The sequence below is a fragment of the Anarhichas minor genome, unplaced genomic scaffold (assembly GCF_050575085.1).
Source record: "Anarhichas minor isolate MPS153535 unplaced genomic scaffold, ASM5057508v1 ptg000136l, whole genome shotgun sequence".
Classification (NCBI taxonomy): Eukaryota; Metazoa; Chordata; class Actinopteri; order Perciformes; family Anarhichadidae; genus Anarhichas; species Anarhichas minor.
Window position 1 is genome coordinate 19,063,365 of NW_027466582.1, and position 61,448 is coordinate 19,124,812.

At 42.0% G+C, this 61,448-nt stretch overlaps 2 pseudogenes; both read left to right on the top strand.

The window, feature by feature from the left end:
- The first annotated feature begins 27,327 nt into the window (after positions 1-27,327).
- Positions 27,328-30,578, top strand: LOC142942006 (saccharopine dehydrogenase-like oxidoreductase; annotated as a pseudogene).
- Positions 30,579-34,785: 4,207 nt separating this feature from the next.
- LOC142942007 (long-chain-fatty-acid--CoA ligase 1-like) lies at positions 34,786-37,073 on the top strand (annotated as a pseudogene).
- Positions 37,074-61,448: the final 24,375 nt, after the last annotated feature.

The window sequence follows — 61,448 nt, forward strand, 5'->3', positions numbered from 1 at the left end:
TTATGTTCTGGAAATGTATGAAAAGTAGCACAATAAGACAACAAATAATAATCTGTGCATAATCTGTGCAAACAAACCTATTTTCTTAATTTCTTAATGTCTTAAAGTAAGTTATTAATTCATACAGTTTCGTAGCGATCTGTGTGAGGGTCCCGGCACAAACGATGTCATATGTGCAGAGATTGTAGAGCCCTCTGAGGCAGATTTGTGATTCGTGATTTTGGGCTACACAAAATATATTGACTTGAATCTATTGGTTGTTCCCCTTTTCATCTGTAGTGTTTTCCCTTAAAGGAGCAATATACGAGATTCAGAGCATTAATATCTACAAACCATCATCTATGTAAAGATATAGAAGAGTAAAGTCTGAGCTCGGTCTGTGTTGCAACCACAGCGTCTTTTTGTTGTTGTTGACATAGTCGGCAGGCCGCGTGCTTTTTAGTGCATGTTAGTGCACGTTAGTGCACGTGAGCGTGCTTTTTAGTGCATGTTAGTGCACGTGATTGTGTCTTTTAGTGCATGTTAGTGCAGGTGAGCGTGCCTTTTAGTGCATGTTAGTGCACGTGAGCGTGCCCCCCTGGTTAGCTCTGGGCCGCCGCTCCGCACCGCTCTCATTCCAGCCGATAACGGCGTCCTGATCGACAGCGTCGTCGTGTAAACGGAGCCTCGGGTGAACGTTAGCTGCTATCAGCGCTTTGCTGCTCCGAGCTGTCGGCTCGGGCGTTGCCATGTTGAGAGCCATTGAGAGGCAACTGAAACACTCCCGATATATTAAGCACCTTTAATGAACAGCTCCAACGTTCTCGTGTCTATTAAAACTACTTCGTAGTGTAATAAAGCATTAGTGAGTGCTTGTAAATACTAAATTAGGGAGTTGAAGTGAAGCTTTGAACCTTTTACTGCTGGTCAATGTGAAAGAAAACACAGTGTGTAATTGATTGATGTTTGAATCCCATTAGTGTTTGTATTCCGTTCAAATTTGATTATCTATAAAAATACTTCCCATTCACATTACCCCCCCCCCCCCCCCCCAAAATCCCTGTTACCCCTTCAGTGTAAGAGCCTCGCAGTAACAGCGTGTTGCCAGTAGGAGGTGTGATGTTCCACCAATGGAGAACAGTGTATGAGTGAGTACTGTACAATAATATACAATACAAATGATTATCGTGAGTTATTATGACATATAAAGTAATGTACACCAATACTATATAATGTATCTGTGCACATATTAAGTGTTTAAAAGGAATATTATTAGATTATTAGTTTAAATATTACATAATGACCAATAATTCTGTAATCTTTAATATACAACTTTAACATGTGTAGTTTCCTTCTCTTTTTGGATTCATAGTTATAAATTCAACATGATAGGAAACTATTAAAGATGCAATGAACTGAAGGTGCCACGTGTTGAGGATGACGATGAGTCTGAAGCAAGTTAGTCTGAAGCAAGCTGTCTCCGTGGTAGGTTGATCTGTGACAAGCTCTGTTGTGAAACATCTCATTCGATATCTGATATATATATATATATATATATATATATATATATATATATATATATATATATATGTATGAGTTCCTTTTTGTTCGTATAATTGTTTTAATTTATCATTTCTAGAGCAAATGTTTTAAACTGATAATTGATAATTGATTTAGCATTTAGCATTAGTAACATGCTAACAACAGTTAGCTTAAGCATTTGTCTCTTTACTCTGACAGTGTTCCGGAGCTTGTAACCATGAGGTGGCTGTGAGAATAACTGAAACCGTTCTGTTTGTTACCAGATGAGATATCTATATGCTGTGCTATGAATAAACGTCTGGTTGGGGCCATAAGACATCAAGTGTGCCTGAATTAAACACAACGCAACCGATAGAGTACACAACTGCTACACTGACACTGATGAAGAGAGGGATGGTGGTGGTGACGTTATCAACGTATGCTCGTGATAAAAGATAGGACTCATTATTGATTATATAAATGAGTGGTGACGACATTAGAACTGAAACTATTAACCCTGAAGTTATATTGTTGGTGAGGTCCAGGTGTTTGCACACATCACACCAACTCTCCAGCCCTCAGCGTGGAACACCAAAACCACAGTGTCCAGGTAACCACGCCCTCCCGCCCATCAGACCTATCCACCGGTTCACTGATCACTTTAGAGCCTCGTCAGCTCGTTCCGGTACAAAAAGTTACAGAGGAGGAAAACACAGCGTTGACACCGACCCACACTTCAATCCAAAACACATTCAATCGAGCAGACGACGTTTTAGCGGATCAGGAAGTCTTGTTCACCAAAACCTGGACTGTTCTTGAATAACTTTGTATCAGTGTGATTTTACCTCTAAATAACACTTCTTCATTCTAGGGAAGCTGTGGAGTCACCGAGGACACAAATGTTACCAACAGGTTTTATAGATCAATAGATTTACATGAAATATAATGAATAGTGTAAGTACTAAAGACTGAACATCGTGTTTGACTTGTAATCGTCTCTCTTCCTGCATGTCGATTCATCGCCGTCCTTGTTGAACACTTGAACTGTTTTTGTTTTTTGTGATAAAGTATTCTGAGACCACACCGTCCTCCACAGATGATGTGTCCTCGCCTTTTTCTCAAATAAACTTTTCTTCAATTGTTGATTCATTTAATTTGATGAAAAGGATGAGAAAATCATAATTTTGTGTTGTTTTTGTATTTATTGAACTGGATATTGTATATAAAGGAAAGGTCTGAACCTTTTTTATTAGCTATTCTATTGTAATGTCTCCATCTATCAATACTTTCCCTCGGTTATTAATATCTTCCTAGCTCACTTAGTACTGTACATATTATTTTGACTCATCGGATACCAATATAGTCACATTTGGCACTTCTGGGACTCCTTAGCTGTAAACCTCCGAGGACTCCAGAGGAGCTGTCCGGTCTGGCGTGGTGCTGAAACCCTCCAGGATCCATCAGCACCTACGGAACTTCCGTGGAGGTTCATCTCAAGACTTTCGCCGAAGTAGACTTGGCCAAACAATTAAAAGACATTGCTGAGTCGCATTCATTCGCAAGAAATATCCTTTAATTGTAAGGTCAAGTGTAGTAATCTTCCATTTCTTCTTCTCGATGAGTGGAAACAATCCTCTTTGGTCGTCACATGGGAGTGGAAAAAAAAGAACACCTGGAAAGACATCACGGGTAAGGTCAGTGACGTCACATGCACACACGCTGAGGATATGTGTGACCTCATCACTCGCGGGCTTCAGGCTGCAGAAGACAAACAACCTCACGAGAGCGTTGTAGACCTGCAACGCCGAGAACCGCTGCTGCCGACTCGTTGAGACCTGCTGCATCCTGCCGCGAACACGTTCTCCCTCTCGTCTCCCACTGTACCGGGACACGCGCGCATTCCGAGCCACCCCCCAGTGCGGCTGAGGAGTCCACCTTCCCCTTTACTCTCATCTATTCCTTCCCCCAAAACCAACGCTATCACGAATCGCTGTCGCTCTTCATCGCGTTAAATCTTGGTCGCCTTTAGTGAAAACATTTGTTATTTCTTTCTGGAAAATCCTCCATGCAGCTCTAGGACGATTTTACGCACGCGGCGGCGCCAAAGCCGCTGCTCGCCTCCGGACACGTTGGCTCCACAAGAAGAACTGAACGTGACGGGTGTTCACGGAGATCACCGTTTAAATGTAACCTGCTCAGATACTCGGCATCTTATCGTCCGTGCGCTCGCGCGTCATCGACGACCTCTCCAAGCTGCCAGTGGCTTCACACCGATGTCCCACTTGACCCGATATTCATTTCAGACATCACAATCAGCCCTTGCTGAGATGGAATAGTTAGTGTGTCCAGCTTTCTAAGATAGAACTACCGCATGTTCCTTTTCCATCACAAGGAAAAATAAACTGGTCAAAACCAATGTTGTCTTGAATTTACGCACGGATACCGAAGTCACAAGCACGAGCAGAATAACGCACATTGCAGCGTGGCACTGCGGTGGTAACGGGTCGTCCTGTCGGCGCCGAATAACATAACATCTGTTTGTGAATATGAAAACTTTCATTTTATGGATTTCTAAAGGTCCATAGAGGCTAAAGTATCCAGTACTTCACAAGAACCACCAGCTCAAGTTTTTTTAATTCTTTTATCATCATGAACCCTAAGATTTGTGACATTGCTCAAGGACACGGCTGTAGTGAGGACATTTAACCACGTTCAACCAAGGAGAAATGTTTTCTTCTCAGATTTACCCAATTTTAGGACTGAATGGGTGAAAATATCCAGTTTCTCAAAAGATGCACGCAATGATCTAACATCTCAGCACCGTTTCTTCGTAGACTTATCACGGAACATCTTGAGCCAGCCGTTGTTACGGTCAGTTGTTCTGGACCCATGCGCAGACACCGGGACAACAGGGTAGGTGAAATAAAAGGGTTTATTTAGTTTGTTTGTGGAGCCGGTGGAACATGCAGGTAGGAAGGTGAGGCGGTGTGAGTGGCGGCGGCTGGGCAGCGACGTGGCACAGGAATCTTGGCGCACAAGAAAACACAAGTTAGTTGCAGATCGGGATAACAACGTGAACTAACTGGCGAGACGAGATAACACTCAGAGGGGCCGAGGCTGTAGCTACCCCTGAGCTGAAGAAACAATCTGGCGACGAGACTGAAGGAAGCTGGGTTATTTGAGCTGTCTGTGATGATGGTCTGATTGTTGGCAGGTGTGGAGATGAGCCCAGGTGCTGGATGATTGATGCCGCGCCCATGCCATACACACACACACACACACACACACACTGACAGAGAGAACAGAGGGGAGACACCGACACGAGCTGAGGTCACAGCGGAGCCGTGACAGCCGTGTCCTAAACACTGTGAGGCAGCTGAGAACCAAAGAACGAATGTGTGAACTCTTCAGGATTACGTTTTAGGAAGCATCACATGGGGCTCTCATGCTGATACATTTGATTGTTTTCACAGTAAATCTGGTAACGAGTTGGTTTATAACGGCAATGGAGCATTTGGGAGGTGTCTATTGGCAGAAATTGAATAGAAGAAGTATGTTTTCTTTATAATCACCTGAAAATAAGAATTGTTGTGTTTTCATACGTTAGAATGAGCTTCATCTCTACATACGGAGCGTGTCGTCTTCAAGGAGCCAGCCTCCATGTTTCTACAGGAACACAGAACGGACGAATCAAACACTGAGAGGGACATTCACGTTTCTGTTTGTGCATCGGCCTCCGTAGTTCTCCGAGATGCTTGGCAACACGGGAGAAGTTCCAGTTCGTGTCAGTCTGCAACCTCATCGCTAGATGTCGCCACATGCTACATGCTAAACCAATAAGTGTCAGGTTTCAACATAAAGTTGTCCACCAACTCAAAATATTGCGGCATGAGCGTACAGTAAAAGTCAATTTTGATACAAACACTATAAACCCTGAACTGCTCCCCCCCTCATGGCTGATCTGTGGTTGGCTGGTTGCATGTAGGGCCTTCGTTGTTCCCCTCAACCAACAGACAGACTCTGACTGACTCGGCAGCGCGACGCGTCGCCCAGATCAGATGTGACAGTGTTCCAACCTCGGCCCGCGAAACCCCAGCCCGAGCATCTGTCTCGTCTCGCCGCGTGGCTTTATCGTCGCTGACATATCCCGGTTTGTTTGTCCCTTTCTCTCTCCTGCTCCCTGTAGAGGATAAGTGGCAGGCCGCGGGTGTTGCAAAGTGTGTGTGTGTGTGTGTGGGGTGGGGGGGGGGGGGGGGGGGGGGGGGGACAGAGGACTTGGACCTTCACTGGACCTGCTTCAACCTCTGACCCACTTGCTGCGTTTGTGTGCAGAATCTGCACTGTGGAGATTTGAGAGTCTGCAGGTTCTAATCACAACAGCAGCTGGTTCCTCTAATTAGTCCCGCCCCCCGTTCTCTGGTTGGATGTGCACAAATCAGTGAAAGCAGCTGCTGCAGGGATTTGCTTGTGACTTTTAAAGAAGACCAGTGGTCGGGGAGCGTCACTTTGTCTGGTTGAAGGTCAGGACCAGGAGGGAGGGAGCAGGTCTGAGGTCCGGTTTTGGCCTTTAATTAAGTATCAGATATCACGTCATCAGTGAGGTCCACTCTGGATCTGACGGATGCTCTCGGGGGGGCTTACAAGAACGTGTCTTTCCAAATCAAACTGCTGTTTTTAGAAAACATGACAGAAATTTGTCTTCCATGGAGCTCAATTAATAGACATTCTTTAGACATGAGGCAAAATATATTCAGTCTTAAAGTTTCTCATTTAAAAGATAATTTCTAAACTTAGAAGGACCGTAGACCGTGTTGGTATCAGGCTTCAGGAGCTGGACTTGGGTTGTAGCTCTTCCTATCCCCTTCCTATCCCCAAGCGGATAACAAGTCACTTTTCATAAGATTACCCCGCCCCATGAGCCAGGCAGGGACCCAGACGAGGGATGATTTACGGCGCCGGGTGTATCGCTGGCTAGCAGAAAGGGGAGCTCTGCTTCTCTGTGGACGTTTTGTTTTTTCTTTCTTTTTCGTAAGGCGAGCTCGAACTGCAGGAATCCAATCTGTGGAGGCCGGCGGAGCCAAATGAACAGCTGTGGCCTCTTCTGGCCGCCACTAAATAAGATAAACTAACCCAGTCAGGGAACAACGCAAAAGGCTTCCTGCTCTGTCCCAGTGAAGGCTTAGCCGTTTACCTCCACCACCTGCACACACACACACACACACACACACACACACACACACACACACACACATACTAACAGCAGGCCCAGACATGAGGAGGACAGAGTGAAGGTACACAGGACCTACAATTTCCACACTTTTGTTCATGTGTAGGGGGGTGTACAGTGTGTGGTCATTGAAAATGTGTTCTGATATATGTTCTTCACAGAAAATGAGCCAAGGCCAAGGTCTGAGTAAAAAAAAAGTAATCGTATTATTTATCTTTTGCTAAAAAATGAAAAACGGGTCCCACAGACCCGAACACCATACAAGGGTTTTAAACACCCGATGAATGCCAAAAATAAAAAGTAGTGAAATATCCTATCAGAGGTTCAAATCAATGAAAATAGTCTACCTAATTCATTTGAATTCTACATATAGATTCATTAAACGTGTTATTAATCATGACCAATGATAGTTTGTTTCAACATGAGGCTTGAACAACTTAAGTTAATGTTGGTTTTACAAGTAATAAAAGTGAAACATTTTACACCAACAAACACAAAGAAATCTGTGCAATATCAATACACCGTACAATACAACAATTATTCTGTCTGTAACATATCTGTAGTTACAGTTATATTTCAGTTATTGTGGATTTTTACTTTTTTTACTTAGTTAATATCCTTTACTGTTTATTACTTATTTATGATACTTGTTTTGATGCATTGTTTTTTTACTATGTCTCTTGTTTGCACTATCCACTATGCTGCTGTAATCCTGTAAATGTCCCCACTGTGGGACTAATAAAGGATTATTTTATTTTATCTGTCACGTTTGCATGGACTTGAACACCATCTGGTGTGCACACAGAGGATCACTTAAATAGTCCCTTACATGTGGAGATGTGGTTAGCTAGAAAGGTTTAGTATAATGCACCTTAATTGTAAGTATTCCAGGATCTACTCTTAACCAGCTTGAAAGACCTCCTGAGCTTTCTTAAAGAGCATTTTTACACTACACGGAATTATCAAGTTTATCTTGGCTTTACAAGTAATACAAGTGAAGGATTTGTACTTTGTCATTTTTCACATCAAGTCCAAAATATCCCTTTCAGCATGTTGATAGATATGGGCCCTGATTTGTCAGCATGATGACAGCGATGGGACTAAGATGATGGAAACACATGACAATACTCAAAGTGAAGTTTCAATTGTGTAGAGACTGAAGCAGAAACACTTCACATGCAAAGTTGTCTTTATTGAAAAGCAGGAAATGTGCAGAATAAAGTGATACAGAGACTTAATATTCAATCATTCGTTAACATCATAGTTGAAAAATCATTTAAAATAATTTCATTGATTTTGTTGACATGTTTAACACTAGAACTCATACACCATTGATCGTTTCTGATATTACCAGTATAACTGTAATATATAGATGTTTTATATAGAACTGCTGTCTGTCGCAGATTTATAAAGGAGTCAGCAGGCTGCAGGGCCTTTTCCTTTCATGCCTCCTTTCCTCTGGAATAATCTCCTTGCTGACCTCAGACAGTTGAATCCTTTACATTGAAACTCATCTTTTCATCATAACTTTCACTTAGTTACTTATTCTTTGATTACATCAGCAAGAACAACCCATATACCATTGATACTTTAATAGTACCAGTAGTACTACCATAACTATGTCATTAATTAATGTTTTGTATAGAAAAAGAGAAGAAACAATCAAAGAGGCCACCACCAAAGTGATTTAACACCATCGTTGGACTTTTCTTTCCACTTCAGTTGAGAGTTGAGAATTCTCAGCTCTCCTAAAGTGAGGAAGGCTTTCTCAGGCTTTTACTGATAGAAACACAGGTACTCAATGCGGCCTTTAATGCCTGCGTTGAGACTTTTTTTGATCACGGTGACACCAGCCTTTTCAAACACTGGAACAGCATCAATGTTGAGAAGCAGGATGATGGTCTTGATGGGAGTGTTGGATCCCTCTTTCTTGAACCACAGGTACATCGGGAGACTTCCGGCCCCCTTGTTAAGGTTGAAGTTCACTGGCTGGTAATTTTGCTCCTGAAGGGCCTGAAACTCGCTCTCAGTGATGGAGACTTTCAGATCCCTGAGTGCATGGTCCGGGATGGTGGTCAGACGGTACCAGATGAAGACGAAGTCACTTCCTACCCCCCTGTGAGCATCTTCATCCAGGCGAATGTAGCCATCGCGAAGGTACTTCTCGTCGGATGTGGGGGAATCAGTGATAGCTACATCAGAGATGTAGGTTTGTAATTCTCTCTTTACCCAGATGTGGACCCAGTCCCCTCCGGCCTTGCGATTCAGATCACAGGACAGTCTCTCCCAACCTTCGCGAAACAGCGGGGCTTCATTTTCTGAATTTGTGGTGATTTCCAAGTTCACTATGGGAATGTCATACTCTGTGGACCCTTGGAACAACCAAATGTAGATGGGATCAGCACCTGGAGCAGGACAGATTGGCCAAGGAATCTTTGTGTACCCTGCCTTGATCAATCCAACACTCATCTGTGCGTTGAATGTCAGTTGAATCCTGGTGATTGCTGCTGAGCGGCTTCCTTTTTTGTACCAAAGAAAGGAGGACTTTCCTCCTGCTCCTTTGTTCAGATCAACACTGAGTTTCCTGAAACCTTCTGATTGGAGCTTTTTCTCATCAGCGTCATGATGGTGCACATCAAGGTGGGAGATGTAGGTGGTCATTGTGGTTAACTGCATTAAAGAAAGACAAATCATGAGGAAACATGACAAGTTAGCAGCATGACTGTGCCTTTTCAGGTGTGCTCCAATATAATCACAACAAATTCAAATTCACAAATTCAACCGTCAAATTATATATAAAATATCTAAAGAAAATAATTATTCTTAATGTGCATGCATACTGCACCCATTTACCCTTTTAACACAGATTATAACTGATTTAGATCTGAATTAGAAAAATTATTGTTTATCATCTCAAGAATACTTACATGTCTGCAGAGCAACAGTCAACAATCGGCAGGAAGAAGTCAGCTGGTCCTCTGAATTCTGTTGTACTCACTGCAGGTCAGCTCCCTTTATATAGAGAGATGGTCTTTCCCATTGTGCAAGTCTTTCCTGTCATGAGTCATATTCCAAAGAAAGTAATATCTTGTCAAACCAGAGTGGTATCTTGATAACCTTTGATTAATATCATCAAACTCCACCTCTAAACTCTTGCCAAACAATCACAAAAGCTTACTTGTTCCACGGCTCATGTGTCTTTTTTGTTTCTATTTAATCGTTTCCAGCTCAACAAAAAGTTGCAGCTGAACAATCTGGACAAAACTAAATGTCTTAATATTTTAAATCTTGTCTTTTCGGAGCAGTCAAACCTTCCATGTCCAATGGCAGACATGGGTAATACATGTGTTTAATAGCCATTAAATGCAACACAAACGCTGTGATCTAAGTTCCAACAAATGTCGTTGGGGGTTGACTCACACTAAACACTCAGAGTGAAGTTTCTATAGAGTCTGAAGCAAACACACTTCATATGCAAAGTTGTCTTTATTGAAAAGCAGGAAATGTGCAGAATAAAGTGACACAGAGACTTAATATTCATCATTCATTAATGCTGTTGAAAAACAATTATGTGAAATAGTTTGATTCATTTCATTGACATCAGGTTTAACAGTAGAAATCATATACTATTGATACTTTCTGATATTACCAGTAGTATTACAGTAATATGATAATCACATTGTTTTATAGTGAAAAAGAGAAAAAAAGTGAAAGAATCCATCAGTAAAATGATTTAACATCATTGTTGGACTGTGCCTTTTCATATCAGTCTGATATCAGTTGCTTACTCTTTGATTTAATCAGCAAGTTCAACATTAAAACCCATAAACCATTGTTACTTTATGATATTATTGAGGGACTGTAGTATAATGAATCATCATTTTTATATTACAGCACGCTCTGTGTTCTTATCAAGTGTTTGGTCCAGTTCTGTTTAAGTCACACCTGCTTTGAGAAAGTAACTGTTTCCTTGTTGGGCCAGAATCAGCTTTATTCTTGTTGTTTGCACTCCTGAAGAATGCCACAAATAAAAAGTTGTGAAATATCTTATCAAAGGTTCAAATCAATGAAAATAATACACTAAAACTACCCTTTTTATGAACTCTACATATTGAATCAGCTAACGTATTATTATTTTTTAAAGCATTTTGACCTCATAAGGAATTTTCAAGTTAATGTTGTTTTTACAAGTAATAAAAGTAAAGTTTTTTTTCTTTAATTTTTCACACAAGTCTAAAATGTCCCTTTATCAGTTTATTAAATGATGTCCTACAAGCACATGTCTCTGGTCTCCTAGTTTGTCCTCCTCGTCCTCTCTTTTCACTCAGGCTTAATGGTGCTGGGCTATCTTCAAGCCTTGTGTTTGGCAGGAGTTTGAGGAAGACGCGTCTATCATGAAAAGAAGCAGAACATGAACACACACACACACACACACACACACACACACACACACACACACACATGCACACTAACACTGTGTAAAGCTCTCTACAGTGTTGGGCCCTCTCTGTGCTGCTGTTACCCTTCTTTAAAGTACTTTTGTACTTTAACTTAACTACATTTTTAAATGCAGGACTTTTACTTGTATTTCTACACTGTGGTACTGATACTTTTACTTGAGTCAGAGATCTGAGTACTTCTTCCACCACTGAGTCCAAAACATCACTTTTAGCAGTTTGACGACACATGAAAACACTCAAAGTGAAGTTTCTATAGAGTCTGAAGCAAACACACTTCACATGCAAAGTTGTTTTTATTGAAAAGCAGGAAATGTGCAGAATAAAGTGACACAGAGACTTAATATTCATCATTCATTAATGCTGTTGAAAAACAATTATGTGAAATAGTTTGATTCATTTTATTGACATCAGGTTTAACAGTATAAATCATATACTATTGATACTTTCTGATATTACCAGTAGTATTACAGTAATATAATAATCACATTGTTTTATAGTGAAAAAGAGAAAGAGAAAGAATCCATCACTAAAATGATTTAGCATCATTGTTGGACTGTGCCTCTTCATATCTGTCTGATATCAGCTTTATTCTTGTTGTTTGCATTCAGCTAACGTGTTAATCATCATGACTAATGATAGTTTGTTCAAACATGCAGCTTGAAAGAAGTCTGAGCTCTCTTAAAAAGCATTTGTACAGCATGAGGAACTTCTTAAGTTAAAAGACTGGGTAAAGGAGTTTCACTTGTATTTATTACACTTTTTACAAAGTTGTCTTAATTGAAATGTGCAGAATAAAGTGATACAGAGACGTGACATTCAATCATTCATAAACATCTTCCTATCACATCCCTTTCCTCTGGAATGACCTTTCTGCTCACATCAGCAGTTGAGGCCTTTAAATCCCAATTTGAAACTCATCTTTTGGTCCTAACCTTCAGTTATTAGCTTTTTCTTTGATTACTTCAGGCCTCTTATCTGTTGCCAGTAACGCAATTATTGCCTGACTGAGAATTCCAAAGAATCTTTCATTGTATCTGTTGCCATTAACCTTCCAGCAGCTCAGTCATTGTGCAATCATTACCTGTAGGAGTCATATTCCAAAGAATGTTTCCTTTTCCAAATACCGTGTCACAACAGATAAAACACACCTTGTTTACCTTTAATTCCATTCTCACACTCAACCTCTGACTTTCTGCCACAACAAGACTTAGAGCTATCTTGGTGATCTTTGGATCTCCCTCCTTGTTTGTTTCCTTTCTCCTATCTGTGTGAATGGTGCGCTTGAGTTTTGCCTCTTGTGTGTTTCTGTAGTCTTTCTTCTTCCAGAGGAGTGAACTATGAGGGGAGATTGATGGGGTAGTGAGCTAAGTTGAGGCTAAAGCTGGAGTTTTTGATGTCACGATGGTGACTTTATTGTAACCACTAGATCACCATGGTAACTTACGACTAACCTGCTCCGGAGTAAAAATGTTCAGTGTATCAGTTATACTTATTCAGCATTTCTTTCCTCTGTGTCTCTGATCAAATGTAGACTGTTTCTGGGGTTTACTGTTTGTTGTTGGATGTCCCACAAGCACATGTCTCTGGTCTCCTAGTTTGTCCTCCTTGTCCTCTCTTGTCACTCAGGCTTAATGGTGCTGGCCTATATTCAAGCCTTGTGTTTGGCAGGAGTTTGAGGAAGAAGGAAGGATGAAGAGGAAAACCCAACTATAACAAACACGTCTACAAATGTTCCCTTTCAGTGTCTGTTCAGTTCTGTGTAAGGTTATCGTTATTGTGAACGTACTGAAACCCTGGCACCATGTATCATAGAATTCCACTTTTCTTCCTGCACTGGCTTCAAAACTGAAGACACAAGAAATAAGCTTTTGGTTTGTTGTATAGAAACAAAGCATTAGCTTTAATATTGTGTTCTCGACCGCGTCGGGTAGACACAAGACATCAGTTTTAAATTATCTTAAGTTTCAAAATGTTATGTTCTACAATAAATAACACGATTGATTACATGTCACTTGTTTGTATGGAATTAAAGACCATCTGGTGTGCACGCAGAGGATTACTCAAATAGGCCCTTACATGTGGATAGTTAGAAAAGTTTAGTTTTCTGTATGATGTTTTTGGGTTAAATGCACCATGATTGTAAGTAATAGTAAAGTGAATTAGTAAAGTAATTTAACAACATTGTTGGACTGTGCCTTTTCATATCTGTCTGATATCAGTTGCTTACTCTTTGATTTAATCAGCAAGTTCAACATTAAAACCCATAAACCATTGTTACTTTGTGATATTATTGAGGGACTGTAGTATAATGAATCATCATTTTAATATAATGAATATAATCATTTTTACATTACCATTGTTATGCCGATGACACCCAGCTGGTCTTGTCATAGCCCCCCGGTGACACTCAAGTGGAGGCACGCACCGCTGCGTGCTTGGCTGAGATCTCGATATGGATGACGACACACCACCTCAAGCTCAACCTGGACAAAACCGAGCTACTGTACTGACCTGTCCATCACCATTGATGATACCGTGGTGACGCCAACTCGGACGGCGAGGAACCTGGGTGTGACCCTGGATGACCAACTGTCGTTCTCAGCAAACATTGCATCGGTTACACGCTCCTGCAGATTCCTGCTCGACAACATCAGGAGGATTCTCCCCTTCCTCACTGATGAGACGGCACAGGTGCTCATCCAGTCTCTGGTCATCTCCCGCCTGGACTACTGCAACTCTCTACTTGCCGGAGGCCCGGCGTCGGCCATCAGACCTCTGGAGCTTGTCCAGAAAGCTGCAGCTCGCCTGGTGTTCAATCGCCCCAAGGTCTCCCACACAACTTCCCTTCTCCGTTCTCTACACTGGCTCCATGTAAGAGCTCGCATCCAGTTTAAGATTCTGGTGCTAGCCTACAGGAAAGTGAAAGGAACAGCTCCTTCCTATCTCCAGGCCATGGTCAAGCCCTACACCCCCGCCCGACCACTTCGCTCTGCTGCCTCGGGGCGATTGGTTGCCCCGTCGCTCAGAGGTCCCTGCGGCCGATCGACCCGGTCACGGTTTTTTTCTGTCCTGGCCCCATAGTGGTGGAATGAACTCCCCACTGATGTCAGGACAGCAGAGCCGCTGCCCATCTTTCGACGCAGGCTGAAAACTCACCTCTTCAAGAAGGCCTACCCTGAGCCTTCCACTTAGCACTTATTGTATTCGTATTAGTTTGTGGCACTTATTGTATTTGTTTGTTTCTGAACTGTACGTTTGCTCTGGTTTATGCTCTTAGATGCGTGTTTGAAAAAGGAGATGCACTTATGACTTCTGGTGACTAGTAGTTCTCTTGAAAACCGATGTTGAATACACTTATTGTAAGTCACTTTGGATAAAAGCGTCTGCTAAATGACTGTAATGTAATGTAGTGTAATGTACATTACAAAATCAGCACGCTTTGTGTTCTTATCAAGTGTTTGGTCCAGTTCTGTGTAAGTCACACCTGCTTTGAGAAAGTTAACAACTGTTTTCTTGTTGGGCCAGAATCAGCTTTATTCTTGTTGTTTGCATTCAGCTAACGTGTTAATCATCATGACTAATGATAGTTTGTTCAAACATACAGCTTGAAAGAAGTCTGAGCTCTCTTAAAAAGCATGTTTACATCATGAGGGACTTCTTAAGTTAAAAGACTGGGTAAAGGAGTTTCACTTGTATTTATTACACTTTTTACAAAGTTGTCTTTATTGAAATGTGCAGAATAAAGTGATACAGAGACGTAACATTCAATCATTCATAAACATTTTCCTATCACATCCCCTTCCTCTGGAATGACCTTTCTGCTCACATCAGCAGTTGAGGCCTTTAAATCCTGAATTAAAACTCATCTTTTGGTCCTAACCTTCAGTTATTTGCTTTTTTTTTGTATTAGTTCAGGCCTCTTATCTGTTGCCATTAACCTTTCAGCAGCTCAGTCATTGTGCAATCATTACCTGTAGGACTCATATTCCAAAGAATGTTTCCTTTTCTAAATACCGTGTCACAACAGATAAAACACACCTTGGTTATCTTTAATTACATTCTCACACTCAACCTCTGAATTTCTGCCACAAGACTTAGAGCTATCTTGGTGATCTTTGGATCTCCCTCCTTGTTTGTTTCCTTTCTCCTATCTGTGTGAATGGTGGGCTTGAGTTTTGCCTCTTGTGTGTTTCTGTAGTCTTTCTTCTTCCAGAGGAGTGAACTATGAGGGGAGATTGATGGGGTAGTGAGCTATGTTGAGCCTAAAGCTGGAGTTTTTTATGTCACGATGGCGACTTTATTGTAACCACTAGATCACCATGGTAACTTACGACTAATCAGCTCTGGTGTAAAAATGTTCAGTGTATCAGTTATACTTACTTATTCAGCATTTCTTTTCTCTGTGTCTCTGATCAAATGTAGACTGTTTCTGGGGTTTACTGTTTGTTGTTGGATGTCCCACAAGCACATGTCTCTGGTCTCCTAGTTTGTCCTCCTTGTCCTCTCTTGTCACTCAGGCTTAATTGTGCTGGCCTATATTCAAGCCTTGTGTTTGACAGGAGTTTGAGGAAGAAGGAAGGATGAAGGGGGAAAACCCAACTATAACAAACACGCCTACAAATGTTCCCTTTTAGTGTTTGTTCAGTTCTGTGTAAGGTTATTGTTATTGTGAACGTACTGAAACCCTGGCACCATGTATCATAGAATTCCACTTTTCTTCCTGCACTGGCTTCAAAACTGAAGACACAAGAAATAAGCTTTTGGTTTGTTGTATAGAAACAAAGCATTAGCTTTAATATTGTGTTCTCGACCGCGTCGGGTAGACACAAGACATCAGTTTTAAATTATCTTAAGTTTCAAAATGTTTTGTATGGAATTAAAGACCATCTTGTCAGGATCCCTGTCAGACCAGACACCTCCCATTGCCACACAGCTGCAGCTACTTCAGCTAATCACCTCCTGCAGGCTGTCACACCAGACTCGGGTCCCACTAACGATTACCCTGGCACTATATAAACTCTGGTCCTGCAGTCTGAGGTTGTCAGGTCGTACCGTCTTTCACCCGCTTCAACACCGTTGCATCTTCTCCCTCGAGCGCCTGCCTCAGGTGTCCGTCGGTCCGGGAATCCCCCGTGCCCTCTGTGTTTACGGACTACTCACCGCTGCTCTGCCCTCCGTTGTGTTAGCGGACTACACACGCCGTCAAGCTGCCAGCTCTCCAGTGTCGAGCCACGGGACATCTCGCCGTCAAGTTACCAGCCCTCCGGTGTCGAGCCACGGGACTCACACCGTCGATCTGCCTACTCTCTGGTGTCGGACCACGGGCTCCACACCTTCAAAATAAAACCTGTTTATATCAACTTCTGTCTCCTGTGGTCTTGCTATTGGGTCCTAACCGTGAACTCCCGTGACACATCTGGTGTGCACACAGAGGATTACTCAAATAGGCCCTTACATGTGGATAGTTAGAAATGTTTAGTTTTCTGTATGATGTTTTTGGGTTAAATGCACCATGATTGTAAGTAATAGTAAAGTAATTTAACAACATTGTTGGACTGTGCCTTTTCATATCTGTCTGATATCAGTTGCTTACTCTTTGATTTAATCAGCAAGTTCAACATTAAAACCCATAAACCATTGTTACTTTGTGATATTATTGAGGGACTGTAGTATAATGAATCATTTTAATATAATGAATATAATCATTTTTACATTACCATTGTTATGCCGATGACACCCAGTTGGTCTTGTCATAGCCCCCCGGTGACACTCAAGTGGAGGCACGCACCGCTGCGTGCTTGGCTGACATCTCGAAATGGATGACGACACACCACCTCAAGCTCAACCTGGACAAAACCGAGCTACTGTGCCTCCTGGGGAAGGGTTGCCCGCACCGAGACCTGTCCATCACCATTGATGATACCGTGGTGACGCCAACTCGGACTGCGAGGAACCTGGGTGTGACCCTGGACGACCAACTGTCGTTCTCAGCAAACATTGCATCGGTTACACGCTCCTGCAGATTCCTGCTCGACAACATCAGGAGGATTCTCCCCTTCCTCACTGATGAGACAGCGCAGGTGCTCATACAGGCTCTGGTCATCTCCCGCCTGGACTACTGCAACTCTCTACTTGCCGGAGGCCCGGCGTCGGCCATCAGACCTCTGGAGCTTGTCCAGAAAGCTGCAGCTCGCCTGGTGTTCAATCGCCCCAAGGTCTCCCACACAACTTCCCTTCTCCGTTCTCTACACTGGCTACCTGTAAGAGCTCGCATCCAGTTTAAGACCCTGGTGCTAGCCTACAGGGCAGTGAAAGGAACAGCTCCTTCCTATCTCCAGGCCATGGTCAAGCCCTACACCCCCGCCCGACCACTTCGCTCTGCTGCCTCGGGGCGATCGGTTGCCCCGTCGCTCAGAGGTCCCTGCGGCCGATCGACCCGGTCACGGCTGTCTCTGGTCTCCTAGTTTGTCCTTGTCCTCTCATGTCACTCAGGCTTAATTGTGCTGGCCTATATTCAAGCCTTGTGTTTGGCAGGAGTTTGAGGAAGAAGGAAGGATGAAGAGGAAAACCCAACTATAACAAACACGCCTACAAATGTTCCCTTTTAGTGTTTGTTCAGTTCTGTGTAAGGTTATTGTTATTGTGAACGTACTGAAACCCTGGCACCATGTATCATAGAATTCCACTTTTCTTCCTGCACTGGCTTCAAAACTGAAGACACAAGAAATAAGCTTTTGGTTTGTTGTATAGAAACAAAGCATTAGCTTTAATATTGTGTTCTCGACCGCGTCGGGTAGACACAAGACATCAGTTTTAAATTATCTTAAGTTTCAAAATGTTATGTTCTACAATAAATAACACGATTGATTACATGTCACTTGTTTGTATGGAATTAAAGACCATCTGGTGTGCACACAGAGGATTACTCAAATAGGCCCTTACATGTGGATAGTTAGAAATGTTTAGTTTTCTGTATAATGTTTTTGGGTTAAATGCACCATGATTGTAAGTAATAGTAAAGTGAATTAGTAAAGTAATTTAACAACATTGTTGGACTGTGCCTTTTCATATCTGTCTGATATCAGTTGCTTACTCTTTGATTTAATCAGCAAGTTCAACATTAAAACCCATAAACCATTGTTACTTTGTGATATTATTGAGGGACTGTAGTATAATGAATCATCATTTTAATATAATGAATATAATCATTTTTACATTACCATTGCTATGCCGATGACACCCAGCTGGTCTTGTCATAGCCCCCCGGTGACACTCAAGTGGAGGCACGCACCGCTGCGTGCTTGGCTGACATCTCGAAATGGATGACGACACACCACCTCAAGCTCAACCTGGATAAAACCGAGCTACTGTGCCTCCCGGGGAAGGGTTGCCCGCACCGAGACCTGTCCATCACCATTGATGATACCGTAGTGACGCCAACTCGGACTGCGAGGAACCTGGGTGTGACCCTGGACGACCAACTGTCGTTCTCAGCAAACATTGCATCGGTTACACGCTCCTGCAGATTCCTGCTCGACAACATCAGGAGGATTCGCCCCTTCCTCACTGATGAGACGGCGCAGGTGCTCATCCAGGCTCTGGTCATCTCCCGCCTGGACTACTGCAACTCTCTACTTGCCGGAGGCCCGGCGTCGGCCATCAGACCTCTGGAGCTTGCCCAGAAAGCTGCAGCTCGCCTGGTGTTCAATCGCCCCAAGGTCTCCCACACAACTTCCCTTCTCCGTTCTCTACACTGGCTCCATGTAAGAGCTCGCATCCAGTTTAAGACCCTGGTGCTAGCCTACAGGGCAGTGAAAGGAACAGCTCCTTCCTATCTCCAGGCCATGGTCAAGCCCTACACCCCCGCCCGACCACTTCGCTCTGCTGCCTCGGGGCGATTGGTTGCCCCGTCGCTCAGAGGTCCCTGCGGCCGATCGACCCGGTCACGGCTGTTTTCTGTCCTGGCCCCACAGTGGTGGAATGAACTCCCCACTGATGTCAGGCCTACCCTGAGCCTCCCACTTAGCACTTATTGTATTCGTACTAGTTTGCTGCACTTATTGTATTCGTATTAGTTTGTGGCACTTATTGTATTTGTTTGTTTCTGAACTGTACGTTTGCTCTGGTTTATGCTCTTAGATGCTTGTTTGAAAAAGGAGATGCACTTGTGACTTCTGGTGACTAGTAGTTCTCTTGAAAACCGATGTTGAATACACTTATTGTAAGTCACTTTGGATAAAAGCGTCTGCTAAATGACTGTAATGTAATGTAGTGTAATGTACATTACAAAATCAGAACGCTTTGGGTTCTTATCAAGTGTTTGGTCCAGTTCTGTGTAAGTCACACCTGCTTTGAGAAAGTTAACAACTGTTTTCTTGGTGGGCCAGAATCAGCTTTATTCTTGTTGTTTGCATTCAGCTAACGTGTTAATCATCATGACTAATGATAGTTTGTTCAAACATGCAGCTTGAAAGAAGTCTGAGCTCTCTTAAAAAGCATTTTTACATCATGAGGAACTTCTTAAGTTAGACTGGGTAAAGGATTTTCACTTGTATTTTTTACACTTTTTACAAAGTTGTCTTTATTGAAATGTGCAGAATAAAGTGATACAGAGACGTAACATTCAATCATTCATAAACATTTTCCTATCACATCCCTTTCCTCTGGAATGACCTTTCTGCTCACATCAAACAGATGAGGCCTTTAAATCCCAATTTGAAACTCATCTTTTGGTCCTAACCTTCAGTTATTTGCTTTTTCTTTGATTACTTCAGGCCTCTTATCTGTTGCCAGTAACGCAATTATTCCCTGTCTGAGAATTCCAAAGAATCTTTCATTGTACCTGTTGCCATTAACCTTTCAGCAGCTCAGTCATTGTGCAGTCGTTACCTGTAGGAGCCATATTCCAAAGAATTGTTATTTTTCTAAATACTGTGTCAAAACAGATAAAACACACCTTGGTTACCTTCAATTCCATTCTCACACTCAGCCTCTGACTTTCTGCCATAAGTCCTGAAGCTATCTTGGTCCACGGCCAGTGATGTTTGGGTCTCACTGCTTGTGTTTGCTTGAACCTGAATCATTATCCTTCTCACGGGCCAGTCTCAGTCTCAAAGACCCAAATAAGTCCAGCACTTGAAGTCAATGTCTGTCCTGCTGACGAGAACATAGTAAACGTCCTGAAAAGCACTGCATCTCTCTGAGCCTGTGTTTGTTTGTTGTCCCACAAACACATGAGCATCCAAGCTGTGTGCCTCTCTCTCTCTCTTCTCCCTCTGTCTCTCTCTCTCTTCTCCCTCTTCTCTCTCTCTCTCTCTATCTTCTCCCATAAGAAATTCTCAAGTTAAAGTAATAAAAGTAAAGCATTTTTTCTTTAATTTTTCACATAAGTCTAAAATGTCCCTTTATCAGTTTATTAAATGATGTCCTACAAGCACATGTCTCTGGTCTCCTAGTTTGTCCTCCTCGTCCTCTCTCTTTACTCAGGCTTAATTGTGCTGGGCTATCTTCAGGCCTTGTGTTTGAGGAAGATGCGTCTATCATAAAAAGAAGCAGAACATGAACACACACACACACACACACATTATTTTGGGTGAAATGCACTCTTATTGTGACTCTGCAGACACATTTTAACATTTGGTTTGCAGTTATTATAACATCTGTAACTTCTAATACAGCTGTGTTCTGTTTGAACTCACTCAAAACCAAACTAGATGAGAAATGAGAAGCTGCCAGGGTACAAAGATAAACTACCAGAGACACACCAGAAACATGAGAGTTAAATATTTATCCTGAACCTGAGAATGCTGGATTCACCCCACGTCAACAATCTAATTTATTTACAATAAATAATAGAGATGAAACTGAAATGGTGTACAGCCTAGCTGTGTAACCGATACCCCCTCCTAGTGCGAGAGAAGCGCTGGAAGACGGCTTGTTCAGTAACCTCTGACCTAGGTAACGAACGCACCCCCCAAGATCTACACACGAGACCGTCTTAGCCTGCTTAGTGAGGCGAAAGCCAGGATAACTTAATAACACTAGCCACCACCGTATCACTGATTTCAGGCTAAAAACGTTGGCCTCCCCGACAGCCGGATATCAACGGATTTAGGTGTGTGTGTGCAATAGGTGTGGGAGGACTGGAAGTACCCCAGGGTAGACCCGCTCTAAAGGGCCACTGGAGGAGGAACCCTGTGTGGTTGGGAAACTCACTCGGTTCTTCAGGGCAGCTTAAGGACCCTGGCCCTAACACCCCCAATTTAGATGCCAATCTGACCGCTATTGCTTCCTAATACATAACAGCTAATGTCTAATTATTATCATCACACTGCAACATCACATAGAATATGTTTGCAGAGCTTCAAAGTCAATCTGAGCCAACCAAGTTAGTAAATCACAACAATGCTGAACTACACCATCTTAACCTTAGCTTGTAACAGGAATGTTATTCAAAATGTCATGTCTGATTTATTTACCACTGTCAGCCTATCGCAGGGGAAGAGCACTCTTACCTTTAGGAGACTACGAGGACCCCACCAGAGATGAGCAGCACTGGACTTTAGTTGGAATGCACAAAATACAAAACACTTTTATTTGGTTTTCACAAAAAGTAACTTCAAATATTACAAAAAATGAATATCGGAAAATGATCTAAAAGTTAATACAAAATGTCAAATGTCTAGAGCATGAACCCTTCAGAAGTCATCAAAAAAGCCTCCGTCCTTTGTTGTCTCCTCTTATACGCTTCTCCTTGGCGCTTCCTGCAACCTCCAGGTCCATATCGTGTAGAGAACAGATCACTCTCAAATCATCGTGTGGATTACAACACCATCTGGTGTGCACACAGAGGATTACTCAAATAGTCCCTTACATGTGGAGATGTGGTTAGAAAGGTTTATTCTGTGTGATGTCTTTCAGGTGAAATGCACCTTTATTGTAATGATTTACAATCCATGATCTCTCTGAAGCGTAATAGAAGATAGTGGAGCAAGTTCTGCTGCTGGTGGATGAGCTACATCAGAGAGATCATATAATATTTAAATATATAGTAGACCAGGGGTATTTCATTCATATTCAATGAGGTACATTTAGAGAGAATCTCCTCATGCAAAGGTCCAGAACATCACAATAATGTTTAACTTGTGCTGACTTAGTCCCATATATATTGAAGTAGACAACAGTCCTATCAACATCTGTATGTAGCCAACAACTGACTGTCAACTCAAATGAAGAAAGTTTGATTGAATAATATCTTAACAATATTTATTGTCTGTTTTCAAATTGAACTGGATGAATTGTAAATAATACAACTCTAAAGCGAGGATCCACTCGACTACAGTACGTTTGTGGAGAAGCCTTTTCAAATTTCTAAGAACCGGGGGATTGTTAAGAAACTTGCAAATATGAAAAGCAAAGTGTGGACCAACTATTCCTCTACATTGCTGTCACATGTGTCAATACACAAGTAAAGAGTTTACAATATGACGTACCAGATTAAGGGGATTAACACAGTGAAAACTTGAATTGAATTCCTAAAATCTTAATCCCCAACCCTATCTGCAGGTCAACCGGAGGAGAAGAGGAGTCCCAGGCCCACCGGAGGAGAGGAGTCTCAGGTCAACCGGAGGAGAAGAGGAGTCCCAGGCCCACCGGAGGAGAGGAGTCTCAGGTCAACCGGAGGAGAAGAGGAGTCCCAGGCCTAGCGGAGGAGAGGAGTCTCAGGTCCACCGGAGGAGAAGAGGAGTCCCAGGCCTACCGGAGGAGAGGAGTCTCGGGTCAACCGGAGGAGAAGAGGAGTCCCAGGCCTAGCGGAGGAGAGGAGGAGTCCTAGGCCCACCGGAAGAGAGGAGTCTCAGGTCAACCGGAGGAGAAGAGTCCCAGGCCCACCGGAGGAGAGGAGTCTCAGCACCGGAGGAGAAGAGGAGTCCCAGGCCTACCAGAGGAGAGGAGTCTCAGGTCCACCGGAGGAGAAGAGGAGTCCCAGGCCCACCGGAGGAGAGGAGTCTCAGGTCAACCGGAGGAGAAGAGTCCCAGGCCCACTGGAGGAGAGGAGTCTCAGGTCCACCGGAGGAGAAGAGGAGTCCCAGGCCCACCGGAGGAGAGGAGTCTCAGGTCAACCGGAGGAGAAGAGGAGTCCCAGGCCTAGCGGAGGAGAGGAGTCTCAGGTCCACCGGAGGAGAAGAGGAGTCCCAGGCCTACCGGAGGAGAGGAGTCTCAGGTCCACTGGAGGAGACGAGGAGTCCCAGGTCTACCGGAGGAGAGGAGTCCCAGGTCCACTGGAGGAGAGGAGTCCCAGGTCCACCAGAGGAGAAGAGGAGTCCCAGGCCTACCGGAGGACAGGAGTCTCAGGTCCACCAGAGGAGAGGAGTCTCAGGTCCACCGGAGGAGAGGAGTCTCAGGTCCACCGGGGCGGCTGTGGGTGAGAGGTAGAGAGGGTCGTCTAACAATCTGAAGATCGAAAATTCGATCCCGGGCTCCTCCTGTCCACATCATGGTAGCACCTGTCATCAGTGTATGAATGGGTGTGAATGGGTGAATGGTGACACGTGTCATATGATGTACAGACTTTATTAAAACAATTATTATAATCATGCATTCAATAAAATATGATTTGTGATATTTGGCTAAAATTAAATTGATGTGACCTCACTTCCAAATTTAAATGATATTACATTTTTTACTCAGTTTCAAACGGACATTACTTAATAAAGTATATACTAGAAATAATCTGAATAATGATAATGATAATAATAAATACTAACAACAACAATCATGATAATAATAATAATCAAAAAAGTTGCTGAAGTTATGGTGTTAACCTCAGTTAATGTATAATCAGTTCATTGAAGTTTCTTAAAAATTAGGATCAACTTTGAATATTAAGAAATAGGTTTGTGATTTTAAATGATGAGTCTGATAACAGTTGTGAGAGATTTTGACTCAAATCTGTTTACATTTAGCTAAAGTGTAAAGATTTAATCATGAAAGATCCGTGGTCTATTTTAGTGGTATATACAGTACACCAAAGCACGTGTGTTTTTCAAATTTTTTTTTTCAAATTTATATTTGACCTTATTGACCTTATTCACACGTACATGAGAGTGTATCAGTAAGTTAAAAACACTGACAGTTTGCCTTTGTCCTGAATGTTCTTTAGTACCTGAGTTCCCTGTTTCCACCTGGCTCTGTTCAGATTATCTTTAATATTGCTCACTCTGCTGGTTAACAGGGTCCTAATTGGACCCAAGCTTATTCATGAAAGAAAGGACCCAACAGAAACAATCCCGTTATCCATTGTGGATTTCAACTTTCTACGAACTCGAGAAACACAATAAGATAAATCATGACATCTGAGAAAGACACTGAAATGTTGAAGATGCAGTGTGTGAGCTGTTTGAGAACCCGTTTCAGTGCTCAGTCGTCTACTTGAAATGAAAAGGTGTGTGTGTACGTGTGTGTAGGAGGTATTGTGTGTGGTTCCTGCCAGTAAAGTCCTGAGAAGCTACAGAGCTGCACTTTGATATTTCCCTTTTAAAAACATCCTAAATGAAAATATTATCTCAAAATAGCTATTGTGAAGCTGAGATGAATGAAGCGAGGTTGATTCAAACATAAGTCAAAACGGCACTACTTCACCTACAGGAAGCCATTTTCCAATGTCTCCTGTGTGAAGCCATCCATCTGCATCGATGGCCTCCGCAGTCTTCTCGGGGTCCTTCAGGTAGCCCTGGAACACGTTAAGGCCCTTCACACACACCTAGACACCAACACACACACATATGAGTGACGTAATGTTATGGTAAAAGACAGAGCTTCTGTGAAGATGTCTGCTTGTCTTTGTGTTTCACCTCTCCCTCCCCGTTTACAGCCAGGTACTTCATCTCGGGCACATCCACCAGTTTAAGTGAGTTACAGGGCAGAGGAGCTGCAACGTGACCTGCGGGCATGAGGTCAAGTTCAGAGCATTCACTCAACTTTTTCTTTATAACTCAGAGCGTTGAGAGATGTAACACTTGAGTAAGTCGTTCTTATTTATTACCTGCTTTCCAGTCTCCGGGCATGGTCATGGTGCATCCAGCAGTACACTCTGTGTTCCATAACCTTCATAGAACTGAGACAAAGAAAAAACACATGATTATTAGTATTATCATGACTACTACTGCTGCTACAAACACAGGATTATGCAACGTAGAACCTATTGGGGACAGAGAAGGAGCATTTCTACTTTTCTTTTAAATTACCTGTTGCACTGCAGATTTTCAGGACAGGTGATAGAAAGAGACATAGATATCAAGATAACATTTGAAACAAGGGCCTGTGTGTGTGTGTGTGTGTGTGTGTGTGTGTGTGTGTGTGTGTGTGTGTGTGTGTGTGTGTGTGTGTGTGTGTGTGTGTGTTACAAGGTGAGGACAGTAGGAGGGATGGGAGCAGCTCCTCTCAGCATGAGACGCACGTGACCTCCGAGGCTGGCCTGTAGAGGGCAGCACACTGCGTTAATGCTTGACAGCTCTAACAGTCACATCCACAACACATTCATGTAAATCTTAAAATGCCACATAATGTTTATGCCTTTACAGCTGTCTGAGGCTGATAACAATGCTGTACACATTTGACTGTGTGCTCTTAGGAGATTAATCAATGCCTTATATGATAAGCTAAGATAATACATTTGCAGCAGAAAAGGAGATTGTGCAATAACAAGAAGCATTAGTAAACTAAAGCAAGATATAATAAATGAGTGAAACTGTAAAAATTAAATGTAATCAGTATACAGATTAAACAGTTGAATTCACATTATTGCACATATGAATTATTATTTAAGATACTAGGCAAATCTTAAAAGTAGGAATGATGAATAGAAAGCTAAATGTCTTCTTTATAGCTTTATATATAATAAACTATATATAGTACAGTGTATATATACATACTGTACATATATGTATTCCAATTTTTCCAATTCATTAATTCAAAGTTTTCAATTAAACTTTGGTGTATAAATGACTCTTTTGTGATCAGTATCAGTCTCCTTACTATGATAATGACAGACATACGTATATACACATGGATTTTTGATTTTTAGTTTCCTATTCACGTTCTGCTTATAATTCATGTTTGTTTAACCGTGCACATTTCAAAGATGAACAAAGGTATGGATGAAACATTTGCTTTATTGGATGCAATAACTGTCCGTGAACATCCAGTTCACATTTGATGACATTATGATCATTGTTTCCAGAGATACATGTGATAAGGCAGACGCTGTCCCTTTTGGAGAAGCCTACATTTGCGGTTTTGGGGAGAATCCAAACATCAACCAAAAAAACTCATTTAGCAGTAAAATATTTCATACAACAGTCCATTTCTTTAAAAACTAGACACATTAAAGTTAGAAAAACATGGTTGTGCTTTGTTCTACCTCGGGTAGGGGTAACGAAAAAACGAAAGGCTTTTTGGGGGATTTGTTCTTCTAGTTTGTAGTTGAGTGAGTGCATCGTGCCCTAGATATTGGATATGTTAGAATATTAAATAAATGTGGAATAACATAACGTCACCTGTGGAATAAACACATGTACATTGTAAATCTTTAAAAATAATACAACTATAATCATAATAAATAATGTAAATTAAACAATAATTATCTACAATTATGAACAATTTTGAACCTGAGCCCTAAATAAAATGTCTTGTTTTGCCCCGAAACAGCTAACGAGCTTTCTGGATGGACAGTTGGTTATTGAGCGGTGCAGCTCACAGTTGACCCAGTCCAGCAAAGTCACTTTACAATGAGAAAGGGAGATTTTTCTAGTTTATGCTGTAGTCACAGTAGTTCACTGTATTTGAGGACAGGTCACGCACCCCTCTCAACGTAATACCAGAGCACTGAGACAGCTGATATGCAGCAATAAGCATTTAGAAATAATTACATTCATATATTAAAGATATCTGATATTTTCTGCTTTGCTTTTAATAACCATGAAATAAAGGTGGCTCAATAATGCTTCACAGACTTCCTGTATTGTATATGTGGTGTTGCAGTTAAAGTCTGACATGAACACATAGAGTACCACAAATGAGGTGAGGGCTCTGTGTAGTTATCCACTGTTCATTTACAGAAATATCTCCTCTCCTCTGACAGCTATGCCAGAGCTGAGGACGGACGTTGAAATCATTGTTGCTGATGTGTCTGTCGAGGAATCGCTGGCCATCATGTGCCAACAAGGCGTGGTGATTCTCAACTGTGTGGGCCCTGTAAGTATGTTATCCACACTTTGTCTCAGGGAGGGGGGCGAAGGAGACTTTCAGATGACATTTGACACACGTTTGTGAATTGGATTCGAACCGACAACACTGAAATATTGTGGTTTGTGTAGAAACTATTCTCTCTATGCTCTTTGTCCTTTCAGTACAGGTTTTATGGCCAACCAGTGGTCAAAGCCTGCATAGCAAATGGAGCTCACTACATAGACATCTGTGGGGAGCCTCAGGTAGGAAAAGAAATGTCCACTGTGTTTTTTAGGTGTTGATTCACTGTGTTACTTTGTATTATAGCTCGGTTATAACTCATCTTTAAGTAGACGGACTATATCGACTTCTCTGTGCGTGGCGGTTCAGGTGCATTTAGTTTTGGTGTGTACGTGTGTGTATCCATCCTCTATAGTTCCTAGAGCGCATGCAGCTCGAGCACCACACTAAGGCGTTGGACAGGGGAGTGGATGTGATCGGCAGCTGTGGCTTCGACTCCGTACCGGCCGACCTGGGTGTTCTCTACACACAGAAGCAGTTCAAAGGTAAAAACAGAAGGCTCAGTCAGCCATTGAGAACCATAGAGCCTGTAACTGGTTTACTCAATGAAGTCGGTAAAAAGTTAAACATTCTAGTATTCTCAATATATAAAGGTGTACAACACTAGACACTCACTTTTAAAACCTGATGCTTATATATTCATTTTCTTTAGTAGTAACTAGATTAAGTAATTAATTAATTCAGTCTTTTAACTGACTTGGCTGCAGTGCCAGTCCTGTTTTTAAAGGTGAGCATGCTCACGTCACATAACTGTCAGTCAGAAGAAACTAATCGTGTCTTCACATCAAACCTTTGGTGTGTACGGAGGGGACTCTTGGATAGCACTGGTTTCCTCTGCGCTGTCCGTGACCCAGGTTAAAGCCATCTCAACCCCCTTGCAGGACTCGGACGGCCACGACGCCACTCAGCGGTTCGCCGTGTACGGCTCCGCAGACAGCGGATCCCTCCGCCAGCTGAGGAAGAAGCTCGGCCACAAGCCGCTGCCTGTGGTGGGAGCCAAAGTCAAAAAGAGGTGAGGCTATAACTGAGCCATTACTGTCTGGAGCTTGGCAGCGATTAGTGAAGGAAGGTGTTTCTTTAATGTACAGCAGAGAGGGATTTCCCTCTGAAACTGATGCATCTTTTTGACGCCTGACCTTCGTTTCAATAGTTTGATTCCAGAGTGAAATATGGAGTTTTTTAATCATTTTTAATATAGTGCCATTTCAGCAAATGCAATCCTCACCAAGTATATTTAATTTAATGTAATGAACATGTGGTGCAGGGGGGGGGGGGGGGGAGGGTAGTAGTATCAATGGATAAAATGAGCTGGAATACACTAAAGTGAGTAAATGGTGAGCGTTGACCACTGTGCTTCCTCCTTTTGTAATTTGGTGTGTGTTCGTCCAGGGGGTTTGTGTTTTTCAGCAGAGAGATGGAGCAGTAGGCCATCCCATTCATGGGTTCTGACCCCTCAGTAGAGAACCCACCGTTTCTGTCACGGGGCATGATGGAGGACTCAAACGCAGACCAGACCAGAAGTAGAGGGAAGTGGGAATTTAATGAACACACGACACTTACAAGAACACACAAGGAATTCACGGACGAGAATAGAGACGAAGGGGCGAAATCCAGCAGGACGAGGCAGGGCAGGCAGACGTGGGGAACAGGACAAGCCAAACTGGTGGGTACACATGGCAATGATCTGGCAGTGAGTGACTGAGAGGCAGGGGTTTAAATAGTGGCTAGAACAGGTGAGGAGAGTTGTGCTGATGAGGGAGTGCTTGATTAGTGATCAGAGGCAGGTGAAGGGAGTTAGACTGGTGCTGAGGGAGTGGCTGACAGGTAGAGTGAGGAGGGTGGAGCTATACAAAGACACACACAGAACACAGAAGGAAAAGCCTGATCGTGACAGTTTCCTCTACGAGGAGGAACACCGGTCGCCAGTAAGATAAAATCAACACAAGGACTCGTGCTGTGTTTTATTATTATTATTTAATATTATTTATTTCAGTGGTGGTAGTTAAAGTTAAACATTTCCCAAACTCCAGCTTTAGGATTATTCCAGGCATTTAAACGCCGATGAATGTCACAGTTAGGTGAGGGTATTTAGCTGAAAGGCTTACCCAAAGCTACTCACGTTAAATGCAGCAACTGTTATACAACTGTTATACAACTGTTGTACTACTGTTGTACTTCTGTTGTACTACTGTTGTACTACTTGATGCTTGTGAGTGTAGAAATGTCTTTAACCAACATGAATTGCAGTTTTAATGCTTCATTTGTCAGCACTGCAAGTCATGGAGAGTCAATGGAGTCAGTAAATGGTCCTTACAGACTTAGCATATCATTCTGCTGTAAGCACCATTTTGTGACATTTAAATATACAGTATATGTATTGATATATTGGTATGACTGATATATTTGTTCTTTGTCTTTCCTAAAGTTCCCATCACTCTTCTCCTTTGGCTTGTTCACCAAATCTGGTCCAACCTTGAAGCAGGTGACATAAATACTGTACTAGTGCTCTTTGTATCATTGTGGGACTCTGAGATGAATTGAAAGCCTGTGAAATGGCTGCTAAACATCGGCCGCAGTAACCAAGTGAAAGGAAAGCCAGCAACATTAAGTTTGTGTTGTTAAAGGACCTGAAAACCTATTTTCTTAACCATGTTCTCATATTGAGTGATGGGGTCCAACAGAATTAGCAACAGTTTTGGTTATTTGTGTTTCTGTCCCTGATTGGTCGGGGTAAATCCGGATTTAGAGCATCAAAGTGGGATGACAGAGAAATGTTTTTGAGAAAAACTAGTTTTTTTTAGGTGCTTTAATGTCGTGTCAAATTAAATGTGAGTGGTCAACTATAAGCTACTAGGAGGGATACAAAAACACCCTAATATAAGAAGATTTACCAGATGTCTCTTTCCTACACTGTGTTTAGCTGCTCACTTTGTTGTGCAGTAGTTTCATGGATTTGTCCGCTCATTCGGTTCTTTCTCTTCCCTCAGATAGAAGACACGTGTTTCAGCGTGACACTTTTTGGGGAGGGCTGCTCAGAGGGTTCAGATCCCACGCAGGGCCGACCCAACGCAAAGATCTGCACTTAGGTCATAGGAGCAGGTAAAGTACAGTACACATAGGCTTCTAGTTGTGTTTAATGGAAACATATCATTATACAATTCATGATTATTTCATCAGGGGTTATGAGTAACACCTGTGCTTCTCCTGCTGTGTAGTAGTACAAGTAGTGCTGTGAAAAAGGCCCATTCAGCTTTAGCAGTTAAAGGATCAGGCTGGTGTTCTGTATCAAAAGGCTCCGTGTCGTTTTTAGAGAATCTTACACAAACAGGAGTAAATCGTGCATTTGTTGGGGACTATATCCTGCGGTGGATTCATCCACATTTGGTGCCCGAGGGAGTATTAAGAGCAGCAGGACGGTGTAAGCGGGGTTGATGGTACATCTAGCAATTCCCTTGTTCGATCTGGTAAAAAGAATCAAACACATGTTGTTGTTCCAGAGCTGATGATGGAAGTAGCTAAGGAGAGAGCCGTCACGCTTCCTTCTCGTCTCTGTTGAGAGTTGCTCATGCTCAGTAGCGATCGGGCACTCGCGAGAAAAGACAAAGTTGATGAGCTGAAGCGCAAGCGAGCATTTCAATTATCCTGGACAGCAGTTTAGTGGGCTAAACTCCTGTCAGAGTCATTTACTTAAATCTAGATTAAACACTTCAATTCACTTTGGTCTTTGTTGTCATTTGAAAACCGCTAATAAACAAAAGAAATAGTAAAAAAAATAAAAATGAGCGTTGACTATTTCAGGAGCTGTTTTTATCTTGTTTGTGTTTTTGTTCTGGTTTACAGAGCCTGGTTATGTCGCTACAGTCTCTGCTCTGGTACAAGCAGCCGTAACCTTGCTGAATGAGCTGCACTCTCTGTGATCTCTGTGATTGTGGGAAGGGGAAAGTTTGTGGCTCAGCTTGCTGAACAGGCATTTGTTTAGCATTAGCTGATTTTTTCTTTTCATTTTGTGCTGAATCAGCATCATGGATCTGCGCCTTTAAGAGACGGACTTGAAGTAGTTTAAACTCCTCCTCTGTCTCCTTTTTCCGCGCCTGAACATGGGACATCCAGGGAGGGACAAAAAGCTGGTCTGATTCAACCAGGTCGTCCATTTTAGCTTTTACACTAGGATCAGCACCTCTCAGTACAGCTGCTTTAAACATCATGCGCGTACCTGGATTGTTATCAGGAGCGGTACCAGTCGTGTCGGTCCACTCGATCACAATTCTGTTGCAGAACTGGTCAGGAGTTTCTCCTGATGTACACTGAAATTTGAGGAGAGCACTAGCCCCCTGATGACCTGGATACAGGTCTCTCAGTTGCTGCCACCACGAGGTGCGGCACTGAGTAAACGGTGTCTCGTCATGGAGACCGGCAGTAATTGCACCTGTGTCAATTTCATGCATCACTCTGGCTGAAGTGCATGCAGCGAAGATGGCCCTCAAGTCTCCCAAAGCCAAATTGTAACTTGTTGTGCGGCCTTCAAAAGCCCTAATCCACCTACTGCCCCCACATGTTAACTCTGGTAATTTTTGCTCTAACATCTGCATGTCTGCCATTCCCCAGGTCTCATCCTGTTCTCCCTCATTCCTTCTCTTATCTCTCTCACTGTCCCTAGGCGTCTTTCTTCCTGAGTCTGGTCCTGGTCCTGGGGGATCCTGCCTGTCTTCATCTGCTACATGTTTGTAATCTACACTCCCACTAAACTGTAGCTGAGGTGCCTGTACTGGTGTGTGTGTGTACAGAGGAGGTCTGTCGAGCAGCTGTAACTCTGCAACTGGATACAAATGAGGTGGAGAGGTGGGGCTAGTGATGCCTCCACTCTCTCTTTTTTCTTTCTTATCTCCTGTCTTTGTTTAGCTTTGTGATTCTCATGAGCTGTGTTGAACGAATTCAGTCCTCTGACAAAAATCCGGTGTTTATTTTGTGCATCGGCCAGAGCCTTCTTTGTTTTATGTTTTACTACGCATTGATTGTCTTTGTGGTCTTTTTCTGCCTTCTATGTGCGCTCTTTTGACTGTTCATACAGTTTATTCCACATGTCCATGTTGTAATCTGTGGTGTCGTCCCCTGGGAACAAGCCTTCTTTCTGATAATCTTCCTTTAGTTTTAACAACTCCTTTTTTAATTTTTCTTGATGTTCCTGTCTCTCATTACGCTGTGCGAATAGGACTGCTGCGGCATATATCTGTCCAAAATTTGCCATTTTGTTTTATCAAACTATTGTTATCCCTATACACAGAATTATTCACACAATATCTACGTGATCCAAACTTTGACTTGTGATAGTTGATACTCAGTTAGGAAATCACCGGAATTCGACTTTCAGGGCGCAAACAATCAGTGTGTATGGAATACACCCGAGCCACTGATCTGAGCACCCCTGTTATCTACATGGTGAGATACACTAGTCAAGTATTTTCCACCTCAATTCTTAGTTTCTGTTAGATCCAGTCATTCACAAGTACAGTTTATTTCATACAGTTTTATCAATACAGTTTTATCACATTGCGGTTCCCTGAACCGGCCTCCCTAAGGTCTTAGACGTGGGACTCCAACCCCGTCACGGATCCCAGATCCGACCTCCCAGAGGTTTTTCAATGATGCTTACACTAAACTCACTAAATTTCGTGTTTCCAATCAGCAGTATTTGGTCATATGACAACAGGTTCTGCTTACCTTTCAGTTGTAGAAGGTGCGCACCAGATGTTACGAACATGATAAAAATAAGTTGAAATCTATTATAAATGTATTACTGTATTAATTGATTAATTACTTAATCTAGTTACTACTAAAGAAAATGAATATATAAGCATCAGGTTTTAAAAGTGAGTGTCTAGTGTTGTACACCTTTATATATTGAGAATACTAGAATGTTTAACTTTTTACCGACTTCATTGAGTAAACCAGTTACAGGCTCTATGGTTCTCAATGGCTGACTGAGCCTTCTGTTTTTACCTTTGAACTGCTTCTGTGTGTAGAGAACACCCAGGTCGGCCGGTACGGAGTCGAAGCCACAGCTGCCGATCACATCCACTCCCCTGTCCAACGCCTTAGTGTGGTGCTCGAGCTGCATGCGCTCTAGGAACTATAGAGGATGGATACACACACGTACACACCAAAACTAAATGCACCTGAACCGCCACGCACAGAGAAGTCGATATAGTCCGTCTACTTAAAGATGAGTTATAACCGAGCTATAATACAAAGTAACACAGTGAATCAACACCTAAAAAACACAGTGGACATTTCTTTTCCTACCTGAGGCTCCCCACAGATGTCTATGTAGTGAGCTCCATTTGCTATGCAGGCTTTGACCACTGGTTGGCCATAAAACCTGTACTGAAAGGACAAAGAGCATAGAGAGAATAGTTTCTACACAAACTACAATATTTCAGTGTTGTCGGTTCGAATCCAATTCACAAACGTGTGTCAAATGTCATCTGAAAGTCTCCTTCGCCCCCCTCCCTGAGACAAAGTGTGGATAACATACTTACAGGGCCCACACAGTTGAGAATCACCACGCCTTGTTGGCACATGATGGCCAGCGATTCCTCGACAGACACATCAGCAACAATGATTTCAACGTCCGTCCTCAGCTCTGGCATAGCTGTCAGAGGAGAGGAGATATTTCTGTAAATGAACAGTGGATAACTACACAGAGCCCTCACCTCATTTGTGGTACTCTATGTGTTCATGTCAGACTTTAACTGCAACACCACATATACAATACAGGAAGTCTGTGAAGCATTATTGAGCCACCTTTATTTCATGGTTATTAAAAGCAAAGCAGAAAATATCAGATATCTTTAATATATGAATGTAATTATTTCTAAATGCTTATTGCTGCATATCAGCTGTCTCAGTGCTCTGGTATTACGTTGAGAGGGGCGCGTGACCTGTCCTCAAATACAGTGAACTACTGTGACTACAGCATAAACTAGAAAAATCTCCCTTTCTCATTGTAAAGTGACTTTGCTGGACTGGGTCAACTGTGAGCTGCACCGCTCAATAACCAACTGTCCATCCAGAAAGCTCGTTAGCTGTTTCGGGGCAAAACAAGACATTTTATTTAGGGCTCAGGTTCAAAATTGTTCATAATTGTAGATAATTATTGTTTAATTTACATTATTTATTATGATTATAGTTGTATTATTTTTAAAGATTTACAATGTACATGTGTTTATTCCACAGGTGACGTTATGTTATTCCACATTTATTTAATATTCTAACATATCCAATATCTAGGGCACGATGCACTCACTCAACTACAAACTAGAAGAACAAATCCCCCAAAAAGCCTTTCGTTTTTTCGTTACCCCTACCCGAGGTAGAACAAAGCACAACCAGGTTTTTCTAACTTTAATGTGTCTAGTTTTTAAAGAAATGGACTGTTGTATGAAATATTTTACTGCTAAATGAGTTTTTTTGGTTGATGTTTGGATTCTCCCCAAAACCGCAAATGTAGGCTTCTCCAAAAGGGACAGCGTCTGCCTTATCACATGTATCTCTGGAAACAATGATCATAATGTCATCAAATGTGAACTGGATGTTCACAGACAGTTATTGCATCCAATAAAGCAAATGTTTCATCCATACCTTTGTTCATCTTTGAAATGTGCACGGTTAAACAAACATGAATTATAAGCAGAACGTGAATAGGAAACTAAAAATCAAAAATCCATGTGTATATACGTATGTCTGTCATTATCATAGTAAGGGGACTGATACTGATCACAAAAGAGTCATTTATATACCAAAGACTGTTATCTTATCATAAAAGTAGGTTATCTGACTATTCCCTTCACCCTCTGATGTCACCAGCCCTAACAGGGAACTAGTGCAGCCTGCACTTCAAACTGACTCATACAATGGGGCCCTATTGGTGTAGATGTGTGAAGAGAAGGACACAAACCATAGATTAAAGTTAAGAACAGGTTATAAGATGAATATATGTGGTAATAATACATCTTTCTTCATCACTATAGGGACAGCCTTTCTCTATATTTTATCTTTGAATAACACATATGATGCTGTGAGCCTACAGCTGCATGACACAATATGTTTACATGATTTAATTGAAAACTTTGAATTAATGAATTGGAAAAATTGGAATACATATATGTACGGTATGTAGATAAACACTGTACTATATATAGTTTATTATATATAAAGCTATAAAGAAGACATTTAGCTTTCTATTCATCATTCCTACTTTTAAGATTTACCTAGTATCTTAAATAATAATTCATATGTGCAATAATGTGAATTCAACTGTTTAATCTGTATACTGATTACATTTAATTTTTACAGTTTCACTCATTTATTATATCTTGCTTTAGTTTACTAATGCTTCTTGTTATTGCACAATCTCCTTTTCTGCTGCAACATTGCAAATGTATTATCTTAGCTTATCATATAAGGCATTGATTAATCTCCTAAGAGCACACAGTCAAATGTGTACAGCATTGTTATCAGCCTCAGACAGCTGTAAAGGCATAAACATTATGTGGCATTTTAAGATTTACATGAATGTGTTGTGGATGTGACTGATAGAGCTGTCAAGCATTAACGCAGTGTGCTGCCCTCTACAGGCCAGCCTCGGAGGTCACGTGCGTCTCATGCTGAGAGGAGCTGCTCCCATCCCTCCTACTGTCCTCACCTTGCTCAGAGCTGCAATAGGCTGTCAGGTAACACACACACACACACACACACACACACACACACACACACACACACAGGCCCTTGTTTCAAATGTTATCTTGATATCTATGTCTCTTTCTATCACCTGTCCTGAAAATCTGCAGTGCAACAGGTAATTTAAACAAAAAAGTAGAAATGCTCCTTCTCTGTCCCCAATAGGTTCTACGTTGCATAATCCTGTGTTTGTAGCAGCAGTAGTAGTCATGATAATACTAATAATCATGTGTTTTTTCTTTGTCTCAGTTCTATGAAGGTTATGGAACACAGAGTGTACTGCTGGATGCACCATGACCATGCCCGGAGACTGGAAAGCAGGTAATAAATAAGAACGACTTACTCAAGTGTTACATCTCTCAACGCTCTGAGTTATAAAGAAAAAGTTGAGTGAATGCTCTGAACTTGACCTCATGCCCGCAGGTCACGTTGCAGCTCCTCTGCCCTGTAACTCACTTAAACTGGTGGATGTGCCCGAGATGAAGTACCTGGCTGTAAACGGGGAGGGAGAGGTGAAACACAAAGACAAGCAGACATCTTCACAGAAGCTCTGTCTTTTACCATAATATTACATCACTCATACGTGTGTGTGTTGGTGTCTAGGTGTGTGTGAAGGGCCTTAACGTGTTCCAGGGCTACCTGAAGGACCCCGAGAAGACTGCGGAGGCCATCGATGCAGATGGATGGCTTCACACAGGAGACATTGGAAAATGGCTTCCTGTAGGTGAAGTAGTGCCGTTTTGACTTATGTTTGAATCAACCTCGCTTCATTCATCTCAGCTTCACAATAGCTATTTTGAGATAATATTTTCATGAAGGATGTTTTTAAAAGGGAAATATCAAAGTGCAGCTCTGTAGCTTCTCAGGACTTTACTGGCAGGAACCACACACAATACCTCCTACACACACGTACACACACACCTTTTCATTTCAAGTAGACGACTGAGCACTGAAACGGGTTCTCAAACAGCTCACACACTGCATCTTCAACATTTCAGTGTCTTTCTCAGATGTCATGATTTATCTTATTGTGTTTCTCGAGTTCGTAGAAAGTTGAAATCCACAATGGATAACGGGATTGTTTCTGTTGGGTCCTTTCTTTCATGAATAAGCTTGGGTCCAATTAGGACCCTGTTAACCAGCAGAGTGAGCAATATTAAAGATAATCTGAACAGAGCCAGGTGGAAACAGGGAATTCAGGTACTAAAGAACATTCAGGACAAAGGCAAACTGTCAGTGTTTTTAACTTATTGATACACTCTCATGTACGTGTGAATAAGGTCAATAAGGTCAAATTTAAATTTGAAAAAAAAAAAAAAAACACACACGCGCTTTGGTGTACTGTATATACCACTAAAATAGACCACGGATCTTTCATGATTAAATCTTTACACTTTAGCTAAATGTAAACAGATTTGAGTCAAAATCTCTCACAACTGTTATCAGACTCATCATTTAAAATCACAAACCTATTTCTTAATATTCAAAGTTGATCCTAATTTTTAAGAAACTTCAATGAACTGATTATACATTAACTGAGGTTAACACCATAACTTCAGAAACTTTTTTGATTATTATTATTATTATCATGATTGTTGTTGTTAGTATTTATTATTATCATTATCATTATTAAGATTATTTCTAGTATATACTTTAATGTCCGTTTGAAACTGAGTAAAAAATGTAATATCATTTAAATTTGGAAGTGAGGTCACATCAATTTAATTTTAGCCAAATATCACAAATCATATTTTATTGAATGCATGATTATAATAATTGTTTTAATAAAGTCTGTACATCATATGACACGTGTCACCATTCACCCATTCATACACTGATGACAGGTGCTGTGGACAGGAGGAGCCCGGGATCAAATTTTCGATCTTCAGATTGTTAGACGACCCTCTCTACCTCTCACCCACAGCCGCCCCGGTGGACCTGGGACTCCTCTTGTGGACCTGGGACTCCTCTTGTGGACCTGGGACTCCTCTCCTCCAGTGGACCTGAGACTCCTCTTGTGGACCTGGGACTCTTCTCCTCCGGTGGGCCTAGGACTCCTCTTCTCCTCCAGTTGACCTGCAGATAGGGTTGGGGATTAAGATTTTAGGAATTCAATTCAAGTTTTCAGTTGTGTTAATCCCCTTAATCTGGTACGTTATATTGTAAACTCTTTACTTGTGTATTGACACATGTGACAGCAATGTAGAGGAATAGTTGGTCCACACTGTGCTATGAATTATGACTAATTCACAGCACAAGTTAAACATTATTGTGATGTTCTGGACCTTTGCATGAGGAAATTCTCTCTAAAAGTACCTCGTTGAATTCTAATGAAATACCCCTGGTCTACTATATATTTAAATATTATATGATTTCTCTGATGTAGCTCATCCACCAGCAGCAGAACTTCCTCCCTGCTCCACTATCTTCTATTACGCTTCAGAGAGATCATGGATTGTAAATCATTACAATAAAGGTGCATTTCACCTGAAAAACATCACACAGAATAAACCTTTCTAACCACATCTCCACATGTAAGGGACTATTTGAGTAATCCTCTGTGTGCACACCAGATGGTGTTGTAATCCACACGATGATTTGAGAAAACTCAAATGTAAAGGATCCAGCCAGTCGAGCAGAGTTTGACATGATGCTTAAAGCGCCTGAACTCAGTATTTCTCTAAAACATTCGATATTCTCAACAAAATAGGCAACAATCTGACCCACATATTCATCAAGAGTTTAACACGGAAAAACTTCTTCAGGACTGTGTGGGTGATGTTCGATCAGATTTGATTGACAGCCATCTCTAAAGCCCAAAAACCAAAGTGTGAAAATGAGATGCTGTGGTTTTATGGAGGGTTGTGTGCTGTTCTAGGTCTATACGCTTCATGTTAGCCGAGCTAACAGGCTGCTGGCTGTCGATTCATATATTTAGAGAGTGGTATCTATCTTCTCATCTAACTCTGCAAGAAAGGGAATAAGCAAATTTCCACAAGCTGTCAAACTATGATGATGATGAGGTTACATTCTTGATAAAGTGATTTACAATGTTTTCATGGAGCTGTGTGAGCTGTTTTCAATGCGTCCGTCTCCAACACGCCTGTCGATGCAGAAGAAACAGTGTGGAACAATTCATCAAAAGTGCACGTTTAATGTGAGCTCTGTGTATCTTACAACAGTCTGAGGCTGGCTGCTTCAAATGTAACCAGCGGATCTGTCGTGCATAACTGTGGCTTGACTGTGCAGATGGAACAGACACCTGCAGCCTTCAGGTGGCTGTAAAGAGTCACCAGTGAAAAGGAAAGACCTTCAGTGTAGAACTAAAGTGCCCCAGAGAACAGCAGTGTTCACGTTTACTCGTTGTAAAGAACCCAGCGCCTGTAAGCTAACCCTAACCCATGATGACATGTAATCAATCGTGTTATTTATTGTAGAACATAATATTTTTAAACTTAAGATAATTTAAAACTGATGTCTTGTGTCTACCCGACGCGGTCGAGAACACAATATTAAAGCTAATGCTTTGTTTCTATACAACAAACCAAAAGTTTATTTCTTGTGTCTTCAGTTTTGAAGCCAGTGCAGGAAGAAAAGTGGAATTCTATGATACATGGTGCCAGGGTTTCAGTACGTTCACAATAACGATAACCTTACACAGAACTGAACAAACACTAAAAGGGAACATTTGTAGGCGTGTTTGTTATAGTTGGGTTTTCCTCTTCATCCTTCCTTCTTCCTCAAACTCCTGTCAAACACAAGGCTTGAATATAGGCCAGCACCATTAAGCCTGAGTGACAAGAGAGGACAAGGAGGACAAACTAGGAGACCAGAGACATGTGCTTGTGGGACATCCAACAACAAACAGTAAACCCCAGAAACAGTCTACATTTGATCAGAGACACAGAGGAAAGAAATGCTGAATAAGTAAGTATAACTGATACACTGAAGATTTTTACTCCGAAGCAGATTAGTCGTAAGTTACCATGGTGATCTAGTGGTTAAAATAAAGTCACCATCGTGACATCAAAAACTCCAGCTTTAGGCTCAACTTAGCTCACTACCCCATCAATCTCCCCTCATAGTTCACTCCTCTGGAAGAAGAAAGACGACAGAAACACACAAGAGGCAAAACTCAAGCGCACCATTCACACAGATAGGAGAAAGGAAACAAACAAGGAGGGAGATCCAAAGATCACCAAGATAGCTCTAAGTCTTGTTGTGGCAGAAAGTCAGAGGTTGAGTGTGAGAATGTAATTAAAGGTAAACAAGGTGTGTTTTATCTGTTGTGACATGGTATTTAGAAAAGGAAACATTCTTTGGAATATGACTCCTACAGGTAACGATTGCACAATGACTGAACTGCTGAAAGGTTAATGGCAACAGATAAGAGGCCTGAAGTAATCAAAGAAAAAGCAAATAACTGAAGGTTAGGACCAAAAGATGAGTTTTAATTCAGGATTTAAAGGCCTCAACTGCTGATGTGAGCAGAAAGGTCATTCCAGAGGAAGGGGATGTGATAGGAAAATGTTTATGAATGATTGAATGTTACGTCTCTGTATCACTTTATTCTGCACATTTCAATAAAGACAACTTTGTAAAAAGTGTAATAAATACAAGTGAAACTCCTTTACCCAGTCTTTTAACTTAAGAAGTCCCTCATGATGTAAACATGCTTTTTAAGAGAGCTCAGACTTCTTTCAAGCTGCATGTTTGAACAAACTATCATTAGTCATGATGATTAACACGTTAGCTGAATGCAAACAACAAGAATAAAGCTGATTCTGGCCCAACAAGGAAACAGTTGTTAACTTTCTCAAAGCAGGTGTGACTTACACAGAACTGGACCAAACACTTGATGAGAACACAAAGCGTTCTGATTTTGTAATGTACATTACACTACATTACATTACAGTCATTTAGCAGACGCTTTTATCCAAAGCGACTTACAATAAGTGTATTCAACATCGGTTTTCAAGAGAACTACTAGTCACCAGAAGTCACAAGTGCATCTCCTTTTTCAAACACGCATCTAAGAGCATAAACCAGAGCAAATGTACAGTTCAGAAACAAACAAATACAATAAGTGCCACAAACTAGTACGAATACAATAAGTGCTAAGTGGGAGGCTCAGGGTAGGCCTGACATCAGTGGGGAGTTCATTCCACCACTGTGGGGCCAGGACAGAAAACAGCCGTGACCGGGTCGATCGGCCGCAGGGACCTCTGAGCGACGGGGCAACCGATCGCCCCGAGGCAGCAGAGCGAAGTGGTCGGGTGGGGGTATAGGGCTTGACCATGGCCTGGAGATAGGAAGGAGCTGTTCCTTTCACTTTCCTGTAGGCTAGCACCAGGGTCTTAAACTGGATGCAAGCTTTTACAGGGAGCCAGTGTAGAGATCGGAGAAGGGAAGTTGTGTGGGAGAACTTGGGGCGATTGAACACCAGGCGAGCTGCAGCTTTCTGGACAAGCTCCAGAGGTCTGATGGCCGACGCCGGGCCTCCGGCAAGTAGTGAGTTGCAGTAGTCCAGGCGGGAGATGACCAGAGCCTGGATGAGCACCTGCGCCGTCTCGTCAGTGAGGAAGGGGCGAATCCTCCTGATGTTGTCGAGCAGGAATCTGCAGGAGCGTGTAACTGATGCAATGTTTGCTGAGAACGACAGTTGGTCATCCAGGGTCACACCCAAGTTCCTCGCAGTCCGAGTTGGCGTCACTACGGTATCATCAATGGTGATGGACAGGTCTCGGTGCGGGCAACCCTTCCCCGGGAGGAACAGTAGCTCGGTTTTGTCCAGGTTGAGCTTGAGGTGGTGTGTCGTCATCCATTTCGAGATGTCAGCCAAGCACGCAGCGGTGCGTGCCTCCACTTGAGTGTCACCGGGGGGCTATGACAAGACCAGCTGGGTGTCATCGGCATAACAATGGTAATGTAAAAATGATTATATTCATTATATTAAAATGATGATTCATTATACTACAGTCCCTCAATAATATCACAAAGTAACAATGGTTTATGGGTTTTAATGTTGAACTTGCTGATTAAATCAAAGAGTAATCAACTGATATCAGACAGATATGAAAAGGCACAGTCCAACAATGTTGTTAAATTACTTTACTAATTCACTTTACTATTACTTACAATCATGGTGCATTTAACCCAAAAACATCATACAGAAAACTAAACTTTTCTAACTATCCACATGTAAGGGCCTATTTGAGTAATCCTCTGTGTGCACACCAGATGGTCTTTAATTCCATACAAACAAGTGACATGTAATCAATCGTGTTATTTATTGTAGAACATAATATTTTTAAACTTAAGATAATTTAAAACTGATGTCTTGTGTCTACCCGACGCGGTCGAGAACACAATATTAAAGCTAATGCTTTGTTTCTATACAACAAACCAAAAGTTTATTTCTTGTGTCTTCAGTTTTGAAGCCAGTGCAGGAAGAAAAGTGGAATTGTATGATACATGGTGCCAGGGTTTCAGTACGTTCACAATAACGATAACCTTACACAGAACTGAACAAACACTAAAAGGGAACATTTGTAGGCGTGTTTGTTATAGTTGGGTTTTCCCCTTCATCCTTCCTTCTTCCTCAAACTCCTGTCAAACACAAGGCTTGAAGATAGCCCAGCACCATTAAGCCTGAGTGACAAGAGAGGACAAGGAGGACAAACTAGGAGACCAGAGACATGTGCTTGTGGGACATCCAACAACAAACAGTAAACCCCAGAAACAGTCTACATTTGATCAGAGACACAGAGGAAAGAAATGCTGAATAAGTAAGTATAACTGATACACTGAAGATTTTTACTCCGGAGCAGATTAGTAGTAAGTTACCATGGTGATCTAGTGGTTACAATAAAGTCACCATCGTGACATCAAAAACTCCAGCTTTAGCCTCAATTTAGCTCACTACCCCATCAATCTCCCCTCATAGTTCACTCCTCTGGAAGAAGAAAGACTACAGAAACACACAAGAGGCAAAACTCAAGCCCACCATTCACACAGATAGGAGAAAGGAAACAAACAAGGAGGGAGATCCAAAGATCACCAAGATGGCTCTAAGTCTTGTTGTGGCAGAAAGTCAGAGGTTGCGTGTGAGAATGGAATTAAAGGTAAACAAGGTGTGTTTTATCTGTTGTGACATGGTATTTAGAAAAGGAAACATTCTTTGGAATATGGCTCCTACAGGTAACGGTTGCACAATGACTGAACTGCTGAAAGGTTAATGGCAACAGATAAGAGGCCTGAAGTAATCAAAGAAAAAGCAAATAACTGAAGGTTAGGACCAAAAGATGAGTTTCAAATTGGGATTTAAAGGCCTCAACTGCTGATGTGAGCAGAAAGGTCATTCCAGAGGAAGGGGATGTGATAGGAAGATGTTTATGAATGATTGAATGTTACGTCTCTGTATCACTTTATTCTGCACATTTCAATAAAGACAACTTTGTAAAAAGTGTAATAAATACAAGTGAAAATCCTTTACCCAGTCTTTTAACTTAAGAAGTTCCTCATGATGTAAACATGCTTTTTAAGAGAGCTCAGACTTCTTTCAAGCTGCATGTTTGAACAAACTATCATTAGTCATGATGATTAACACGTTAGCTGAATGCAAACAACAAGAATAAAGCTGATTCTGGCCCGACAAGGAAACAGTTGTTAACTTTCTCAAAGCAGGTGTGACTTACACAGAACTGGACCAAACACTTGATAAGAACACAAAGCGTGCTGATGGACCAGCACAGGACAAGAAGGAGAACCTATGATCTCATCAGCAGGACAGACATTGACTTTAAGAGCTCGACTCATTAGATTCATTGAGACTGAGACTGACCCGTCAGAAGGGTAACAGCAGCACAGAGAGGGCCCAACACTGTAGAGAGCTTTAGACAGCCGAGGTCACAGATAAGAAGTTTGAAACATGACGTTAGAAGAGAGCGTTGGTGAATAAACACTTTTGCCTTCAGACGTCTTCAAATAACTGGCTGTTTGTTTACCAGCAGCCCCGCTGAGGACGTGTCCAACAGACAGACACAGGGTCACCCATGTGTCCCATTGTACATGGAAGGTTGGACTGGTTCATATGAACACATATCAATAAACACACAATAAACACATGAGCATTGGAGCAAGGTAGCTTTGGTGATTGTTTTGGAAAGAATTCAGAGGTTGATTTTGATGATATTTACTGAAAGGTAATCAAGATATCAATAGTTTGATAAGATGTTATATACTTTAGAATATGACTCCTCACAGATATTAACTAAACAATGAGCTACATGTTGTAGAAGTACTAGTAAAAGTACTGCATTCAAAAGTTTACTTCAGTTAAAGTACAAAAGTACTAACATCGAAATATACTTTAAGAACTAAAAGTAAAAGCAAACATTACACAGAAGAGCTTATTTCAGAATAAGAATTATATTATTGAATTATAATTATGAACGCATCAATATGTACATTGCTTTAATGTTGCAGTTGTTTTACTTTATATAGTGCTAAGTAGCAAAGGATCAATAAAGTCTACATCTTTATTGATTTGTTGATTATATTCATTATTATTACTCTGAATCTGTAAAGTAACTAAAGGGGTGTAGAAGGGGCCGTTTGCAACACTGTTAATGAATGATTGAATATTAAGTCTCTGTGTCACTTTATTCTGCACATTTCCTGCTTTTCAATAAAGACAACTTTGCATATGAAGTGTGTTTGCTTCAGACTCTATAGAAACTTCACTTTGAGTGTTTAGTGTGAGTCAACCCCCAACGACATTTGTTGGAACTTAGTTCACAGCGTTTGTGTTGCATTTTATGGCTATTAAACACATGTATTACCCATGTCTGCCATTGGACATGGAAGGTTTGACTGCTCCGAAAAGACAAGATTTAAAACATTAAGACATTTAGTTTTGTCCAGATTGTTCAGCTGCAACTTTTTGTTGAGCTGGAAACGATTAAATAGAAACAAAAAAGACACATGAGCCGTGGAACAAGTAAGCTTTTGTGATTGTTTGGCAAGAGTTTAGAGGTGGAGTTTGATGATATTAATCAAAGGTTATCAAGATACCACTCTGGTTTGACAAGATATTACTTTCTTTGGAATATGACTCATGACAGGAAAGACTTGCACAATGGGAAAGACCATCTCTCTATATAAAGGGAGCTGACCTGCAGTGAGTACAACAGAATTCAGAGGACCAGCTGACTTCTTCCTGCCGATTGTTGACTGTTGCTCTGCAGACATGTAAGTATTCTTGAGATGATAAACAATAATTTTTCTAATTCAGATCTAAATCAGTTATAATCTGTGTTAAAAGGGTAAATGGGTGCAGTATGCATGCACATTAAGAATAATTATTTTCTTTAGATATTTTATATATAATTTGACGGTTGAATTTGTGAATTTGAATTTGTTGTGATTATATTGGAGCACACCTGAAAAGGCACAGTCATGCTGCTAACTTGTCATGTTTCCTCATGATTTGTCTTTCTTTAATGCAGTTAACCACAATGACCACCTACATCTCCCACCTTGATGTGCACCATCATGACGCTGATGAGAAAAAGCTCCAATCAGAAGGTTTCAGGAAACTCAGTGTTGATCTGAACAAAGGAGCAGGAGGAAAGTCCTCCTTTCTTTGGTACAAAAAAGGAAGCCGCTCAGCAGCAATCACCAGGATTCAACTGACATTCAACGCACAGATGAGTGTTGGATTGATCAAGGCAGGGTACACAAAGATTCCTTGGCCAATCTGTCCTGCTCCAGGTGCTGATCCCATCTACATTTGGTTGTTCCAAGGGTCCACAGAGTATGACATTCCCATAGTGAACTTGGAAATCACCACAAATTCAGAAAATGAAGCCCCGCTGTTTCGCGAAGGTTGGGAGAGACTGTCCTGTGATCTGAACCGCAAGGCCGGAGGGGACTGGGTCCACATCTGGGTAAAGAGAGAATTACAAACCTACATCTCTGATGTAGCTATCACTGATTCCCCCACATCCGACGAGAAGTACCTTCGCGATGGCTACATTCGCCTGGATGAAGATGCTCACAGGGGGGTAGGAAGTGACTTCGTCTTCATCTGGTACCGTCTGACCACCATCCCGGACCATGCACTCAGGGATCTGAAAGTCTCCATCACTGAGAGCGAGTTTCAGGCCCTTCAGGAGCAAAATTACCAACCAGTGAACTTCAACCTTAACAAGGGGGCCGGAAGTCTCCCGATGTACCTGTGGTTCAAGAAAGAGGGATCCAACACTCCCATCAAGACCATCATCCTGCTTCTCAACATTGATGCTGTTCCAGTGTTTGAAAAGGCTGGTGTCACCGTGATCAAAAAAAGTCTCAACGCAGGCATTAAAGGCCGCATTGAGTACCTGTGTTTCTATCAGTAAAAGCCTGAGAAAGCCTTCCTCACTTTAGGAGAGCTGAGAATTCTCAACTCTCAACTGAAGTGGAAAGAAAAGTCCAACGATGGTGTTAAATCACTTTGGTGGTGGCCTCTTTGATTGTTTCTTCTCTTTTTCTATACAAAACATTAATTAATGACATAGTTATGGTAGTACTACTGGTACTATTAAAGTATCAATGGTATATGGGTTGTTCTTGCTGATGTAATCAAAGAATAAGTAACTAAGTGAAAGTTATGATGAAAAGATGAGTTTCAATCTAAAGGATTCAACTGTCTGAGGTCAGCAAGGAGATTATTCCAGAGGAAAGGAGGCATGAAAGGAAAAGGCTCTGCAGCCTGCTGACTCCTTTATAAATCTGGGACAGACAGCAGTTCTATATAAAACATCTATATATTACAGTTATACTGGTAATATCAGAAACGATCAATGGTGTATGAGTTCTAGTGTTAAACATGTCAACAAAATCAATGAAATTATTTTAAATGATTTTTCAACTATGATGTTAATGAATGATTGAATATTAAGTCTCTGTATCACTTTATTCTGCACATTTCCTGCTTTTCAATAAAGACAACTTTGCATGTGAAGTGTTTCTGCTTCAGTCTCTACACAATTGAAACTTCACTTTGAGTATTGTCATGTGTTTCCATCATCTTAGTCCCATCGCTGTCATCATGCTGACAAATCAGGGCCCATATCTATCAAAATGCTGAAAGGGATATTTTGGACTTGATGTGAAAAATGACAAAGTACAAATCCTTCACTTGTATTACTTGTAAAGCCAAGATAAACTTGATAATTCCGTGTAGTGTAAAAATGCTCTTTAAGAAAGCTCAGGAGGTCTTTCAAGCTGGTTAAGAGTAGATCCTGGAATACTTACAATTAAGGTGCATTATACTAAACCTTTCTAGCTAACCACATCTCCACATGTAAGGGACTATTTAAGTGATCCTCTGTGTGCACACCAGATGGTGTTCAAGTCCATGCAAACGTGACAGATAAAATAAAATAATCCTTTATTAGTCCCACAGTGGGGACATTTACAGGATTACAGCAGCATAGTGGATAGTGCAAACAAGAGACATAGTAAAAAAACAATGCATCAAAACAAGTATCATAAATAAGTAATAAACAGTAAAGGATATTAACTAAGTAAAAAAAGTAAAAATCCACAATAACTGAAATATAACTGTAACTACAGATATGTTACAGACAGAATAATTGTTGTATTGTACGGTGTATTGATATTGCACAGATTTCTTTGTGTTTGTTGGTGTAAAATGTTTCACTTTTATTACTTGTAAAACCAACATTAACTTAAGTTGTTCAAGCCTCATGTTGAAACAAACTATCATTGGTCATGATTAATAACACGTTTAATGAATCTATATGTAGAATTCAAATGAATTAGGTAGACTATTTTCATTGATTTGAACCTCTGATAGGATATTTCACTACTTTTTATTTTTGGCATTCATCGGGTGTTTAAAACCCTTGTATGGTGTTCGGGTCTGTGGGACCCGTTTTTCATTTTTTAGCAAAAGATAAATAATACGATTACTTTTTTTTTTACTCAGACCTTGGCCTTGGCTCATTTTCTGTGAAGAACATATATCAGAACACATTTTCAATGACCACACACTGTACACCCCCCTACACATGAACAAAAGTGTGGAAATTGTAGGTCCTGTACCTTCACTCTGTCCTCCTCATGTCTGGGCCTGCTGTTAGTATGTGTGTGTGTGTGTGTGTGTGTGTGTGTGTGTGTGTGTGCAGGTGGTGGAGGTAAACGGCTAAGCCTTCACTGGGACAGAGCAGGAAGCCTTTTGCGTTGTTCCCTAACTGGGTTAGTTTATCTTATTTAGTGGCGGCCAGAAGAGGCCACAGCTGTTCATTTGGCTCCGCCGGCCTCCACAGATTGGATTCCTGCAGTTCGAGCTCGCCTTACGAAAAAGAAAGAAAAAACAAAACGTCCACAGAGAAGCAGAGCTCCCCTTTCTGCTAGCCAGCGATACACCCGGCGCCGTAAATCATCCCTCGTCTGGGTCCCTGCCTGGCTCATGGGGCGGGGTAATCTTATGAAAAGTGACTTGTTATCCACTTGGCCTGAGGGGCGTTTAGAGGACCCCACAGGGGATAGGAAGAGCTACAACCCAAGTCCAGCTCCTGAAGCCTGATACCAACACGGTCTACGGTCCTTCTAAGTTTAGAAATTATCTTTTAAATGAGAAACTTTAAGACTGAATATATTTTGCCTCATGTCTAAAGAATGTCTATTAATTGAGCTCCATGGAAGACAAATTTCTGTCATGTTTTCTAAAAACAGCAGTTTGATTTGGAAAGACACGTTCTTGTAAGCCCCCCCGAGAGCATCCGTCAGATCCAGAGTGGACCTCACTGATGACGTGATATCTGATACTTAATTAAAGGCCAAAACCGGACCTCAGACCTGCTCCCTCCCTCCTGGTCCTGACCTTCAACCAGACAAAGTGACGCTCCCCGACCACTGGTCTTCTTTAAAAGTCACAAGCAAATCCCTGCAGCAGCTGCTTTCACTGATTTGTGCACATCCAACCAGAGAACGGGGGGGGGGGGGGGGGATGGACTAATTAGAGGAACCAGCTGCTGTTGTGATTAGAACCTGCAGACTCTCAAACCTCCACAGTGCAGATTCTGCACACAAACGCAGCAAGTGGGTCAGAGGTTGAAGCAGGTCCAGTGAAGGTCCAAGTCCTCTGTCCCCCCCCCACCCACACACACACACACACACACACACACACACTTTGCAACACCCGCGGCCTGCCACTTATCCTCTACAGGGAGCAGGAGAGAGAAAGGGACAAACAAACCGGGATATGTCAGCGACGATAAAGCCACGCGGCGAGACGAGACAGATGCTCGGGCTGGGGTTTCGCGGGCCGAGGTTGGAACACTGTCACATCTGATCTGGGCGACGCGTCGCGCTGCCGAGTCAGTCAGAGTCTGTCTGTTGGTTGAGGGGAACAACGAAGGCCCTACATGCAACCAGCCAACCACAGATCAGCCATGAGGGGGGGAGCAGTTCAGGGTTTATAGTGTTTGTATCAAAATTGACTTTTACTGTACGCTCATGCCGCAATATTTTGAGTTGGTGGACAACTTTATGTTGAAACCTGACACTTCTTGGTTTAGCATGTAGCATGTGGCGACATCTAGCGATGAGGTTGCAGACTGACACGAACTGGAACTTCTCCCGTGTTGCCAAACATCTCGGAGAACTACGGAGGCCGATGCACAAACAGAAACGTGAATGTCCCTCTCAGTGTTTGATTCGTCCGTTCTGTGTTCCTGTAGAAACATGGAGGCTGGCTCCTTGAAGACGACACGCTCCGTATGTAGAGATGAAGCTCATTCTAACGTATGAAAACACAACAATTCTTATTTTCAGGTGATTATACAGAAAACATACTTCTTCTATTCAATTTCTGCCAATAGACACCTCCCAAATGCTCCATTGCCGTTATAAACCAACTCGTTACCAGATTTACTGTGAAAACAATCAAATGTATCAGCATGAGAGCCCCATGTGATGCTTCCTAAAACGTAATCCTGAAGAGTTCACACATTCGTTCTTTGGTTCTCAGCTGCCTCACAGTGTTTAGGACACGGCTGTCACGGCTCCGCTGTGACCTCAGCTCGTGTCGGTGTCTCCCCTCTGTTCTCTCTGTCAGTGTGTGTGTGTGTGTGTGTGTGTGTGTATGGCATGGGCGCGGCATCAATCATCCAGCACCTGGGCTCATCTCCACACCTGCCAACAATCAGACCATCATCACAGACAACTCAAATAACCCAGCTTCCTTCAGTCTCGTCGCCAGATTGTTTCTTCAGCTCAGGGGTAACTACAGCCTCGGCCCCTCTGAGTGTTATCTCGTCTCGCCAGTTAGTTCACGTTGTTATCCCGATCTGCAACTAACTTGTGTTTTCTTGTGCGCCAAGATTCCTGTGCCACGTCGCTGCCCAGCCGCCGCCACTCACACCGCCTCACCTTCCTACCTGCATGTTCCACCGGCTCCACAAACAAACTAAATAAACCCTTTTATTTCACCTACCCTGTTGTCCCGGTGTCTGCGCATGGGTCCAGAACAACTGACCGTAACAACGGCTGGCTCAAGATGTTCCGTGATAAGTCTACGAAGAAACGGTGCTGAGATGTTAGATCATTGCGTGCATCTTTTGAGAAACTGGATATTTTCACCCATTCAGTCCTAAAATTGGGTAAATCTGAGAAGAAAACATTTCTCCTTGGTTGAACGTGGTTAAATGTCCTCACTACAGCCGTGTCCTTGAGCAATGTCACAAATCTTAGGGTTCATGATGATAAAAGAATTAAAAAGAAACTTGAGCTGGTGGTTCTTGTGAAGTACTGGATGCTTTAGCCTCTATGGACCTTTAGAAATCCATAAAATGAAAGTTTTCATATTCACAAACAGATGTTATGTTATTCGGCGCCGACAGGACGACCCGTTACCAGCAGTGCCACGCTGCAATGTGCGTTATTCTGCTCGTGCTTGTGACTTCGGTATCCGTGCGTAAATTCAAGACAACATTGGTTTTGACCAGTTTATTTTTCCTTGTGATGGAAAAGGAACATGCGGTAGTTCTATCTTAGAAAACTGGACACACTAACTATTCCATCTCAGCAAGGGCTGATTGTGATGTCTGAAATGAATATCGGGTCAAGTGGGACATCGGTGTGAAGCCACTGGCAGCTTGGAGAGGTCGTCGATGACGCGCGAGCGCACGGACGATAAGATGCCGAGTATCTGAGCAGGTTACATTTAAACGGTGATCTCCGTGAACACCCGTCACGTTCAGTTCTTCTTGTGGAGCCAAAGTGTCCGGAGGCGAGCAGCGGCTTTGGCGCCGCCGCGTGCGTAAAATCGTCCTAGAGCTGCATGGAGGATTTTCCAGAAAGAAATAACAAATGTTTTCACTAAAGGCGACCAAGATTTAACGCGATGAAGAGCGACAGCGATTCGTGATAGCGTTGGTTTTGGGGGAAGGAATAGATGAGAGTAAAGGGGAAGGTGGACTCCTCAGCCGCACTGGGGGGTGGCTCGGAATGCGCGCGTGTCCCGGTACAGTGGGAGACGAGAGGGAGAACGTGTTCGCGGCAGGATGCAGCAGGTCTCAACGAGTCGGCAGCAGCGGTTCTCGGCGTTGCAGGTCTACAACGCTCTCGTGAGGTTGTTTGTCTTCTGCAGCCTGAAGCCCGCGAGTGATGAGGTCACACATATCCTCAGCGTGTGTGCATGTGACGTCACTGACCTTACCCGTGATGTCTTTCCAGGTGTTCTTTTTTTTCCACTCCCATGTGACGACCAAAGAGGATTGTTTCCACTCATCGAGAAGAAGAAATGGAAGATTACTACACTTGACCTTACAATTAAAGGATATTTCTTGCGAATGAATGCGACTCAGAAATGTCTTTTAATTGTTTGGCCAAGTCTACTTCGGCGAAAGTCTTGAGATGAACCTCCACGGAAGTTCCGTAGGTGCTGATGGATCCTGGAGGGTTTCAGCACCACGCCAGACCGGACAGCTCCTCTGGAGTCCTCGGAGGCTTACAGCTAAGGAGTCCCAGAAGTGCCAAATGTGACTATATTGGTATCTGATGAGTCAAAATAATATGTACAGTACTAAGTGAGCTAGGAAGATATTAATAACCGAGGGAAAGTATTGATAGATGGAGACATTACAATAGAATAGCTAATAAAAAAGGTTCAGACCTTTCCTTTATCTACAATATCCAGTTCAATAAATACAAAAACAACACAAAATTATGATTTTCTCATCCTTTTCATCAAATTAAATGAATCAACAATTGAAGAAAAGTTTATTTGAGAAAAAGGCGAGGACACATCATCTGTGGAGGACGGTGTGGTCTCAGAATACTTTATCACAAAAAACAAAAACAGTTCAAGTGTTCAACAAGGACGGCGATGAATCGACATGCAGGAAGAGAGACGATTACAAGTCAAACACGATGTTCAGTCTTTAGTACTTACACTATTCATTATATTTCATGTAAATCTATTGATCTATAAAACCTGTTGGTAACATTTGTGTCCTCGGTGACTCCACAGCTTCCCTAGAATGAAGAAGTGTTATTTAGAGGTAAAATCACACTGATACAAAGTTATTCAAGAACAGTGCAGGTTTTGGTGAACAAGACTTCCTGATCCGCTAAAACGTCGTCTGCTCGATTGAATGTGTTTTGGATTGAAGTGTGGGTCGGTGTCAACGCTGTGTTTTCCTCCTCTGTAACTTTTTGTACCCGAACGAGCTGACGAGGCTCTAAAGTGATCAGTGAACCGGTGGATAGGTCTGATGGGCGGGAGGGCGTGGTTACCTGGACACTGTGGTTTTGGTGTTCCACGCTGAGGGCTGGAGAGTTGGTGTGATGTGTGCAAACACCTGGACCTCACCAACAATATAACTTCAGGGTTAATAGTTTCAGTTCTAATGTCGTCACCACTCATTTATATAATCAATAATGAGTCCTATCTTTTATCACGAGCATACGTTGATAACGTCACCACCACCATCCCTCTCTTCATCAGTGTCAGTGTAGCAGTTGTGTACTCTCTCGGTTGCGTTGTGTTTAATTGATGTCTTATGGCCCCAACCAGACGTTTATTCATAGCACATCATATAGATATCTCATCTGGTAACAAACAGAACGGTTTCAGTTATTCTCACAGCCACCTCATGGTTACAAGCTCCGGAACACTGTCAGAGTAAAGAGACAAATGCTTAAGCTAACTGTTGTTAGCATGTTACTAATGCTAAATGCTAAATCAATTATCAATTATCAGTTTAAAACATATATATATATATATATATATATATATATATATATATATATATATATATATATATATATATATATATATATATATATATATATATATATATATATATATATATATATATATATATATATATATATAGATAGATAGATAGATAGATAGATAGATAGATAGATAGATATAGAATGAGATGTTTCACAACAGAGCTTGTCACAGATCAACCTACCACCGAAACAGCTTGCTTCAGACTAACGCGGGCGCACCACTAAAGTCTGCAAGCAGCCAGCAGAGGGCGCTAATGTTACACACAACACACTTGTCTCCGTGGGGAACTAATGATAACAAGTTGTAAATGATATTTAAAGGAGGAGATAATATGAAAATGATAAGGATTAGCAATAACTTAAATAATATAGTAATACTAGCAACCAATGGCCAGTGATGGCAAGTGGAATCATTAACTCTGTTACATCAGCAGTCTTGTCATCATCGTTCTCATCAAAGTCAATTCTTGTCATAATCCATCAACATCATCGTTATAATCCACATCATTCTCTCATATAATCCCTGATCTTCATCATTGACGATACTCTCATCGTCATCCTCAACACGTGGCACCTTCAGTTCATTGCATCTTTAATAGTTTCCTATCATGTTGAATTTATAACTATGAATCCAAAAAGAGAAGGAAACTACACATGTTAAAGTTGTATATTAAAGATTACAGAATTATTGGTCATTATGTAATATTTAAACTAATAATCTAATAATATTCCTTTTAAACACTTAATATGTGCACAGATACATTATATAGTATTGGTGTAAATTACTTTATATGTCATAATAACTCACGATAATCATTTGCATTGTATATTATTGTACAGTACTCACTCATACACTGTTCTCCATTGGTGGAACATCACACCTCCTACTGGCAACACGCTGTTACTGCGAGGCTCTTACACTGAAGGGGTAACAGGGATGGGGGGGGGGGTAATGTGAATGGGAAGTATTTTTATAGATAATCAAATTTGAACAGAATACAAACACTAATGGGATTCAAACATCAATCAATTACACACTGTGTTTTCTTTCACATTGACCAGCAGTAAAAGGTTCAAAGCTTCACTTCAACTCCCTAATTTAGTATTTACAAGCACTCACTAATGCTTTATTACACTACGAAGTAGTTTTAATAGACACGAGAACGTTGGAGCTGTTCATTAAAGGTGCTTAATATATCGGGAGTGTTTCAGTTGCCTCTCAATGGCTCTCAACATGGCAACGCCCGAGCCGACAGCTCGGAGCAGCAAAGCGCTGATAGCAGCTAACGTTCACCCGAGGCTCCGTTTACACGACGACGCTGTCGATCAGGACGCCGTTATCGGCTGGAATGAGAGCGGTGCGGAGCGGCGGCCCAGAGCTAACCAGGGGGGCACGCTCACGTGCACTAACATGCACTAAAAGGCACGCTCACCTGCACTAACATGCACTAAAAGACACAATCACGTGCACTAACATGCACTAAAAAGCACGCTCACGTGCACTAACGTGCACTAAAAAGCACACGGCCTGCCGACTATGTCAACAACAACAAAAAGACGCTGTGGTTGCAACACAGACCGAGCTCAGACTTTACTCTTCTATATCTTTACATAGATGATGGTTTGTAGATATTAATGCTCTGAATCTCGTATATTGCTCCTTTAAGGGAAAACACTACAGATGAAAAGGGGAACAATGTAACCAATAGATTCAAGTCAATATATTTTGTGTAGCCCAAAATCACGAATCACAAATCTGCCTCAGAGGGCTCTACAATCTCTGCACATATGACATCGTTTGTGCCGGGACCCTCACACAGATCGCTACGAAACTGCATGAATTAATAACTTACTTTAAGACATTAAGAAATTAAGAAAATAGGTTTGTTTGCACAGATTATGCACAGATTATTATTTGTTGTCTTATTGTGCTACTTTTCATACATTTCCAGAACATAACTCTGAACATTGAATAAAGCCCGGTTTCATTCTGTTGACATATTAGAGTGAAATGTTTCTTCAGAGGGGATTTTGGATATATCTTTGTCTCACTCCATAAATCAGGAAATACTGTCAACAGCCAAACTCTCATAATTGATCTGTTCTCTCTGACACTTTTTAGTTCAAACATCTGATGTGCTGCCGCTCAAACGTCTCATTTGCACATATAGTGAACTTTCTCCTGAGACTGAGCAGTAAGTCAATCTGGAGCTCTGTTCAAAGGGAAGTCTCGCTTTCCTTTTTTTACAAGATGAAGAGACTGAAGAGGAGGATTGGTAGCTTTTATCTTCAGCTTGACGTTAACTCAGCAGCAGAATCAACCCGGGGCCAATGACACAACTGATCACACACCCAATAATCTCTGGTAGAGACCTGTCAATCACCGTGTAGCCCCGCCCTAAAGCATCCCCTGCTTTATGGTCTGTTTGACTCTAAATGGACCATAATTTACTAAATTAGAATTGGCCGCAGCATTATGTGAGAGAGATGGCTTTGCTGCTCTCTGCCTGCATCTGTTCAGCATGTGTGTGTGTGTGTGTGTGAAGGTTGGATAGTTGCAATAAATACTCTTGTTACTGTAACTGAGACGCGGTATGAAAAATAATAATTCTGCTTTCATTGAGGTAGGTGTTTGATGAGGTTTTGTAATTCTGTATCTTTGGAAAGGCGACAGTCAGAGGCCGGTGTGTCGTTCTACTGTCAGTCAGGAGCATTTTCCATTTCGGTTTGCTTTGTAGAAACTCTTTTAGGATGATCTGTGAAAAAACATGTTTGAAGACCAAGCTTCACTCCGTTTTAAACTAGTTTGGAAGTAGCAAATAACATTTAAATAGTTCCCTTCATCCTTTCCGTGTATGGATACTGGCCGTGCTGCAGTGTGAAACATTGTGACATGGTGTGGTTTGTGTCTGACCTGTCAACACGTTCTCACTCCCAACTCAAATATGGCAGCTACACTTCAAAACTATGACGCTCGACGGACCCCTCTAGATGGGTCAAGAAGCACAGCACTTTCACCCAGGAGACAGCTGTTACAGTCCCGCGTGAAACCAAAAGTAATCAACGACTTTGTGCTTGTTACGTCACGTTGTTATGCCTCTTACGTAACGTATTTTAGAAAGTCTGCTTCGTTTATAGGTCGACAGCAACGTATTCCGTGGTTTGCAGAAATGTAAAATGCCAACTTTGGCGAGTGGGTCGTCGTTACGTAGTTCAGTAGGCTACGATAAGTAGTCGATGAAAGTAGATAACTTTAAATAAGTCAACGCTAACTTTTGGTTTCACACGTGACACTAGCAGCCGTGTGGGTAAACATGTTTGTTTGACCCAACCATCCATCCGTCCACCCTAACCTCCTCACTGTGTTCCTCATGTGAAACGAGAAATCAACTTTGATGTTTTCTGCCGTTTCCTGTGAAGACGGAAGTTTTGAAAAGACTGTATTCATGTAACAAGCGTACATTTACTGTCATAGTTCAGCTCCACACCCTCCTCGCTCTACTTGTCAGTCACTCCCTCCTCATCAGTCTAAACTCCCTTCACCTGTTCACTCCAGCCGTCCAAGGGCTCGGTGCCCACTGGGGCTACCCAGCCAGACTCTGTTCCATCTGCAGCTTCAGACGTTGAAGAGGAGCCGTCTTCCGGCCAGGACGACTCACCCGCCGAGGATGAGGAGAGGATGAAGATGTCAGATGAATATTAGCCCTCCTCCAGGCCCCCTCCGCCCACCCGGCTTGGTTGTGGCTGTTTGGGACGTCGGGAGCCGTCCCTTAAAGGGGGGGTTCTGTCACAGTTCAGCTCCACACCCTCCTCACTCTACTTGTCAGTCATTCCCTCCTCATCAGTCTAAACTCCCTTCACCTGTTCACTCACCTGCCTCTGATCAGTAATCAAGCCCCTATATAGACTCCTGCCTCCCAGACACATTTGCCAGATTGTTCTTCGGTTTTCCATGCCAGACTCTCCAGCACGCTCTCACGGACTGATCTCCTGTTACCGACCCTGCCTGCCCCTGTACTACCCGTCTTGCCTGACTCCCGGTAAACCCACCAGCCTTCTGATCCTGACCCTGATTAAACTCTGTCTGCTGTTATCGAAGTTTGTAATAAAAGGTCAAAGATCCCTGGAATCCTGTGTGTTGCATTTGGGTCCATATACAACCCGTTACATTTACACGTGTTTGCTGGCTTTTGTAGGAAAACCGTTACGAAGCGTTGTATGTCAGTGTGAGACGTTAAGGGTGGTTATTTGAACATTAGCTAGAAAAAGGCTCAATGGAAATAAGACAAACCTTTCTAATAGAATTCATTAAGAGAGTGTGAGAGAAATCAGACAGCTCTGAGATTTACTGCATTGGTCTCGTCTCTCGTTTAAAATGTACTGGAGCAGAATGGGACTGAAAGTAAGATGAATTTGACTTTAAAACAGAATTGTTTTCTTGTATTTGCTCATGTGGACTGACCCTTCCTTCACCACACTTGGTATCCAGTCTGGCGTTGTCATATCAACACGTCTTCTTGGTGAAAAGCAGAAAGCCTTGGGCTGTTTCAACCTCTTCAGCCGCTGTCTCCAAAGTTAAGAGAACTCTGAAATAGTTGAATCTTAACAAGGAAATCAAATTATCTTGGGAATGCAAGGACTTGCTGGAGAGGTTAGTGTCTCACAGAGTCTCATTCTTCAAATACAAAGAAATAGATTTTTCTTTTCCGTGTCAAGTTGTCCTTCGACTGAAGGCAACAGGTTGGACTCGGCTGTCGATACCTTGAACCCTCTCTGAGCTGTTTTTGTTCAACATTTCAGGCAGCTGAGATATTTGGGGAAGTAATGACAAACAAATCAGCCACGTATGGATAGAAATAGGATTTCTAAAATACTAAAGTTCAAGAACTCTGAAAGCCAACGGGGGAAAAAAGTGCATAAAAAATCTTGAGTCTGATATTCTTTACTTTAAAAAGTAACAATGAATGAATTAGTATCTCTTCTTCCTCTGCTCTATTAAAACACATCAGTGAGCGTCGCTGTAGTTCCATCAACACACAACGTAGCTGTGGATTAATCCGCTGCTGAAAATAGTCCCCAACACAGTCACTATTTCCTCCTGTTTGTTTGAAGACGACAGTGACCAGCTGTTTTAGGAGATTACTGAGACTTTTTAAATAAATGAAACTATACGTTGGTAGGACTCGTTCAGTAGGAACCAATGAGCTAAGAGCTACAGAGAAGGAAGTCAGAAGGTCTGAAGAGAAGGTCTAACAATTAGCTGGTTTTGCTCTTTATCGTGGAAATTATTGACAAAAAGAAAGGGAGAATACCTCCAGCCTGTTTTGTCATTTACAGACAAAAAGTCTTGAGCAGATCTGCAGAGCTTTCTATGGACAAGCTTTGTTTCCTGGTCTAATTCCCGATACTCACCTCTCTGCTGCTACAGTGGACAACATTCTCCATGGAAGCTCATCAAAGGATTACAAACCAACATGAAAGGAGTGTGAAGCAAACAGCGTTCAGCTCACGCCTCGACTTTATTGATCTTTAACTCGAGGAGAGAACAAACATGCAGCGGGCTTTGTAGATAGTCATCTCTACATGAAGGTACAGATCAAAGAAATCTGACACTGATGTTATCTCATCTTCACACCAGGAAGGCTTCAGCTCTGTAAACACCAGCTTGTTAAGTGACTCTCTCCTCAACACATCACATGACACAACATTAATGTCAATTCTTTACAATAATCATTCCAGCCTCACAGAGCCTCAAGAGTGACTTGTAGACTTTAAGTCTCATTTGATGAAATGTCACTTGGGGACTGTTAACTAACTATTGACATGTTGCTAAGAGAACATACAAAAACATAAAATGTAATTCAACATTATTTTGAAAGAGATGTAGGAAGTTTATTCAGTGGAACCTGTGGTCAGTTTATCTTGGAAAGCCTCATGCAGCGTCCGTAAGGTGAAAAGTCGACCCAAAGCTGCTACCACCGAGATATCAGACTCCAACCTGTTGGGGAACATCCAACAACGAGGGTCAAAGTAACGTCACACAGCCTTCAAAACTAGTTTTTTGCCTGTACATGTACACAATCCAGAGTTCAGTAAAATAGAACTGTCCTCACCTGGTGCCGTTGTGTAGATCAGCTGAGCTGTGTGGAGTCTTCTGATGATCTGTGATGTGTTGGTGATTCTTCTATTGTGTCGTATTTTATCTGACCGTTGGCTTTCTGTTGCGCAAACCCAATCAGGAAGCCCGGATAGACGGCTTCGTTGAATTTAGTGCTGACGGTGTGGAGGTGTGTCACCCAGTTAGTGGTCACCATGTAGAAGGACACAGCGGGCCAGTCCAGACACACTCCCAGCTGTTTAAAGCCAGGCGTGGCGCACCTTTTTATGCTTGTTAGTGTGATTGTATCCAGATGAGTTTTCAGTGTGTCCAATCGAGGCGTCTGAGCCCCGTGTTGATTCCTCTATATGTGACACCTGCGCAAACATAACCAGACCACTCTATTTGTAACGGCGCCCAGTCAGCCCCTTGTTTCACATCGCCTGCTGATAGTTCTCCAACCTCTCTTGGTGGCGGTCAGATGTGTTCGATTTTCCCGACACTGTCTTGTTGTTGCCCTCAGGCAGAGTCAGGACCGGGTGTGCTGGGTCGGGGTCCAGGGTGAACTCACTGGCATCTGGTGGAGAGACCAAGACATAATCTATTACCAGTTATTCTCATCACCATCCACACTGTAATTCACAGCCATGTTCAAATTAAGTATTATACTTTCAAACTGTATCTTACCCCACATTATCACATATACTTAAGAATTGTTTTAATTGAAAATGTATAGTACAATATAATACATATGGCTCTGAAGTTTACTATTTGATAAGATTAACTACAGTAAAAGATAAGACAATGGTTTGTTTATAAAGGCACTGTTAAAAGTAATTGTACATATTAAATATAGGATAAAAGTCCTAATCAAAAATAAGATGCACGTTTTGAATAAAGATTCTAGTGTTGGAGGTGGAGTTTGATGATTAATCAAAGGTTATCAAGATACCACTCTGGTTTGACAAGATGTTACTTTCTTTGGAATATGACTCATGACAGGAAAGACTTGCACAATGGGAAAGAGCATCTCTCTATATAAAGGCAGCTGACCTGCAGTGAGTACAACAGAATCCAGAGGACCAGCTGACTTCTTGCTGCCGCTCTATCACTGACTGTCAGCAGACACGTAAGTCTTCAAGAATGTCATGTTTTATGGTTGTGGAACATAAAGTTTTTTATTTCAGATCTTAATTGATTATATTCACTGTGATTAGTGTAAATGGTGGCAGTATGCATGCACATTTAAAAAGTAATTCATGTTAGATGTCATTATGGTGATCCATATTTCAGCACTGATATTTTAATTTGTAGTGATGATATTGGAGCTCACCTGAAGACGCACAGTCATGCTGCTAACTGTTTACTCATGATGTGTCTTTCTTTAATGCAGTTACCCACCATGACCACCTACATCTCAGAACTTGATGTGTCCCTCAATGATGCAGAGGAGCAAAATCTCAGAGGCAAGGGCTTCAAGCAGCTCCCAGTTAATCTGAACAAAGGAACAGGTGGAGATTGCATCTATCTTTGGTACAAAGAGGGGCCAAAAGCAATCACTAAGCTTCAAGTTACATTCAACGATGACATGACTGCTGGATTGATACGTGCAGGGTACACAACGATCTATAAAAATCTCAATTGTGGAGCAGGAGGTAGTAGCGTCTACCTTTGGTCCTACCAAGGGTCTGGAGAGTTTGATACTCCCATTGTGGACATTGATGTCACTACAGATGCAAACAATGAAGCTGCAAAGTTTAGGTTCGGCTGGGAGAGACTGGCCTGTAATCTGAACCGCGAGGCCGGA